We start from the raw sequence: 71,103 nt of genomic DNA on the forward strand, positions 1-71,103 counted from the left end.
CCTAACCCAGGTAGCCAGAGGTCCCCAACCTCCAGCAGCCCTTTTCATGTGGCTCTGGAGTATGGGGACCTGGGGGTCCAGCCCCCATCTGTGCCAGGAGACCCTGAAGCCCAGGGTCTCTTCATGGTAGTGAAAGTGACTACTAGTTTTCACATCTAGAAAACGAGGGGGCAGCATCCTGAAGACCTTGTCTAGCTTTCTTGTGCTAAAATTGTCTTCTGCAACTAGCTGATTCCATGACCTGGGTCAGCAGAGGTCCCTGGTATCTTTTTCTTAGGCACAGTTTGGACCATCTGTCCCCGGCACACTCTGTGCTGTCCTGAACCATTCGCAGGTGTCCACTCTTCTCAGAAGCATGGAGAGCTGTTGATGTGCCTTGATTCCATGGAGAACCAGCGGGCTCTTTCATGACCTCTTACTATGACAGCAGAGAATCCTTTTTCCTGTTAAATACTGTGGGCTGCAGTGATTCACGGCTGGTTTTATCTTGGTCATGGGTGGGCTCATGACCTTCTAGGTGGTCAGGTTCCTTTCCTGGAGGAAAGCATCCTGGTGTTCGGCCTGTCCACACGTTGGGTCTGCAGCTGGTCGAGGACCTTACCATAGGACGGGGGCACTAGAAGACAATGGGAAGCACCTGAGGAGGACGAGGGAGACTGAAATGGCAGGGTGAATCCACTCACCCAGGCCCTGCAGCCCTGGCTTCTGCAGTTCTCATTCTACGTCCTCCTCCAATATCATTCTCGGTAATATGGACCAATAGATTCCCTTTTGTGAATTAAGCCAGTTTGGCATGGACTTTAACTCCTTGTAAATGATCCCTACTAACATGGCGGCTGTGAATGCCTTCCCTGTTTATCCCTAATTGGGGTCTACCCAAATGCAAAGCTATTTTTTTTTTGTATTTGAGTTTTTATTTTGAAATATTATGGATTCACAGAAAATTGCAAATAGAGAGGTCCCATGTACCCTTCACTGAAAAATTCTCTCCATAGTGACATGTTACGTAAATATAGTTCAGTACCAAATCTAGGCAACTAACACAACTCATTTTCTTTCTGTCTTTTTTTTTTTTAAAGACTGTCTATTTGTGTGTGCACAGCGGTGCATTAGAACATGACCAGTGTGCTCAGAAGACTCACAGCCTCACCAAGAAGAGGAGTACAGAGAAGTCAAGTACAGGTGTGATGAGTGTTATCCCTGCACTAGGCAGTGGGACCACCAATAGCAAAAGTGGTACCAGGTCTTTTCCTGAGCCTTCCTGGATCTTTTGCCAACATCCCACCCCTTTCTCCTCCTCATACCTCTCTTTTTTGCTTCCTGGGGTTACACTCTCTACCAGCCTCTGCCATGTCTACGATTCTCCCACTCTTGGCTGGTGTTCCCTGGGGACACCCTTCAGAAGAGGCGCCTCTCTCTAAGCACAGATGGGTAGGGACAAAGAGGGGGCTGGTCCTTGAAGGTTGCATGGCAGTGGAGGGTCTGGGGTTCTGGCCTCATTCCCCAGGGATTGCCTCTTGGTAGCTCTGTGCTTTAAAACAGCAGCAAACTAGACTGACGTCCACCAAACACCGAGACACCTTGTGCAGCAGAGGAACAAGTTTACTGGTCACGTCATCACTTCATGGTTTCAGGTCCAGCCCAGATCATTGCACATAGTGATGGTGGTGGTGGTGGTGTTAGTGGTGCCCACAGTGCTTCAGTCTGAGGGTGGGCAAGGAGGTGGGCAAGGAGGTGGGCAAGGAGGTGGGCAAGGAGGTGGGCAAGGAGGTGGGCAAGGAGGTGGGCACTTGGGAGAGCAGGGCTTGGGACAGGGCTTGGGAGGACATGGTGGAGGACATGGTGGGGGGCATGGCGGAGGACATGGCGGGGGGCATGGCGGGGGGCACGGGCACTTTGGCGGTGGTGAGCACTTTTCTCGCGGGCACTTGTCGGAGCAGCGTTGCAGCAGCTTCTTTAGACAGCTGGGCTGGCATTTGGACTCACACTTTGGTTCACACCTGGGATCGCAGTACTTGGGTTCGCTAGATCTATGCTTATCATCATTCGACATGGTTTCTTGAGTAGGTAGGCCCTGCAAAGAAACACGAGACAGGTTGTCGGCAGGAGAGGACTGGCACGGCTCCCGTACACCTCCTCCCACCTGGTTCTGAAGGACTCTTCCTGCCTGGGCCAGGGCTCTAGAACCTCTCGTTTAAGAGCTGTCCTCACCCTCGTCGCAGACTCGGATTGCTTTTTCTTATCCTGTTTCCATTTCAGAGACTCTAGTGGGAGTTCTTAACCTGGGGTGCTGAGATGTGCCACACCCCACCTCCACGAGAACTGTACTTCCAGCTGGGTGGGTGCAGTGTTACACACCCACAGCCCCCAGCTCCAGCAACTTAGCAAACCAGGTCTCAAAATGTAAAAAAGAAAAAAGAAAAAAAAGGGCTGGCGATCAAGCTCAGTGGTCAAGTGCCCTGGGTTCAGTTCCCAGTACCATGAAGAGAACTATATTTCCACGTAGTTGGTATCATGTGTTTTAGGGAATTCACTTAAACCATTATTTCAAGGATCCATAAGTCTGATCGTCCTTCTAAAGTCTTCCTGGCACAGCAAAGATTTTAAAGAACTTCTGGAAGGCCACTTCCCCATCCCTCGGGAGATAAATGGAAAGTTCACTAGTGGACTTTGGAATTCAAGACTCTTCTTTCAATTCTGTGTCCTACTTAAGCTGCCCAAATCTTGAAAATTAATTTCTTCTCTGGAAGACTGAGCCAGGGAAGGTAATCAAACCCCATGGCCACTCTAGATCGGCCCCCTCCCCGGCCTCCACCCAGATTCCGCTCAGTGAGTTAGGATAAGGGAAGAGAAGAGAGAAGGAGAGGGATTAGGAAAGTTTAATTTCTCAAAAACATGAATGTTAGAACCACAGAGTGTGATTTCCAGAGGGGAATTCCTTTCCTCCTCTGTTGGGTTTGCCGCTAGCTAGGTGTTTGTCTAGGGAAAGTTTAGTTTCTGGATATGGATAGGGCTTTTCAATCTTTGACAGTACTTTGAATCGGATCTAATTGGTATGCCTTTGAGTTCCTGTAAAGAAAATAAAAATAAATCTAAAATAAAAAATAAAATTTGTATCTAATTTAGCTTTTTTTTTTTCCCCAAAAGTTCGGGTCTCTGGGGGAGGCCGAACTCTAAAAATTGTTCAGGCTCTCTATTCCAAGGTGAATTTCTTGCTACTGCAAGGGACAGGAAACTGTCACCAAACAAATCCCTCCCAACCCTGCTCTCTGCCTGGGGTGCTGCACGCAGGTCACTGTCAGGACAGGAGGGGCAAAAAGAGCAGCCGTTTCCAGTTGTCCTGATGCCACTCACCCCTTTGTGTTGGTAGTGAACTTGAGAAGTAGGCGACTGATGTGACGGGGAAGGTGAATTTTCCCCCTCGTTCCTCTGTGCAGCTCTAGGAACTGAGCGGATGGGATAGGGGCAGGCTCCATTGTGAGCTCATCATAGCATCACAGGTAGCGATTGTTGGGTCACTCCAGGGTTCGAAGTTCACCTCAAGCCCTTGTCTGAGAATAGAGCCAGGATTGATCACCCTTTGACTGTCCCACCCACTCCTGGGTTCCTCAAGATCGGTGCTGGAAAAACCAGGCAGCAGCAGTGAAGACTGCGGAGCTCCAAGGTCAGGGGCTCGTTATTTCTGGGAGCAGGAAAGTTGGCTCACTCTTTACCCATGGCCTCTGTTGCCTCCCCAGCCTCCCAAGACCCTTGATCCTCTTGCAACCGTCTGGAAAAATCCCTCTGGATTGCTCACAGCCATTCTGACTCTCCTCTTCCCCCAGTTTTTCCGATGTGAGATTCTAAGGATTAGCACATTTTTTAAAAATGTCCCTGAACACATTGTTTAATTTTGTGTGTGGGGTGGGGGTCACTTACTGATCATCTTTTCAATCAAGTGTCTGCTCCTTGAAATCCAAGGCAAATGTTCTGTGTTGTAGAAAACCGGTCTGATGCTCTCCGACTGATCAGTGAGGTAAACCCAGGTGCTGCCTTAGGACGGAAAGCTTTGCTTCTCAGAGTTCCTTCCTGAACTTTCCACAGGCTGGGCACTAGATTTTTGTGATTGTAATGGGGATGCTTCTGGGTGGTGAGGGGAGGTCAGGGTGGAAAATTAAGTGGGGACTTAGACATAGATGTAGAATCCTAACAAAGAAGCTACTTGGTATTCACAGAGAGTGAAGATGGCTGTATACAACTTGCCGCAGTCTGGCTGGGCACAATCAGGAGCCACTTGTCAAAAGAAACTAACTTTATTTTTAGAACCACACACGCCAAACAAAACAGCCTCTCAGGAAAAACCCTCAGAGCCTCAGCTGCCACCACCGGCTTTCCACAAGCCTCTCTCTCCCACACAAGCTTCTCTCCACCTCCCCCAATCCTCCTGCTCTTGAGGCCAATTGGCTGGGTCACGTGCGTGGAGCCAAAAAAGTCCCCCAATGAGCAGCTCCGTGGTCTGAAAGGGCAGGGAAACAGCCCAATGAGCATCACCGCAGAGGAGCCAATCAGCTAGATGTTGCTGGGGCCGAGGAGCCAATCAGCTAGATGTTGCTGGGGCTGCTGTGAGCCAATCATCTGCCGGCAGCTGGAAGTTTGCTGGCAGCTGGAAGTTTGCTGGGGCCCCTTCGGCTGTGGCTCTCAATATCTGCCCCTCTCTGTTTAAACAACAAGCATGTGGCTTAGGGACCGTGCCTGCCTTAGGTTGTCCAATAGTACATATGGTCCTTAGGTTGGTACCATTGCAATTGGATCTTACCCGTCACTGACTACCGGTCCAGTATACAGCCACACCTGTGGAGAGGTCTTTGTACCAGTGGGGGGGTGAGGTTCTTTGCCTCACCTCTGTTGGCCCCCAAATTTTAGCTGGACGATCATGACAAGCAGAAGGAAGGAAGATACACCAAGCCAATTGACGGCTCCTTTTGGAAAAATTGTACCACCAATGACATCATCAGCAAAAATACCCCAACACTACCACAAGTCGCTGTACCAACAGATAGTTCACAATGCATACAGGTGAGCTCACAATGTGTCCAGGCAAGTTCTGCAAGCAGTTCAGTGATGGCTATTGTAGAAGCTGTAGATTCGTTTTATCTTTGACTTCACCAGCACTGGGATGAAGATAGGAATTCTGGTAATAATGGCTAAAGAAAAAATTATGTAACATTACAGAAGGCACTAAAAGAAAACAATTTTCTTAACAATTTACATTGTCTTCACCAGCACTGGGATGAAGATAGGAATTCTGGCAATAATGGCTAAAGAAAAAATTATGTAACATTACAGAAGGCACTAAAAGAAAACAATTTTCTTAACAATTTTCTTGTTTAAACAGAGAGGGGGAGATGTTGAGAGCCACAGCCGAAGGGGCCCCAGCAAACTTCCAGCTGCTGGAAGTTTGGTGGGGCCCCTTCGGCTGTGGCTCTCAACAACAACTAAAAAAACCCAATGAACCTAAACGGTAATGGAGAATGAGCCAGAATTTAACTTCCTAGGATAATTGGTGTTAGAGCCAAAGTTGGGCGCAAACCATTTCTCATGTTCTTTCCTCTGTAATTTTGTTCCTGAGCTCTGTCTGCCCAAAGCTGTTGAAAAGAAATCATTGCAACCAACTTAGGAGACCCAGCTGCACCAACTGTGCATCTCTGAACCCAAACTACCCATCTGGATATGCAGAGGGCAGCCATTTTTGACAGCAATGTCATAAGAGATGATTTCTACTAGTCATCTCTTCCTCTCTCCTTCCCTCCCTCTCCTCTTTCTTGCGCAAGAAGTTTTCAATGACAGTTCATCACCCACTGGACTTTCAACGGAACATAATTTGTCCAGCATCTTCTCAGTCTTTAAAACACTCCTTTCTTAGTATCCTGGCTATCGGTCTCACATATGGTTTGATGGACAGCTGGTTGGCAGCAAAGCACTACTGAGATAATTCACAGAACGGGCTTCTTAGGTGTCTGGGTCAGAGGGCAAACGCTGCAAAGGGAGATGAGTGAGCATCAAAGCCTCGCTTAGATCAGGGGCTAAGAGCAGGGACCCAAGAGTCAGATTCCTGGGTTCCAATCTTGCTTTCATCCTTTACTTATCTAATGACCTTCGGGTCATTTATTTAACCATTCTGAGTCTCAATTCTCTATCTGTAAAATGTCTTAGGATAATACATTGAGTCCTTATAACACGCCAAGCACATTTCCAAGTGTAAATCCTGTGCCTCCTCCGCTGCACTACCTCACGGTATCCACAGGGCTGTTGTAAAGATTAGAGATACTATGCATGATGAGGCTCCATGTTTGCTGTACATATGAGTTATTGTTTTTGACAGAGTTGGCCAGGCTTCTTCATCCTTCCGCTTGCTGGCTGTCTCTGTCTCCATTTCTCATTTTCTGATCTTGGCTACGAAATCCCACTTTTCCTTGAACCTCTTATATCATTTCTCTGCTGTTTTCTAGTGTTCAGAGCAAGGTTAGATATTTCAATATTAACTGTTAGTGGAAGATTTCAGTTCTGAGTAGGGTGAATTGATATGTTATTAATAAAAGTACTAATTTAAACATTAAGACCAAAACCACAATGAATTATTCATTGGTTTTTCTGTGTAAACCCAAAGGCCCTGTGCATGTGTCAATATTTTATGAGACCAAGGAGATTCAAATATCAGCAATTTTTTTTTTGGGTGGTGGGTACCAGGGATTGACTTCAGGTGTGCTCAACTCACATCTCCAACCCTTTAAAAAAAAAAATTCTTATTTGAGACAAGGTCTTGTTAAGTTGCTGAGGCTGGCTTTGAACTTGTGATCCTCCTGCCCCAGTCTCCTGAGCCCCTGGGATTACAGGCGTGCATCATTGCCCGGCAACAGTTTTTAACTTCCCTGGTATTTCCCTCTGTGTTTGGCAAAGTCTTTCTCTGGTTTTCTGTATAACTCTTGTTCTGAGTAACTCTTGTTGAACAAGCAGCACTTGAAGGGTAAAGTCAGAAGACAATTTTAGTCCTTCTTTTGATGCTTTTTAAAACCTCCTCTGAGGGGTTGGCTCTTCTTTTTCTCTTGGGAGGAAAGTTTTAGCAGAAGTCATCGACTTTTAGGAAGTATGTTCTCTGGTCACTTCTGATTGCATGACCAATCTTATTTCACTAATTAGAAGGTTGATTTTATTGGGTGTTGGATTTCCTTTTCCCCACTGGGACCCCTGCAGGCAGGAAACCTCCATGGGAAAAGGGCATCCTTTCTGCTGCTTGGGGTCTCTATAATCCTTCGCTCTGTCCCCTGGGGGCCACTGGTTCTTTGGGGTAAGACCTGAACAGGGTGAGAGAGAAGGATCCAAGATGTTCTGAATGGACCTGGGGCCTCTCTGGGCTTGGCAGGTGCTCACAGCGGACCTTTTTCTTTTGAAGGATGTCATCTTCAGGGTAGCTCCCCCTGCCAATCCTGTCCCAGGCCTTGCAGGGGTTTTGACTGGTTCTTTATCACTGGCCCACGTGTCTGCTTCGTAGCTGTCTCCTGCAGTGCCTGGGCATTCAGAGGTTCTTCTCCAGCTTCTCGGGACTGGGACTGACTCGTCTGTGGGGGTCCCTTGGACAGGATTTTTTAAACATGGTGGGAAGGCTCTTCTTCCTCCCCTACAGCCCATATGTGGACCATGGGGACCAGTAGTGGTTTCCCTTTTCATCCCTCATCAATCACCACTAGAGATTTCCCCCCAACAGTTACGCTCATTCCTTATGTACAGGGGAGGAGGCCCAGGACACCCTCAGGATGCGGTTTGGTGTTGACTCTGTTTGGCTTTCCTGCAGTGCCTGAGGGTGTTGAGGCTCCTTTTTCCTCCTCTCTTTACGTCTTCTGTGGCCTAAATGGCCTAGTGCTTCTCTCCCTCTTCTACTCTCCTTCCTGAGCTCTGCCTCCTCTGCCGAAGCCTTTCAACTTCTCTGGGTTCCGTGCTCCTTACCCACGTGTTGCTGACCTCATTCTCCACCCTGCAGCAACTATCACCTTTACACCCAAGAATTCCAAAGCCCATACTCTTCCTTGTCCTCTGGGTTCAAATGTTAACGTCCGCTGGATGTACATGGGTATCTTCAACCCATTTAACAAAATCAGAGTTCATCATTTTCAGTATCTTTCTTAACAGGATCCTTTTGTGAGCCCCAACTCTGTGAATAGCATGCATCTCCATTCGCTAAGCCGTCTAAACCAGAAACCTGGGATTATTGCAGCCTCCTGCCTCCCACTCAGCCCCACACTAAGTATTCCATCCAGTAAAATTTTGCCAATTTGACTTCCTAAACCGTAGTAGGCTCTGTGAGAAATAGGAAGTCTGGTGGTCCATTTTCAGAATAGATGGTATTGAGCCTTAAACACGAAATTGAGATGTAAGAAAGGCATCCAGAGAGGACGTAGAGCAGAATGAAAAGTGCCAAGCAGTTAGCTCACACAATAGCCCCACAGCCTATGGATGTGGCAGATCCACAGTCTGTGCACCTGAATGGCCCCTTGACAAACAGGAGGTGGGTCAGTCGGTGTGACTGACAGAGACAGGAATCTCTCTATTAAGAAATAGTAATTTAGGTAGAGAGCTGCATACATGTCAGAATGCACTCACCCTAGGGATCTTTCCCACCACAAAGGGAGGTAGGGACAGTTAAAGGTATATTTCTTTAAGTAACCCAATAAGAGACAGTAAAACCTAGGCGACATTCTGGAAGCCTGTACCTCATAGTACTCAGCCAATGAGTACATGGAACTGGGGGAGGTAGCCTTGCCAATTAGGGGAGAAAATACCGATTGTGACCACCAGGGGCGTGCCTCACCACCAGGCACCTGATCCTGCAAGACCATCATTAAAGTCTCATTTTTTCCCCTGTACCTTGTGTCTCTGAGCTCATTCTCTGGGCCTGGGCAGGTGATTGTGTCTCTGCGACTCCTCACCAGGCGCTGTTTTGGAGCCACACTGAACACCTCCTCCGAGCCAGTCCCATTCCTCTCTCTGCCACTAATGTTGTTTTCACTGGGGTTGTCATCGTCACAGTTCTTGCCTCCAAAGTGACCCACGTCTCATTCACACCTCACGGCGTTGTCACCTAAGTTTTCTAAAATAAAATCTTCATTTAAACCTCTATTTATTGATGCATAATTATTATCAGAACAGTGGGATTCATTGCGACATATTTGTAGATGCACATAATTTGGTCAGTTTCATTCCTCGGTACCCCCCTCCCCCGCTTCTTTCTCCCCCTGGTCCCCCCATCCCCCAGACAGGTCTGCCTCTTGTTTTCAGAATATTTCCCCTCATACACTTTTCCCCTTTTTTCTCTTTGGCTTCCACATATGATAGAGAACATACAACCCTTGACTTTCTGAGTATGGTTTTTCTTTTTTTTTTTTTTTTTAAAAAAAAAGAAGAATGAAATTATGGCATTTGCCAGTAAATGGATGGAGCTGGAGAATATCACACTAAGCGAAATAAGCCAATCCCCCCAAACCAAGGGCAGGATGTTTTCTGAGTCTGTTTTAATGATATGATACTTTGTTCCCATCCATCTTCATTGATGATATAATTTCATTCTCCTTTATGGATGAATAAAACTCAGTTGTGCACACATACCACATTTTCATTGTCCATTTGTTGATGGACATTTGTGCTGTTTCTATAACTTAGCTACTGTGAGTTGTGCTGCTATAGGCGTATGTATAAATCCCTGTGGAATGCTGACTTCAGTTCTTTTTTTAAAAAAATTTAAAATTCTACTTGTTCTTTTCAGATATGCATGATAGCATAGTGTATTCTGGCATGTTATGCATATATGGAGTATGATTTAGTACCCCATTCTTGTGGTTGTAAATGATGTGGAGTTTCTGACTTTAGTTCTTTTGGATAAATACTGTGGAGTGGCATAGCTGGATCCTATGGTGGTTTTGTTCCTAGTTTACAAAAATATAATTTTACTCTCAAATTGAAGATGAGGTCAAAGTAGGTCTACAAAACCCTCACTAATCTGGCTCCTGCTTTCAGCTTGGTCTTCTACTTTTGCCATTGATTCTGGTGTTGAATAACTTGTAGTTCCCAAAATAAATTAAAAAAAATTTTTTTAAGGAATCCTATAGTTTTTCTTTGCCACTCACATTCTTCCTCCTCCTTCCTCAACCTTGAACTCATAGGGAATTTACCTGAACATGACTTATCTGACTTCCCCAGGCTGTTAGTTCCTTAGCCAAGTGCATTTTGAGATATTTGTCCCATGCTTTGTAGTTATTTACTTCCCAATCTATTTACCCCACCTGATGGGTTGGCCCAGAGATCAGTAGCCACTTATTTTTATCTCTGTACCCCCAGATTCCAGTGCATGATCCAGCATGTTACTCACTCAACAGTGAGTACTTATTGTCAATGAGGAGGTGAAATAATACTATCTTGATAGCTTTGCAATTCTTCTTCTTTCTAACTGGAATGTCCTCCCATCTTTTGTTTGATCATATCTATTTTCTCATCTTCTAGGCACAACTTGGAAACCCCGCCTTCTATGCAGAACTCCCTGGAATACAGTAGGTACAATCCCCTACCCCTTTGTAGTTAAGAGATACCATCTCTGAACATCCCCACCCCACTCCTAAAAGCCAGATTCTCCCCTGCGTATCCAGCTGGGAAGCAGTGGCTGTGTCCATTTGTCTCTTGCCTCACATAGTGCCCTACTCCAAGGAAGGGACTTCTTGTTCTTTGCATCTTCAGTGCTGGTCCAGGGCCTGATAGATAAGAGATGCTCAATGAATGTTTGGGGAGTACATGAATGGATATGCAAGACAGAAGTTAGCAGAGGAGTTGAGAATCAAATAACTGTCTATCAGAGGATGGAGATCTGAGCTCATGTAGGTGGAGATCTGTCCCTAGGGTCAGCTCTCATCATCAGTATATCTCTATGAGGCCCACAAAGCCCAGGATGGACACTATCAAGTCTTGTAGGCTAGGAATCTTAGATCATGCTGAATTTGTCCAAAATATAGCCCCCATCAGATTTGGGGTTCCAAGCAGAGATGGTCTCATGTGTTAAGCTTCAGGCCTGAGAATCAATCTCCCCTTCTCTGGGCCTAGTGTCCTTTTGCCCTGAATCTTCAGTCTGTCTCTCAACATATATGTGTACGCGCGTGCACACACGCACGCACACACACACACACACACACATTTTCTGCTTGGTGAGAACTTATTCAGGAGCAAGGGAAGACTTAGGATTGTGGACTTGGAAGGGAGGCAGTTGGGCCAGGGACCTGAGAGGAAGGCATTTACTGGGGAGATGGGGGTCCTTCTGTTGAGTGAAGCTGAGATTCACACTCTACTTCAAGGTGCTCCCTAAGGCTTCCCAGGATGCGCCTGCTTGCTTTATCTTCTTGTGGCTCTATTACTTTCCTATCTTCCAGCAAGGGGGATAAGCTGGGATATTATCTGGGGAAATGCTTTAATGGAGAGAGCAGAGATGAAGAGGAAATCCCTGAACATGTTGGAAGTACTTTCAGCAGGTTCAGAGTGCAAAGGGAGAAATCTTTGTGCATGCAGGGAGGATGAAAAAGCGGGCCTGTTTCCTGCCTTAAATGTAAAATTGCAAAGTGAGGAGATTCTGGAGGGATTTTCAGGTGATGGGGAGAGTTCTGGTCAGTTTCTTCAACAGCTTTGCTTGAGATCTCCCTGTTTCTAACAAAACGAGCTTGGTTTTTGTAATGATCTGCTTTTGCCACCAGGAGGCAGCAGGAGTTCAGACAGTAGCTAATAGGTGGAAACAGCCTGAATGTCCACCTGCAGGTGGAGGGATGAGGAAATGTGGGGTTTAACAGGGAATGGAATACCATTCAGCCTTAAAAGAGGGGGAAATTCTGTCACATTCAATGACGTGGAGGGACCTTGAGGATCTTTTTCAAAGTGAAAGAAATCAGACACAGAAAGATGATGATGATTCCACTTGTATGAGCAGCCTAAAATAATCAAATTCATAAAACCAAAGACTGGAATGGTGGTTACCAGGGGTTTCAGGGAACGGGAAATTTTTCAGTTAGGTAAAATGAATAAGCTCTAGAGATCATTGTGCCAAGAGTCATCGATAATGCAGTGCATACTTAAATTTTGTCAACAGGCTGGATCTCACCTTACGTGTTCTTACCACGACCGGGAAAGAGAGCAGAGAAGGGGAAGGATGGGACCCTCGGCTTCAAGGGAGATCCCGAGAGTACGTTTGTCTGATCCCTGCTTTTCCTGGGAGAGATCTGGGAAGGATCACCCACCACTGTGGAAACCAGTGGTCTGCGGTGGTCTTATTTAATATTGGAGCTTGGAAGAGCTGGCGTCTCGAAGGCTGTGGGGCGCCCAGGGAGGGAGTATGGGGGAAGGAAGGTGTGTGTACCACGGAGCCCACGTGCTGTTGGAATCCCCTGTTTCATTTAGTACTGAAGCTCAAGCATGGCCTAAGTACTTAAATACCATTCAGAGGTCTTTTAGCTTTTTTGCTTTTGTACCAAAGGATCTGACCAGAATATTTTTAAAGAAGGAAAAGTTTATTGGAGGGTCACAGATTCAGAGGTCTTAGTCCATAGAAGGTGGCTCCATTCCTCAGGGCTCAAGGTGAGGCTGAACATCGTGGAGGGAGAGGGTGGCGGAGGGAAGCAGCTCACAGCCCGGTGACCAGGGAAAGGGGTTGGCGAGGGAAAGGGGCTCCTCCTCAGTTCCCTGGGTCCCTTTCCTGTAACTTGCTGTTCCCTAGTTGCCCCCCACCCTGTGCCCCTATAACAGCCTGGGCATTAACTGTACAAAATCAAGATTCCTCTACGTTAACGTCTTTAAAGGATCAAAGAAACCGGAGCCTGTTTCTGAGGACTGGGGGAGGGCGTTGCAGGAAGAGCGTTGGTGTAACCAGCGCTAAGGTGGGAGGGGGTGAAGTTAAGGGGCAGAGAGGCAGGGGCTTGGATGCCTTCTCTGTGCCCTGTAGGAGGGGAGAGTGACTTCTCAGATGAACTGTGAACTCCTTTAGGCGAGTCCTGTCTTTCTGTAGGAAATCTGAAGATCTCCTTGTTTGTTCTCCCCACGTGGGTTCCTTTCAGTCTCCTGGGGTGGATGCCCTAGGGAAGGACCCGCAGCATTGTGGGTAAAGGGTGCAGCCATGGAAGGGTGGGTCTGCAGGAGGTGGCAAGGAGAGAAGCACAGGCCTGTCCTGGCTGGAAGGAGCGCCCCAAGAACGTGCCACAGCTGTCCAATCTGCTGTCTGTGGGGTAGAGGGGACAATCTGGTTGATGAACTGTGGAGGCTTCAGAATTCACCTGGAGTGGGAGGAGAAGTAACCTTTTCTGGGCTGTATATCGTTTCACGATTTGGGTGGAAGTAGAGTCGCAGTGAGGGGGAGAGAATCCAGCTGCCTCGTGTCCAGGTCGGGATGAGGGTGGCTTCAAAGGTGTCACTTCTGCTTTGGTGGGCATTCTTGCTGGCATGGGGGATGTTGCATAGAGGGGCACTTCTTCTGGCTTGGGGGGGGGTTGGCGGACAGGGCTCAGGAACCTTGGGAGGACAGGGCTCAGGCATCTTGGGGCGACATGGCTCAGGCACCCTGGGAGGGGCTGGCAGGGGATTTTGCATTGTTGCTGTTGCCGGCAGGACATCCTTTCTTGGTTGAAGAGAATCTGTAGGAAATAGCATATAAAAGTTTTCAACAGTTTTGTTTGCTCTGTTTTGGTAGCTTCTCAATTAACCCCCCTCAGCTCGATCCTGTCCCTCAGGGCCGACTTTCCCACTAAACTTTCTGGTACAGATGTGACCTCTGCAGCACCCAGCAATGGCAGCAGCTGCCACGGGAGGAAATCCCTTAGGACCCTCTGCCTCAGCGGAACACTCCAGGTGTGGCCCACGGGGCCCTGCCACTTGCATGGTGCTTAGTTCAGGGGAGGGGGACTAGGAGCTCAGCTTCAGGGTGCCAGGGTGGAGCAGGAGGCAGAGGGTTTACGTCAGAGAGACTTCTGGCCCCAAGTTGTGCTGTGTGAAGAGAGGCCGACTTCTCCTGTAAGTGGGCTTAACAGTGACCAGTCCCAACATTGTCAGAATTAAAGGGATGAATTTCCCAGGGAGGCAGGTGGTAGTGGGGGCTCATTGCCCGTCCAAAGGAAGAAGACACCGAGAAACGAATCAGAAATTGTACCATGGTGTGTGTGGGGACTGAAGAGCCATGGGCCACCCAGGGGTGGAGAAGGTGGTGTGGCTGGGGGCGGGGGCCAGGGAAGAGCGTCCTGTCCATACCTGGAAGTCTGCCCACTTTAGAAACAGAAATAATACATGTGTTTGTGTGGACATTTCCAGCAGAAAGATCAGAGCAACCTACATTAGATGTGATCACAAATGTCTTCCATGGGATCGAGGACAGAGGAAGGTTCCCCAACTCTGATTTGCACCCCTTGATGGAGACCCATTAAGCTTCTTTCTGTTGAGGAGGGTGGGGTGTTATCAGGTCCCCAGGGGGCTCCTGGTTGTCCTGACTGAGGAGTCTCTGGGTCTGCCCTCATCAATCCAGTGCCCACCTCCTCCTCTTGTCCAGTCTCTGTCCCCTTTCCCCTGTTGTTGCATCCCCACATCCTCCTCTGCTCATTTTCCAGGAAGCTTACAATTGATGAGGCTGCTCTCACTCTGCCTCCCCTCCCCTCAACCAGGCTGTAAGGAAGCCTCATAACTGACCTCCTAACCCTGGAATGAAGGAGTGTTAGTCCATGATCTCGGTTTTTTTTTAACATTATTATTAATTTTTAAACTTATTGGTTATCCTTAAGTCCATTTTATTGTTTTTCATGTGCTGCTATCTAAGCTAAGCAAAAAAGAAGGAGCCCTGGATTGAAAATGGGGACATTTAGCCACTGGTTATATCCCAAACTGCCATGTACTCTCCCTGGGACTTTGGATAAATTGCTTTGCATTTCTAGTGTGCATTTTTCTCACCTGAAACACTTTTAATGAGAGTAAATGATCTTTAAGTTTCTCAGGGAAAAATCTCTGTTAGTTCCATTCATAAGATGCATGAGTATCTATCCATTAATTTCATCCATTTTTTTTTTACCAAAATTAACAGTTCCATTCCCTTAAACCCTTGGTAAACAGTTCAGTCCCACCACCTGCAACTCTGTCTGCAGTTCCAAAGGCCGTGGGCAGGTACAGGGCTGAGCCATGTCACTCACCTCCTCTCCCAGCACAACTGTCCTGAGAAGATGGTTCCAAGTGGATTGGGATAGTTTGTCCCTGGCCCTTTTGTTATGAATTCAGCCTGGGCTGGGGGACCACAGGGACCCCCCTTCTCCCAGCTTCCTGGCTCTAGGTGTAGCTCTCTAGATCTGGAAACACCTGTCAAACTCCTCTGTGCAGAAAACTCGTGTTTGGTACTGCCTGGTGACTAATGGCGTTTCCTTCTCCTCGGGAAGGACACGTTGGGAGAGACAAAGGTTTCACATGTGTCAGCCTCCATCTATCCTCTGAGGCTACAGAAAAGCAGTTTGCTTGAGTGTTGAAACCCCAGACGAAAGGTCATCAAGTGATGGGCTCCTGGAAGTTGGGCCATATCCTCAACTTACTCATCTCTCCACGTCCCGCGCTGCTGCCTCTGTGTGGTGACCAAGTCTCCTTTGTAATCACTCGACAAACACCTGCTTCTCCACCTTTTATTTCCAGTAGGTGTATTAGTTGGGGTCCTCCAGAGAAATAGGGACAATATGAAGTATGTGCATATAGATTGGCATATGTATTATATACCTATACTTACTTATTGATCCATTGTAAGGAATGAATGATCAATGAATCAGCCTCACATGATTGTGGAGGCTGTCAAGTCCAAAATCTTGAGGGTACACTGATAAGCTAGAGGCCCAGGGAAGAGTAGCAGTTCAAATCCAGAGCTGGTCTGCTGACAGAATTCCCCTGGGGGAGGTCAGTCTTTTCTATGCAGGTCTTCAGCTGACTGGACAGGGACCACCTGCATTAGGGAGAGCAATCTGCTTTACTCAAACTCTACTGATATAAATGTTAATCCCATCTAAAACAACTTCACAGAAACATCTAGAGTAATGTTTGACCAAATAGCTGGCTACCGTGACCTAAGCCTCCCCCTGCTAAATGCACACACACACACACACACACACACACACACACCACGAATTCCAGGGTCAAGCCTAGTGGAACAGCAAGACTGAAATGTATAACTTCTGGAAGTGACTCTGGGCCTGCCCTGACTTTTTCCTTTTCCTTATTGACACTGCAGAAGCATTTGGGGTTCTTAATTCCAGGGACAGCTCTGGTCTTTGGTTTTATGACCTGACAACACAGAGAAGTACAAAAACAAGGTGCCGTCTCTTCTCTGTCTTCTTCTGATACTTGGTATGAGTCACCCAATTTTGACCTTTCAGAGTTGATTTTCTTTATGATTTTCAGTGATTAAGAACTATTCATGAAGCTCGGGAGTCTGTAGAGATTTTGGCCCCAGATTTTCGGATCACTTTTGACTCGATGCTCTTCTCAGAGCAGGCCAGGACAGTCTCCCCTCTCCTCCTCCTGCACTCCTGCAAGATCCTCCCAGGAAGGGTGTGGCTCTGAGCCTGCAGCTGGGAGCCAGAAGGCAGTTACAAGGCTCAGCAAGGTCAGTGGAAAGTGCTGGCTTCCTTTGCTGCGTGACCACGAAGCTGTGAGAAGAGGGGTTGGTCCAGCTCCTTGGATCCGTCCAGGGAGGCTTTGAAGGAAGAAGGATGAAAGGGGGAATTCACCTGAGGGGTGGCTGCAGAGGAGGCGAGAGACACGTGGGCTCCGAGGAAGGACGGAGGCTGGGCTCTGAAACCTGGGCCGGCTCTGAAACCTGGGCCAGCTCTGCAGGGCATTGCTGCCCTGAGGGAGGCCTAGGTAGGCAGCAGTGCCATGTCCAAGGCCGTTCATCCTTTCGCACCCTCCTCAGGGCAAATCTGCTCCAGAAGTGGCCCCTGCCCCACGCTGGGGTTGGTTCTTCGGTTAGAATAATTTTATGGTTTGTCCTTGTCTCATCTTACTGTGTGTTGACTTCTCTCTGCGATCCTCCTACTGGCCTGTGGGTTCTGGCCAGGGGCTGGGCTGCCCTCACATCCCCTGTGCTCACTCTTGGCCCATCTCTTGGCCATGAACCGTTTCCAAAATGACCCAGATGAACACCTGCATCAAGCTCGGTGTCAGAGGTGCAGAAGTTTGGGGTTGTCTGTGACCTTATTGATTCTGAGAAGATGGTATGAGAGTGAAAAATGGGTCTTGGTGCCAGAAGGCTCAGGCCCCCAGGACACCCCCTTCTTCCTTCACATCTCTTCAACTCCTCGGAGATCTCTGCCTGCAGAAGGACCTTCCAGGGGAAATATGAGGCTTGTCACTAAGGGGAAGCTGCCAACTTGACTTTTCAGCTCAGCGTCTGGTTTTGTCAAGTGTTTGCTGGTCTGGGAAGTAATATCCTGCAATCAGAAACAACAGAAGGTGCCTTACATGGCATGGCTTATTCTTTATGTATGTCATGTTTATGTTCTGCCCTCCGCATTGAAATACAAATGCCTTAAAGTTAGATGCTGTGTGTTCCAGTGTTTGGAACAGTAATCAGCACATAGAAGAGAGTTCATAAATATTTGTGGGCTGACCACTGACTTCCTCCTGGCTGGACTAAAAACTAGCAAAAAATGACAATTGTTCCTTTCTCTATGAGACTTAAAATTTGAGGCCTGGAAGACCCTGGAAATAAGAGGAAGGAGAAGGTATTACTATCCACAGAATGCTGGGAAGGCCGGGGAAGCTTCTGAGAATGATGCACCAAGGAAGGGGAAGGGGACGAAGGGGGAGAGAGAGAGAGAGAGAGAGAGAGAGAGAGAGATATGGGGGAACCCAGTCCTAAGCCCCCAGGGATCAGAACTCTAGGACTCTTTGACTTATGTCCCCACACCCATCCTTCCTGATGACTGATGATTCCAGGGACAACTGAGGAAAGTTGTGAGAATCTAATTCTCTCACACCCCGAGGAAGTACTTCCGGGTGCTTGAAAATGTGGTTAATTGCCAGATAGCCACCAAACTGGAATTTTTAGTGTCTGTGTGGGGATTTTGCAGCTGTTTTCAGGAAGACAGTGAGATCTAGAAGAACTAGGAATCTGTTGGGACATCCCCCTCTATTTCCTCTTCCCCAGCTATACCTAAAATAAGAGGGACCAATGTGGCCCTATCTGTGTCACTTGGATCCCTGGTCCTGGAGCAGGAGGAGAAGCAGGTGAGTGAATTGACCTAACCACGGCCTATGGACTGACATTGTTGGTTTTTTTTTTTTTTTTTTGACAATGAAGCGATTTCATAGGTGGAGAGGATTTACGGAAACAGAGGATTTATGGATGTGGAGTAGGAGGGAGAGACAGATTGACAGACAGGCTGGGATGGGAAGACCCAGTGAATCCACAGGAGAATAGTTACAGAAAGAAAGAGAGGTGGTGAGCGTGCAGTAGGTGAGCAAATCACCTGATGGATGGAATGTGAGGGAGGTCTTGTTTTTAATGTGAGAGAAGTCCCATTTAGTAAGGCTGTGTCCCACATCACAGGGGTTAGATTGGACCCGTAATGTCTCTTTCGTAGACCCCATTTCATCCCTGGATGGTGGTTTTCCATAGAGCTTCTTGCCCCTGTCCGCATCATGAGATGGCATCAGACATTGGTTATGAAGGGATGCGATGTGTTCTTGGCATCTGGACAGAGAGGCCGGGATCTATCGCCTTTGGTCCTTACTTCTGAGTACTTGGCCAGTACTATGGGCACTTACTACTGAGACCAGAGAGTACAGAGGGGAGACACAGAGCAGAGACATTCAGCAGGGAGAGAGAAATGTCTGCTGTGGATTGTGGGCCTGCAAAAACTTCCAAAGAAATTTCCAAAGAGTGGAAAAACTTGTAGAACACAGTGTCAGTTCTGCTGAGCTGGAATCTCTGTGTCAATGGACTTTAAGGCCAATTAGCACGTCATTGAATTTTTTTGGGTCTAGAAAAATAATTCCTGCACAGGGACCGCATGTTGGGCCAGCCCAGGATGGACAGACCTCCTTCCTGACTGCCCCCTCCCATGCTGCCGACCAAGGGCTGGTCTTGCTCCCCATGAGGGGCAGCCCTCGCAGAGAACACACCTGCATTACTGCCTCCCCTAATTTTCTTCCCAAGATGAGCATCCCCATGTCTTTCGTGATCTAGTATTTTATTTTCAGGCCATTCCTATTTTCCTTCCCCTGATCTATTGTGAGCATGTTCTTAAAAAGACAGTGCCCAGGAGGGCCCCAGTTCTCTGGGTGAGGTTTGTCTATAGGCAGACCACTTGTGAACATTTTGTTGTCAACCGTGATTACGCTCTGGGTCTGGGCATCGTGGCAGTAAGCAAGACGGGAAGGCCGGGAATGAAGGCCAGGGTAGGTAGAAGCAGAGGTAATTCCTGGGAATGGTTGGCATATGCAGCTGTCGCAGCTAAAAATGCGTGTTTCCTGTTTCTTGCAGTCTTTTGTCCACTCAGGAAGGATGTCTTCTCAGCAGCAGCAACAGTGCAAAGTCCCCTGCCAGCCTCCTCCACTGGTCCCTGAGCCCTGTCCTCCCCAGGTCCCACAACCTTGTCCTCCCAAGGTGCCTGAGCCAGCAGAAGTGCCCTCCTGGGCAGCATCCTCCCTGCCAGCAGAAATGCCCACCAAAGCAGAAGTGACACCCTCAACCTGGACACGAAGATGACAACTCCTCTCTCTGCCCACCCCCGCCCTCCTTTCCAGCGACTGTAGGGAGCAACAGACTCAGGAGGATCTACTCTCCACGGATCCAACGAGAATGACACCTCATTCACAGACTTTCTTGCAGCTGATCAATGGACCCCTCGGAGCTTCAGCCTCTGGAAACCAACAGAGAACAGAGGCCTTCCCTGGGGCCTTTTGGTTTGTGTGGCCGGGGCAGGCCAGCTTTTCCAGCGGCTGGTTCCTAGCCTACTGCTTCTGTGGGCTTGAGAAGATCGCCGGAATGAGGGGAGCGCTCTTTCTGGCTTGCATCCTGCCCTTTTCCAATTGTTCTTTGAGATTTCGAGAAGCCAATATGTGTTAAAGTATCTTGACTTTAAAAAGTGGGAAATCCCAAGTTTCTTTCTTCCCAGATTTCTCAGGGCAGTGAGATGATGATCTTAATTATTTTTTTCTGACCTGATTCACATCACCTCCCTGACCACATCTTTATTGCTAAAGACAGCAAACTCTGCCTTCTCCCAGCCTTGGGATGCTGTTTCCTCCTCCTCCCCACTCCTCCCATGAATCCTGTTGTTCCCAGTGGTTTGAGTGGGCTCCCTGGCTGGAGGCGGGAGGAAGGGGAGAATGTCACAGATGAAGAACAGGCAGGGGAGCAGTGCTTGGAACAGCCACCAGGGGGCGGTGAGGAGACGTCTCCTGATGAGGAGGAATTTCCTGAAATACCTCTTGAAACTACAGGAGTTTCCTCAAACTGGGACACGGGCGTTTTTCCCACCTGGTCCCTCTCTGGGCCTCACACTGCCTGGCAGCCTACTCTAGTCCTGGAGAGCCCAGAGAGTCTCCTCTGTTCCTCTGGAGAGGCGCCCCACAAAGATGAGGATGAGTGTGAGCCGGGGCAGGGTGTGTGTGTGTGTGTGTGTGTGTGTGACAGTATTGGGGGTGCCACCGGGCTGAGCAGGAGACAGGGTTTTCAGGGCTCAAGGGAGATTGGAATTGGGGCTTAGTGCTTCAATTTTGAGCCTGCAACTGCCCACCCGAGGAGATCCCCTAAAGCCAGGCCTCTGCCAACCTTCCTATGCCAGGAAAAAACTCCATTATGTTGGCAATACAAGTTCAAGGAAAGTTCTGGGGTTTTTAGTTAAAATCATGAAAGCCAGAAAATAAAATCCACATGAAGTCTGAAAATCAATCATAGAAATTTTGATTTGAAAATCACATGGATATAAATGTAATTTAAGATATAAACATAATATGAGCTATAACCTTAAGTTCTAGATCAAATCAATAAAATTTCTAAGAGATATGAATCAAGAGGTCTGTGTTTCTTAATTCCTAAACGGGCTTGTGTGTTACACAGTAACCATCTGCTGAGCACCTACTGTGTGCCAGGCCCTGGACCTTGCTTTGGGTCACAAGAAAAGACCTGACCTGCTTGAATGTGGCTCACTGGTCTGCAAGGAGGGCAAGAGCAGGGTACTGGTGTCACAGAGTTAGTTCAGGCTTTGAGTCCAGCAGCAGAGGGTCTGAGAAGACACCTGCAGGATGGTGTTTCTGACGCCCACAGGGAACCGGGACCAGCTTCTCAAAATCTAGCCATGAGAGTGAAGCAGGTGGCCAGATAATACTCTATGGCTTGCGTGGCTCAGTCACTAGTCCAGTCTGTCAGCTCACCTTTGTTCTTTTTTTTTTTTAAATTATTTATCCTAATTTGTTATATGTGATAGCAGGATGCATTACGATTCTCATTACACATACACAGCACAATTTTTCATATCTCTGGGTGTAGAAAAAGTAGAGTCACGCCATTTGTGTCTTCATACATGTACTTAGGGTCATGATGCCCACCCATCTCATTCCACCATCTTTCCTACCCCCGTGCCCCCTCCCTTCCCCTCCCTCCCCTTTGCCCCGTCTAGAGTTCCTTCATTCTTCCCATGCTCCCCTGCATCCCCGTTATGGATCAGCAGCCACACATCAGAGAAAACATTTGGCATTTGGCTTCTTGGGATTAGCTAACTTCACTTAGCATAATCTCCAACTCCATCCATTTACCTGCAAATGCCATGATTTATTCTCTTTTAATGCGGAGTTGTACTTCATTGTGTATATACACCACAGTTTCTTTGTCCATTTATCTGCTGAAGGGCATCTAGGTTGGTTCTACAGTTTAGCTATCGTGAATTGTGCTGCAATAAACATTGATGTGGCTGTGTCCCTGTAGTATGCTCTTTTTAAGTCCTTTGGGTATAAACTATGGAGTGGGATAGCTGGGTCAAACGGTGGTTCCATTCCCAATTTTCCAAGGAATCTTCATACTGCTTTCCATATGGGCTGCATTAATTTGCAGTCCCACCAGCTATGTATGAGTGTACCTCCCCCCCGCCCCCCACACACACATCCTCACCAACACTTATTATTGTTTGTCTTCATAGCTGCTATTCTGACTGGAGCGAGATGAAATCTTAGAGTAGTTTTGATTTGCATTTCTCTAATTACGGAGATGTTCAACATTTTTTCATGTATTTGTTGATTGATTGTATATCCTCTTTTGAGAAGTGTCTGTTAGGTTCCTAGGCCCATCTATTGGTTGAGTTATTTGTTTTGGGGGGTTAAGATTTTTGAGTTCTTTATATATTCTAGAGGTTAGTGCTCTATTTGATGTACGTGTGGTAAAAAATTTGTTCTCAGTCTGTAGTCTCTCTAATTCACCTCACTGATTGTTTCTTTTGCTGAGAAGAAGCTTTTTAGTTTGAATCCATCCCATTTATTGATTCTTAATTTTATTTCTTGTTCTATAGGAGTCTTATTAAGGAATTTGGGGCCTAATCTGACATGATGAAGATTTGGGCCTACTTTTTCTTCTATTTGGCACAGTGTCTCTGGTTTAATTCCTAGGTCCCTAATCCACTTTGAGTTGAGTTTTGTCCATGGTGAGACATAGGAGATTAATTTCATATTGCTGCATATGGATTTCCAGTTTTCCCAGCACCATTTGTTGAAGAGGCTATCTTTTCTCCAATATATGTTTTTGGCGCCTTTGTCTAATATGAGATAACTGTATTTATGTGGATTAGTCCCTGTGTCCTCTATTCTGTACCATTGGTCTACCAGTCTATTTTGGTACCAATACCATGCTGTTTTTGTTGTTGTTCGGTAGTATAGTTTAAGGTCTGGTATAGTGATGCCACCTGCTTCACTCTTCTTGATAAGGATTACTTTAGCCATTCTGGGACTCTTATTTTCCAGATGAATTTCATGACTGCTTTTTCTATTTCTATGAGGAATGTCATTGGGATTTTAATTGGAATTGCATTAAATCTGTGTAATGCTCTTGGTAGTATGGTCATTTTGACAATATTAATTCTGTCTATCCAAGAACAAGGGAGACCTTTCCATCTTCTAAGGTCATCTTTAATTTCTTTCTTTAGCATTCTGTGGTTTTTATCATAGAGGTCTTTTCACCTCTTTTGTTAAGTTGATTCCCAAGTATTTTTTGATTCTATTGTAAATGGGGTAGTTTTCTTCATTTCCCTTTCAGAGGATTTGTCACTGATATACAGAAATGCCTTTGATTTATGAGTATTGATTTTGTATCCTGCTAATTTGCTGAATTCATTTACTAGTTCTAGAAATTTTCTGGTGGAATTTTTTTGATCTTCTAGGTATAGAATCATATCATTGTCGAATAGTGATAGTTTGAATTCTTCTTTTCCTATCCATATCCCTTTAATTTCTTTTGTGTGTCTAATTGTTCTGGCTAGAGTTTCAAGAACTATGTTAAAAAGAAGTGGTGAAAGAGGGCATCTCTGTCTTGTTCCAGTTTTTAGAGAGAATGCCTTCAGTTTTTCTCTGTTTAGAATGATGTTGGCCTGGGGCTTAGCAAAGATAGCTTTTATGATGTTGAGATAAGTTCCTGTTATCCCTAGTTTTGCTAGTGTTTTGAACATGAAGGGGTGCTGTATTTTGTTGAATGCCTTTTCTGCATCTATTAAGATGATCATATGATTCTTTAAGTCTATTGATGTGATGAATTATATTTATTGATTTCCATATGTTGAGCCAACCTTGCATCCCTAGGATGAACCCCACTTGATTGTGGTGCACTTTCATTTTGATATGTTTTTGTATTTGATTTGCTAGAATTTTATTGAGAATTTTTGCATCTGTGTTAACTAGAGATATTGATCTGAAGTTTTCTTTCTTTGATGTATCTTTGTCTGTTTTGGAATCAGGGTGATATTGGCCTCATAGAATGAGTTTGGAAGTGCTCCCTCTTTTTCTATTTCATGAAATAATTTGAGGAGTATTGGTATTAGTTCTTTGAAGGTCTTGTAGAACTCAGCTGTGTATCCATTGGGTCCTGGGCTTTTCTTGATTGGTAGGCTTTGATGGCATCTTTTATTTCATTGCTTGAAATTGATCTGTTTATCTTGTGGATATCATCCTGATTCAATTTTGTCAAATCATATGACTCTAGAAATTTATTGATGACTTTGATATTTTCTATTTTATTGGAGTAAAAATTTTCAAAATAATTTCTAATTATCTTCTGTATTTCTGTAGTGTCTGTCATGATATTTCCCTTTTCATCACAGATATTAGTAATTTGAGTTTTCTCTCTCCTTTTCTTCATTAGCATGGCTAAGGGTTTATCAATTTTATTTATTTTTCCAAAGAACCAACTTTTGGTTTTGTCAATTTTTAATTGTTTTGTTTCAATTTAATTGATTTCAGCTCTGATTTTAGTTATTTCCTGTTGATTTGGTCTTTTTTTTGCTAGGGCTTTGAGATGTAATGTTAGGTCATTTATTTATTGACTTTTTCTTCTTGTAAGGAATGAACTCCATGCAATGAATTTTCCTATTAGTACTGCTTTCATAGTGTCCCAGAGATTTTTTTTTTTTTTTTTTTTTTTTTAATATTTTTCTGCTGTTTAATTGATCTCAAGGAAGGAAAAAAAAATATGAGTTCACAAAAACTTACATGAATTTGGTTCTGTACAAAAACCAAACATACAATCATTATGATACCAATGAAACATGCTGAATATTTCCAGGCCATTTAAAATAGTGTCCTGAACATGTACATAAATAAGTGATAAATACTGCCTCTGTTACCTTCAAATGCTGGACCACCAAGAGCTTCATACTTTTATGTAACTACTTGAGTAAATGAGCAAAAAAGGAGAGTGGAAACAGACGGCATTTATACATGTAACGCAGCGATTCTGGTCTCTCTGGGATGTGGCCTAGATGGCTGAAGAACCACCACGCACCTCCTCCTTGTAGCTAGCAGCTATCTTCAGACCAATGACAGCATCTCCCCGACATTTGTCAGGCCACCAATTCTACTCGCTTCAAGTTGTTGACAAACCTTCAGCCCCTTTAGGCATTCAAAGATTTGGAAAATAGTCCAACTCTAAACAATCTGATGGGTTTTTGTGGCCCATTTTTGTGCTTTTCTACAACTTTTTCCACTGAGTGGAAGCTGGAAATATTTTTTCACACACTCATTCGGAGTGTTTTGACCTCAGATCATTTTAGTTGGTCTAAACGCAAGGTGTATGTAAACAACTCCTCGGAAATGAGAGGCACTTCTTGAAAACGCAAGGACTTCTGTCACCAGATTCAGGATTTGATGAACCGAGTGAGTTCACAGTTGAGCTTTCCAACACCATCGGCATGGAAGTGCCAAGATTCTTTTCTGCAGCAGTCAGTGCATCGAGATGGGTTGGATATGTGTATCAGAGATCATCAAACTAAAATTGTGCTTATGTGAGTACTGTAATAGACCTGACTTTAAGAAAAAATCTTAATACTCTTCATTAGGAGCTCCGATCTGATCCAATAACACTGGTTAAAATAACCAAAAAAGTAAACAAGGAAAACAAAAAAAGTAAAACAAAAAAAGTAAACAAGGAAAGACAGTTTTTTGGCTTTCAAAACTGTCTGAATATATGACTATTCTCCAGAGGAAGCAACTGACTATCTCCCAGTTAAAAGAGCTGGGAAAGAATGCAGGAGGCATTGCTTCATCCTCAATCAACATGATCCTCAGCTCAGACACAGGGGAGGCAGGAAAGGAAAGAGCTTCACCTCACCCACTCTAGGTCTCTGAGAATACCCAGGAGAGCACACCTCAGGAAAGGCTGGGGCTTAGCACGAACGCTCAGTGCGTATAAGAAATACACATGTGTGTGATATTATACTACATATATTAATTGGTCCTGAAACTTTATATAAAGAGCTGAATAAAAATCTTGCAAAGAAAGAATGACAAGGGGTGCCAACCACACGTAGTGGACTGATCTGGGCTCACGGGGAGCAGGGCAGGCCAGGGCACAAGGGACACCACTCAGGAACCACAGAAAGGAGAATAAGGGCTGCTTTTCCAATGCAATGCATCTACTGAGGAGAAAGGTTAAGCGCATATTTGAGGACTATGGGAGCAATGTCTACTACGCGTACATCGTTGGGTTGCATAAACAGGCATAAGACTGTAGCATACAGCATGCTTTTTCCAGTGGGGTGGCGCACGAGGTGAAGAATCTGCAAAGACTTGCACGAAAAGTCAGGAAAAAAAGGCTATTATAAAATTTTCCTCTGTTGTTTCATATGATTAAAGTCACGTTTTAAAAAGATATCTTATTATTTAACCTCTGCACATTGTGTCTTGTCTTTGTGCTATTTGCAATAAGAGTTCGTAAACCACTATGTGTTCAAATATGACATGCCAAGTTTTTCATTTGCCCCAAAGGTGAAAAGACAGAAACACAGATGTAAAAACAAAACAACAACAACAACAACAACAACAACAACAAAAAACCAAACACAGTAATTGTTTGAAGGGATAAAATCAACCACAGTCCAGTCATTAAAACACACTATCAAGAATCTGTCAACCAAAGGTCTTGAAGATACAAACATCAACAGAAAGTTCCCAGCACAACCATAGGAACAAGATGTCACTTAACTCCAGAGAAGGAAGATACTTGTAGAAGGGCCAGGAAACCAAGTCTAGATCTGGATGGTGAAAACACATCCAGCGACTTCATCTACACTCCTCCCTCCAGCACTTCCTGTGGCCTCCCCACCCCCACGCCCAGGCTAGATTGTAAAACCTTGCTCTTACAAACTGAAGCAGATCATTATTTTTGACTAAGGACAACAGAATCTAGGTCCCAAGTCAGTAATTTAGTAACTGCTACGCAGCACGTCCCATGAGTTTTCAGCTATTGCAGGCCCTTCCTTCCCAGCTTCTAAGAGGGGCTGTTCCTGGGGACTCCCTTCAGGGAAGCCTCCCACAGCAGAAACCCTTGGGCGCCACACAGTAGGTTCATGCCCCAGCAAACAATGAAAATCAAGCTTCAACCCCCTGGCTTTCCAACTGGAAAATCTGCAAATTACTTTTAATCTGTTTAGAAAACTCAGAAATGGGACTTCACCATGGCCTCTAAATTCAATGATTCCTTTAAAAAAAAATCCCATGTCAGAGAGAAGTACTGAAGTTCCAGATGCCGTTGTCTCTAGTGAGCGAGCAATTTAGTGACAAATGACTGCTCAAAATAGAAACCTGTGTACTCCCTGACCCAGAAGGAATGAGGCTTCTCTGGGAATAAAATGAATACAAATTCTGCTTGAAGAGCTTATGCAAAAGCAGGAGAGTGCCTTGTTCCAAATGCTAGGACTTCACATCATTTCAAACAGTCTGCCCTGTTTTACACGCTTACATGCAAGAAGAAATGGGGCACCAACCTATCAGTCCCACCCAGAAGTTTCCTTGACTCTTCCCAAGTACTGCCATGTGATCCCTTTATATGGCACATACTTTGGTTAATTTTTACCTAAAGGGTTCTCAATGCCTAAGACTGTCAATGCAAAGAAAGTGTCACTGCAAGACACAGACTACTGAAAATAACACTACTGGGGGGTGGGGTGGACTAAAGAGCCAATCAACCACTCAGCTGTCAGTCATAAAATGCTGTCCGTCAGTCATAAAGTGTAATTTTGGAAGAGCTCCAGTATTGAGGTCTATAGTCTTTGCAGATCATCATTATTTTAATTTGCATGTCTTTTGTTTTACTCCATTTGCTTTGAGTTTCTTCTCACTGGGCACAGTGGCATGGCCACAGTTATTTGTATTTCCCTTTTTCTTCAGGTGTGCATGTGCTGGTGTTCTGGAGCTCTTGCAGGGGTCTGCGGAGTCCAGAATCATGGCTGTCTGTCTGGGAATCCGGATGTTACCACTGGTTTCCATCTTGGGGCTGCTGTCACTGTAAGGCAAATCCCAGCGCTGCAGCTTGCTACTCTTATTTGATCTCTTTTTCTTTTCTTCCGTCCTTGTCTCAGGGGTTTGCTTCTGGGAACATAACCTAGTGCTACTCGGTACATCCGGGGACCTAGGGGAAGTCTCAAAGGTGTAATAGGAAGGGTGAACTTCTCCATGGTGCCAACCTTTCTTTTGTGAAGGGCCTGACTTTGAAGCCCCTTCGAGGTACGGTAGTGGCCTGGACAGGGCAGTAGCAATTAGCTTACTTCTCCCAGGGCTCTTCAGTGCCCCCAAGGTCCCAGGGGCAGCAGGAGGCCTTGCCTTGGCCGCCTTCGCCTTTTCACACTGCACAGTCTGGTCCTGCAGCCACTCGAGCTGGACGAGTCTGTCGATGTACTTCCTGAGGAGTCCCCCGGCCCGGGGCACATCCGTGGTTCTGCACTCTGCGTTCAGAAGCAGGGCCATATCCCGCAGGTCCCAGGAGTTGAAAGGGGACGGAAGGAAGTCAGGATAGTGGTACTCGGGCTTGGTGTGGCCCTGACCTGGGGGAAGGTCAAAGTCAATGGGATCGATTTCTTCAGCTCGAAGCTTGAGATCTGGAGGGGAGAGCGGAGAAGGAGGAATGGGAATTCTTTCTGAATCTGACAGGTCACTCGCACTGTCCTCCTCCAAGTCTTCCTTCATAATTTTCATGGACTGGAAGTGAAGAAATAGTGTACTCTCCGAGGCCTCTCTGTACCTAGAGCCCAGGGTGCTGGCCTGGGGCTCGCCTCCGGCGGAGGCCCCCAGGAGGCTGCTTCTCAGCTGGGAGGAAACATGGGATCCTTGGGATTTACTCTGCCGTTTTCCTGAAGACTTCCTTGATTGTTGGGCTTTGCTCCAAGATGGGCCAGCATTTGTATTGCTGCTTTTCTGATCACATTCATTCACCCTATTCCTTTTCTTGAGAAATTCACATGGCAGACCATCATCTAGGATTTGATGGACTGTCTTTTCTGCACTGCTCAAACTATTCTTGCTCAATCTGTTGGAAGATGATGACAGCTGGGGAGGTGACTTCTTTATTCCTCTTATGTTTGGAAAGAATTCACCACTACCGGAACTGCAGCGTGCACCTTCCTCCTCCTGGGTTTGTGCAGACACCAATATGATCGATAGGCGCACAGCCTAGGCAGACGCGGACAGAAATTGATCAGACCTATTCCTCGGCCGCTGGGGGCACGTGACGAGGCCGCAGCACACTGGCTCCAGCGCCGCGCGGGGGACGGACTCCAGAGATTTTGATATGTTGTATCAGTGTTCTCATTCACCTTTAAGAATTTTTAAATCTCTTCTTTGATGTATTTTGCAACCCATTGTTCATCCAATAGCATATTATTTAGTCTCTAGGTGTTGGAGTAGCTTCTTTTTTTTATTGAATCATTGTTTTCTGATTTTACTTCATTATGATTTGGATAGTATGATGCAGGGTAGTAACTCTACTTTTTTTTGTATTTGCTAAGAGTTGCTTTGTGGCATAATGTATGGTCTATTTTAGAGAAGGATCCATGTGCTGCTGAGAAGAACGTCTATTTGCTTGTTGAAGGATAAAATATTCTATATATGTCAGTTAAGTCTAAGTTATTGATCATAATATTGAGTTCTATAGTTTGTTTAGCTTTTTTTGGAAGATCTATCCATTGGTGAAAGAGGTGTGTTAAAGTCACCCAGAATTATTTTGTTGTGTCTATTTGACTCTTGAACTTGAGAAGAGTTTGTTTGACTAACATAGATGCTCCCTTGTTTAGGGCATATATATTTATAATTGTTACGTCTTGTTGGTGTATGTTCCCTTGAGCAGTATGAAGTGTCCTTTTTTATCCCTTTTGATTAACTTTGGCTTGAAGTCTACTTTCTTATTTCATTGAATAGATTGTGTATTTTTTTGGTTTGTAACTCTATGCCTTCCTCTATCCCAATAATTCTTAAATTTGGCCTTTTTATGCTATTCCATAAAGGATGGAAACCCCTGCTTGTTTCCACAGTCCACGTGAGTGGTATGTTTTCTCCCAACCTTTTACCTTCAGTCTGTGGATGTCTTTTCCTATGAGATGAGTCCCTTGAAAGCAGCATATTGTTGGGTCTTTTTTGAAATTTCAATCTGCCAGTCTATGTCTTTTGATTGATGAGTTTAGGACATTAACATTCAGTGTTATTATTGAAGCATAATTTGTTTTCCTGGTCATTTTTGTTTATTTTTGTTATTTAACTTGACTTGGTTTCTCCTTTGATTGGTTTTTCCTTTAGTGTAACACCTCCCTTTGCTGATTTTCATTTCTTCCTCATGGAATATTTTGACGATGATGTTCTGTAGTGCAGACTTTCTAGTTGTAAATTCTTTTAACTTTTGCTTATCATAGAAGGCTTTTATTTTGTCATCAAATCTACAGCTTAATTTTGCTGGATATAAGATTCTTGGTTGGCACCCATTTTCTTTCAGAGCTTGGTATATGCTGTTCCAGGATCTTCTAGCTTTCAGGGTCTGGGTTGAACAATCTGCACATATTCTAATCAGTTTCCCCCTATATGTAATCTGGTTCCTTTCTCTTGTTGCCTTTAAAATTTTCTCCTTATTCTGTATGTTAGGCATTTTCATTATATGGTGCCTTGGTGTGAATCTGTTGTGATTTTGTACATTTGGTGTCCTGTAAGCCTCTTGTATTTGATTTTCCAATCCATTCTTCATGTTTGGAAAATTTTCTGATATTATTTCATTGAATAGAGTGTGTATTCCTTTGGTTTGTAACTCTATGCCTTCCTCTATCCCAATAATTCTTAAATTTGGCCTTTTTATGCTATCCCATAATTCTTGAATGTTCTGCTCATGGTATCTTACCATCTTCACTGTGTAGTCAACATTCTTTTCAGGATTATGTATTTTGTCTTCATTGTCTGAGGTCCTGTCTTCCAAGTGATCTAATCTGTTGGTGGGGCTTTCTATTGAGTTTTTAATTTGGTTTATTATTTCTTTCATTTTAAGGATTTCTGGTTTTCTTTTCAGAACCTCTATCTCCTTATTGAAGTCATCTTTTGCTTCCTTTATTTGCTTATGTAGCTCTTTATTGAAATGATCTTTTGCTGCCTGTATTTGCTCTCTTACATCATCCTTTAGTTCACAGAATGTTTTGATTATGCACATCCTGACTCCTTCTCTGTCACTTCTCCTGCGGGGCTGCCATGGGTTGTGATGATGTAGTGTCCTGGTTTGTTGGGGGCCTTTCTTCCCTTGTGTGTTCATGTTGTTCATGTGTCCTCCCTTCCAGCTCTGTGGACCTGAGGCGTTACAGTTTCTAACCTATAGGCTTATAGTGCCCTGCAGTTTCCTAAATCCTCTCCTTTAAGGGGAGAGCAATATTAACAGATCCCAATACAAACAATACACAACCTTAAACCAAATAGTTTTATTAAAATGTTTACAGTTTTGTCACAATATGCAGAAATGGCGAGTTCAATTATCTACAATATAAACTGTAGGTTTGTGAAAGGGTCAACAGTTTTTGATGGTGGTCAAAGAAGTGGGGTGAGTTGTAGGAGGAGATGTTGAGGGGGTAGGAGGTGAGGATATAGAGTATTAGATCTTGGAAAGCATGAAAGAGGAATCTAAAGAAGTTGGTTAGTAGCAGGAGAAGAGGGAGAAAGTGATTTTGTGAAGACCAGTAAGTGGAAAGATAGTAGAGTACAAAAGCAAACAAAAAATAAAAATATTTATTAATAAAGAAAAATAAAAAAATGTAAAAACAGGAGATAAACACAAGTGTAATATACTATTCAGACACCCCAGTCCTCAGTAGCCTAATTTATGAAAAACATTTGGTTCCACAAATGTTGGGGATGTGAAGGTGGGAGAAGAGAGAGAGAGAGAGAGAGAGAGAGAGAGAGAGAGAGAGAGAAAGAGAGATTCAAGGATTGTTTTGGTTGGAGATCAGTATCTTTCCTGCCTCCCTTCTCCACAATAGGTGGGGCTGTCTGTGGTTTGCTGGTATCTCCAGCCTCAGGATGGTGAAGGTTATTGGGTGTGAGGGCTGGTCTTGGAGGCAGAGCTCCTGGAAGGGGGCGTATAGCACTTGCTGGACCCAGTGGGAGACCGCACCCCAAGGACCTCCTTTGGGGCCCACTCATGTGATGTGGGGCCTGGTCTTAAATCCCTATTTCATCTGTAGACCCAGCAATGCCTGGTCTCTTACTTGGCCTCTAACCTCTATCTCCCTCCCTCCCTCTCTACTTCCCAGTCAGGCACCCCTCTCTACAGGTCTTGTGGGCTGAGCTCTGGGGGCTGCGCCCCTGTCGCGGGAGCTGTCTATAGAGGCAGTTCAGGGCCAGGCTGTGTGAGCTGCAGAAGGCCTGGTACCCACAGGCACTGTGCTGGGTTAGCGGCCACCGGGGAGGGGGGAGTTGGGGACTAAAGGAACCTTGATATTGCTTCCTAGCCCCAGCCACTGTCCCAAGATGGGGGTCACCCCAACTAAGATGGCGAGGAGGGCATCCCAAGATGGAGGCGGCTGCTTTCAGCCATGGGTGTGGGCTGGGTGGGGCCCGGCGGTGGCGGTGGGCAGCGGGTATAGAGATGCAGCTCTGTGGGGAGCCAGGTTTTGGTGGCCCCTGTCTCCAGACCCTGTGAGGTGTCCCCAGGTGCAGGCTACCGTGTAGGGGACTGTGGCAGTGGCTGTGGTGCTCCAAGTGGGAGGCGACCAGGGAGCCTCAGGTGGTGAATGGGGTCCACCTGGGAGTGGCCAAGGAGTTCCTGCACATGTGCAGTGGCCAGTGTCCTGTGTGGCAGTGGCAGCTGGGAGTCCTGTGTGGCTGGGTGGCCAGGAGTGTTGTGCGGGTACTGATGCCTGTGTCCTGCTCGGGCACCCGAAGGTCCTGGTGGGTGAGTGGCTGGGAGTCCTGTGCTGACCGAGGCCTGGAGCCCTGGGGACACAGCTGTGGGGTCCTCTAATCACCAGAGGGAAACAGCTTCCCCTGCTTCAACCCCAGGTCCCAGAGCCCCACAGAAGGCAGCTCCCTCCAGCCTGCCGTCTGGGATCCCCGGGCCCCAACTTTGTTCTTGAGACATAAACCGTTGTCAGAGCAGGTTTTGGTAACTTCAGGACGTCAGTCTTGTCCTGATGAGCTCCCTGGGCAGCAGGAGTCCATGGGGAGGAGAGGTGGTGGGACATGTGGGAGGCAGGTCCAGCGGCAGCCTGTCTGTCCACCTGGTGGGGGACACCCCCTTGTGGGAGCATGACTGTTAGGTGTAGTTCAAGAGCAGAATTTGGCCACTGAGAAGAAGGTGGAGAATGACTCAATACCCTATAGAAATGGCCAGCTCTTCACAGTGACCCACAGCGCAGGCCTTCCTAGCTGACCTTGTGCCCGGCTCACACAGTCCCCAGACAGCAGCTTGTGACAGTCCAAGTCTCACTGAGGAGATTCCAACTTGGTGATGCATTGGAGCCCATTATATTTTAGGTTCCTCCAACCCTCCTTTCTGATGTCCACCATCCCAGTTCAATGCTGAGACTCACCCCAGCCCCTTTCCTACCCTCTGTACCAGGCCAGGTGACTCTCCAACCTGTGATCCTAACACCGAGCTCTGGGTCAGTTTCCTCCATGACAGGGACCACAGCTGGGACAGTGGCCTCCAGATGGCTCACCGTTGTTCTCCAGACCCACGCATTGGCCTGGCCCCAGGGAGAGTGCCAGGGAGACGTAGCAGGGAGCACCTGCCGGGTCCCTCAAGCAGGTGAAGCCCGCCCAGTCTCTGCAGCCCTCAGAGCATGAAGTTTACTTATCCATTTATAATCTTAGGGGAGAGATTGAGCTCTAGGGATTTCCTGTGCCCTCTTCAGGGATGGAGGCTGCATCCTCGGTTCCCTTCACCAGAAAGACGTCCTGGACTGGCCAGTGGAACAGAAGAAGCTTAATAATCTCTCAAAGTAAAGGAAGGGAAAGCTGGTCAGGGTGTGCCTCACAAGGCACTCCCCTGGTGCAGAGGGTCAGAGGTCATTCCATGCCACCAGCTCCCAGCTGGTGGAGCTAGAAACACACGGGAAATGGAATATGATTGGGTTCAAGTCTCCACTCCCAGGGAAGGTCCATCGACTGCACTGAGAAGCCCAAGGCGGAGCCCAGTGTGAAACCCAGGAGCCGTCCTCTGCCTCCCCTCCTTCCCCAACCTCCACAACCCACAGGGCACCCAGGCTCCCGACTGCACCCGGAGGGAAGCCCCTGTCAGATCAGTTCAATGGTCCATGAAGCAAGTCTGGGCCCAAGACCTCTGCAGACCCCTGAGAGAATCCTCTCCAGAATCTCAGAGCCGTTCACTGTTGTGTCCTCTTTGTCTTCAGTCTTTAATCAAGGTAGACATGTTCTAAGTGGTGTCAGTGGTGGTGAAGACAAGTGCAGAACGCAGTTTAGCAGGATCAGATGGGCACTGACCAGTGAGTGTTAAAGTGTGGAACTCATCTTGGCAGGATGGTTAAAACAGACTTCACGTGCATCCATAAATAAGTGGGTACCCAGACCCAAGGGGAGCTTCCTTAGCCACCTGAAGCTTGTGCTGCTGTGCTGCTCATGTTGGGAGACACGGGGGTCGGGCTGGTCCCCTGACTCCTAGACTAGTGGTTGTCAAGGTGTGTGAGAACCTTGGGTCCCTGAAGTGCATTCAGCAGGATCAGTGAGGTCAAAACTTTAAAAACTATAATAAGATCTTCTTTGTCTTTTTAATTCACTTTTTAAAAAAGGAGCCCTCACTATAATTTTCCAGAGGGTATGTGACATGAGTGACATCATCACTCTGACAGTTAGTGCAATATCTGCATGTGTACAGTGTGTTTAAATTTTTCTGGATTTCATTTTTAATACAAGAAATATCCATAGATATTACCCACAAGAATAAAACCTCCTTGAGATACTCAATAATCTTAAGGGTGCACATAGTGTGAAAACTGCTGCAAAAATAACCCCTGTTGGAGTCCATTCCCTACAGGCCAGACCCCAGGCGGAGCCAGGTCCCAGGTCCCAGGGCTGAGTCCCACAGTCTGCATGGACCCGAGGGCCTGCCTCACGCTCAGCCCAGTCTGCAGCCCTGAGTCCCCACGTCCCTGCATGGGGAGTCCCTATGAGGGTTCATGGAGAGGGGCCTGGGGGCAGGAAACATGAGGGACTGAGATGGACGGCCAGAGGAGAAGGAGACGCTTAGCTTGACCCGGGCGCCCAGTCACTCTCATATGGCCCCTGAGTTCCCAGGTCTTACCAAGGGTTTCCCACTCAGGCTCTGCTGCCCTCCACTGGCCCTTTGTCCCTCTGTGACGTCCACCATCCCCAGCAAGAGAACAGGCACAAGGTCAATCGTGGATTTTATTTTTTTAATTTGGGAATCAGAGAAGAAGAAACTTTATAGGTCTCAGAATATTCCAGGTTCAGAGTTCAAAGAAAGGGGTGAGCTGCGTCAGGGTTTTGGAGATTATTAGTAGGAAACAGAACCAGAAGACGTCATTGACTTCACCACAGGGTGTGAGCTGGGGTGTAAGGCTCTAGGCGTTTTTCCCATTGATTTAAACAGTTTCTTGTGTTCATTTTTTAAGTCGTGCTTGCTCCAGGAAACCTTGATGAAGTTGTTGCATCCCGAGGAGGTAGAGAGAGGAGCAAGTTCTGAGTTCTCACAGTGATCCACATGATTAGTAGGAGGCTGGGTGGTGGAGGAGGTCGCAGCTGAACATAATGGCATATTTGAACCACGGGTCAAAGGTCTGAGAAGGTGACCCTCCTGTCTAAACCCTGCAGCCTCCTGGAAGAGGAGGTGGAAGGAGGCATAGATTTGGGGAGGAAAAGCCAGTTGACTTTCTTCTTGGTTCTGAACTGGAAGCTTCTTCTAGGGTGATCCTTGTAGTTGCTGGAAATAAGCTGGAGGAGGTGGGCAGTGGGCAGTGTCTGCATGTCCAGGTGAGAGAGGGCTGGCCCCTGAGGCTACTTCCACTTTGGTGGATAGTCCTGCTGGCATGGAGGGCACTGGACAGGGGGGCACTTCTGCTGGCTGCAGGGTGGAGGACAAGGCTCAGGGACTTTGGGAGGACAGGGCTCTGGGACCTTGGGAGGACAGGGCTCTGGGACCTGGGGAGGAGGCTGGCAGGGGACTTTGCATTGTTGCTGCTGTTGATAGGACATTTTTCCAAAGTTGAAGGTAAACTGAAAGAAAGAAGAAGCACTTTAGATTGAGACTGCACTAGGGAAGGAAGTGATCCCCAAGCCTAACACAAGGGAAAAGCATCCTCTCCCCTCACCCCTTAAAATATCAATGGAGAGACGTTGCACTTATTCCTAAGACTGTCCCCCTCAGGAACCTCTCCGGACCACAGCCACCAACCACCAGGAGTTTGGTGGCTCTGCCCACAGGTGGCCAGTGTCTCCTCAGCCTCCCCTTCCCAGGAGATTGGGCCTGGAGTGTGTGCTATTCTTTAAATGAACATTTCTCACACTCTAAGGAACCAGGGAAATAAGAAATGTGGAAAGTTCTGGAAGGTGGGCCTTGAGATAAAAGGGAGAATGTCTTTGGAGATGTTGGCTTCAGGAGAAGAAGGCTGGGGACAGCAGGACATGGTGACATTTAACCATCTGTGGAGGCAGAGCCAACTTGGAGGGAGGCTGGGTCATATTTTTCCCTTTTCGGGTGGCCGTGGCCCCTATTCTCCACTAAGTCGTCCCTTCTCCTGACTCAGAGGCCTTCTGGTGTCTCCCCCAGGCCTTCCGTGTCTCCCCACCACTTTGCCACTTGATCCTGCTCCTTCAGGGTCCACCAGCCTCCTGTGGGGTGGCCCCCAGTGAGCACTAGAATCCAGGAGCACACCTGCGTCAGTAGGGAGCCCCAGTTGGGCACCCCACATCCTAAGCTCTGGGTTTCATTAGGCTTTATCTTGGGTCCCGAAGCTCAGTCACTGAAGGAGAAACACTCAACGTGATGGACAAGCTGGGTTCACGCCTCAGCTTCACCAACGTCCACTGAGTGGCCCGGCATTTTGTCCTCTTCCACTGCGTCCTTAACCTCCTCCAGCTCAAAGGTCACTTTAGGTTTAGAACAGTGGCCAGCCAACATTTATTGTCAAGGGCCAGAGAAGGGATACATAGGCGTGGCAGGCCAATGTCTGTAAGAATTCCTCCCGTCTGTCATTGTGGAGAAAAGCAGTTACAGAAAGTACACAAACCCACATGAGGGCTGTGGCCCAGTGAAACCTTGGTGTCATACACACTGGTGGCAAGTGGCCTGGGGCTGACTTAATTTAATTTTGCCAAGGCCTGTGGACTACAGCTGACCTTGGACGTGTCTCCTCCTCTCTCTCCCTGCTGGCTGCCTGACCCCCTTGGTCCTTATTTCCTTCTCTGTCCTGTGCCTCTGTTCATCTTGCTGACTCTGACGATCTTTCTGTCCCTTCTCCATCCCTCCCAACCCCAGGCTCTACCCTGCCTCCTCATCACGCCCGTCGGGACCCTGTTGATGGTCCCGTGAGGCTTTCTCCCCCCAGCGCCGGCTCCCACTCACCTGCGGCTCTCCCGGCTGCTCTGTCCTCAGGGATCCACGAGGCAGTGGAGCAGCCTGGAGCAGGTTCTTTTATCCTGGGCTCAGCCTGGGAAGGAGGAAACCAAAGGGGTTTCCCCACCGTCTCCTGGCGTCCTGATGCTGCACCCAGTTCCTGAAAATCTTGCCCAACTCCCTGTTTGCACTGAAAAGTCCGGTTTTGCAGCTCTTTGGTGGATAACAGTATTCCTATTCCTTCTGGAAGGATCTTTGTGTGTGTGTGTGATGGGTAGGGTGCAGGACGTGAGGTCAGATCCATGTTCCTCTCGTGTACCTGAGGGCTTCCTGGAGGTGGGATGATATGAGGACACAAGACAAAAGAAATTTCTGGGCTGGATTTCTGTAGCTGTGGCTTTTTCTAGGGATTTTAGGGATGGATCTTAATGCACTCATAGTCCATACCCGAGGCTTCCCCTCACGTTTTATGCAGAGTAAACATCACACACAATGTCTCCAGCCCTGGTGTGTGGGGTCAGGGAAGCTAAGATCATTTACCCAAAGACCCTGAGCAAGCTGCTGCGTGACCAGGTCCTGAGAGTTGGGAGGTCAACGTAACTGAGGCCCAGTTCAGGCCCAGGAGAGCTCATGGTGCAGGGGGACGTGAGAGTGCCCAGAGTGAAGGGACAGTGTCAGGAGGCAGACACCCTCAGTGGGCTGCCGGCTTTCCACCTGGGAGGTGACGTGGAGGGATTCTCCTACCAGGATTCTATGTGGGGGGTCCTCCCAGAGCCATCTTGAGCTCTGGGCCTGACTCAGTCCTCCTGCACCAGCCTGCGACCTTCTCCTGAACCACCATCTGCAAAGTGGCATTGCCCCTCTCTTCCCCTTCTCCAAGACTGTCGACACATGAGAGCTAACGTCACAGCTCACACATCCAAGGAGGAGAACTTTCTCCTTGGTCACTGACCCCCATTTTTTGGTCCCATGATCTTTGTGTGTTCTGAGGGGGTCCTTTCGGCAAGAGAGACCTGGTCCTTGGAGTCCTGGGCACCATCTCTTCCTACCTAGTAGTTCAGGATTCCTTGGCAGAGTCTGTAGTGTTAACAGATCAAAGAGTGTCCAGAGTTAAGTCCTGAAGGAACCTCCATCTCAGAGTTCAGTGAAAGCCCCTCTTTAAAGGAAAACGCAACCTTACCATCCTGAGGACAGGGCGATTTGAGAGTGGCTTAGGGCTAAGAGCAGAGTCAAGTATCAGAGGAAGAAAGAGGGGCTCTGGCTACTGCCTCTGTGTCTCCATCTGCCTAAACGTCCCAGCCAGTTACCCCTGACCCTTAATTAGTGAATGTCCCCTCAAACTGCTGGCTACTCAAAGAGCGGCTTACAGAAGAACAGGAGAAGGTTCCACCTGAGGGAAAGAATGGGCTGCTTCTCAGTCTCACTGAAGGCAAAATGGCAGGAGTGTGCTCCTCCTGGCTTCCACCACAGCAGGAAGGCCCCAGGTGAAATGGGAAGGGATTAAGGTTCACCATGTGGGATCAGCTACCATCTTGTAGAGAAGTCACTCTGCAGTTAGATGTTGTCAGCTCTGGCTTCCTCAGCCTGGTGCTTGTGACAGAGTGACACCGGGTGCTGGGGACTGAATGGCAGTCATTCTCCCACCCAGAACACCTAAGACTGTTTTTTGGTTGTTCTTTTGAATGGCTTCCTCAAGTGACTTTGATCCTTCCTGAGTCAGGGAGGCCCTTGTGTGGCAGGAAGTTACAAGATGAAGTGGGAAGGAACCAAAAGCCCATGAGAGGGGATTAGCATTAAGCCTTATGCTCTGGGGCCAGCCGTGCCCCACTGTGTCAGGGACAGGGTGAATTCACTTCTTCATCTTTGTTCCTGCCCAGATGGCAGAGGGGCATGGGAAGTCGTCCCCATCAGACCCATGGAGATATAATACAGTTTCCTACATTTTCCCCAGGGCTCTTCTACTAGAAAGCTGGGGGATGTGGTTAATTCTACATTTTCAGTGCAAAGAGGGAATTTGACACATGAGTTCAGAAAAAGTGTCCTGGGATACCCAGGGTGCAGAAACTTGATCTGACCTGAGTCCAGAATCCAAGGACCCACAATGGGACCTTGTTTATGCTTTTCAATCTTCTAAGGACAGCAGCAGATTGTTGAGTGAGGTGGCCCCTGGGTTTCCTATTCAAATTCCTGTGGACTTTAGGACCTTGTGTATTTAAACTCCAAATATGCTTTGTAGATGTGTGCAGAGGGATTGACATGGTAAATATTGATATGATGTGTAGGTAGAAATAATAAGATATTTCCTGTTAAGAGGACATTTGAAATTTAGGTGTTCATTTAACGATAGATAAAGCATAAATATGTGTCATGATTCATTACACTCTATACTTGAATTCTGTGTATTTTATTGATCCTTGGTCTTCCAGCATATAGATTTGATGATGATTTTTTTCTTTGACTCATGGCTTATTGAATCTTGAAATCAAGCACATTTATTCCATTCTTCATTTTTTTTTTCACTTACGAGACGTAATAACATTTTGGTAATTAACATCTTACTATTCTGGGCTCCTTTTAATCCACTCTTCCTGTTATTGAATCTATGCTACTTTGTCTTTGGGACAGGCTAACAGCATACTTAATACATTGGACTTCACCTGGGGATGGTGAGAAAGAAGAAAGCACTATGGACCATTTCAAGCCAAGCGTTCCCACTGTGCCTTGGGAAGCGTAATACACCCTGAGCACTGGCTTGGAGATTGCCATTTCTCCTGGATGCATTCAGTTGAATTAAAAAGATCCCTTAGGAAAAAGTTTCTAAAACCACAAGACCCCCCAGCCAGTTCCCTCTGGAGAAATTTCCACACTATGCAAAGTGGTGGTGGAGTCCAGACTGATGATACGCGTGCTTCAAACTGTGTGGTGTGTGTTCGGGAAGAACAGAGGTGTGGACTCCCCTCCCTTAATCAGCCTCCATTCACCCTGTGATAGATCTGTTTTAATCACACGCTTCCTACATCTAATTTCTTGCTCCAGCAGGCACCAGCCTTAGAATTTCAGCATCAGAAAGAATGTCATGAGAGCATCTCAGCCATCCCAAGAGCGTCCCTGTTCCTTGGGGCCTCCCTGAGAGATGCCAGTTTCCTGATCCTAATCTAGATGACTCAGTTCTGAATTTCAGGGTGCTGGGGAGCAGCAACCGGCTTGGTGTTCTTCCCTTGGAATGCCAAGAGTCAACATCAGGGCTCAACCCAAACAAATTCCTTTACCTTCAAATCCCCAGGTTAGGCTACCAGTCAGCTCTTCTGTCCCACACCAGCCCAAACAAGGTGGGAAAACGCAGATGCTGTCCAGCACTGTGGGTAAGAGCCCAAGGTGTGAGCTCTTTCCTAAGGCGGCCGGGGGGCCTTCTCAGGGAAAGAAGGCGCAGCCCCTGCAGGTGCCCCCAGGTCCTTCTAACAGGCAGTGAAGCCAGCCAGAAGAAGGAGTAAGCAGGGCAAGGAAGTCTCCAAATAGTCCCTAATCTAAACAATGCCTTTAATTTTTTTTTCCCATAGCATTAGGGATTGAACCCGGATGCAGTACCACTGAGCAACATCCCCAACCCTCTCTTTATTTTTTATTTTGAGACGGCCTTGCTGCGTTGCCGAGGCTGGCATTTAACTTGCCGTCCTCCAGTCCCAGTCCCCAGGGAGCTGAGATTATAGGTGTGTGCCACCACGGGGGCTAACAATGCCATCTTTTGGTATTGGGACAGAACCCAGAGGTGCGTTACCACTGAGTTACACCCTCAGCCCCCTTTCTGTTTTCTGTTTTTAATTCTGACACAGGATTTTGCTGAGTTGCTTAGGACATCTGTATTGTTGCTGTGGTTGGCCTTGAATTTCAATCCTTCTGCTTCAGCCTCCAAGTTGCTGGGGTCACAGGGGTGCTCCGCTGTGCCTAACTGCAATGCCGTTCTTTAGGACTGGTTTTCAAGAGGTCAGGAGGTATTTACTGTGACATAATAGTAGTGGTGGGTGTTGTGTACGTAGCCAGGGTAGCCAAGTTTTCCCAAAGTTGGGACCATGAATAATGCTGGGACCACGTTGGGACCCAGAATAATTGTGCTATTGTGGTTCAATAAATTATAATAAGATGTCATTATGTACTAGTATTTACATACTGTGTTTCAATAAATTATATTGAGAAATTATCAATGAGTCCGGTGTCAGCCAAATTTAATTTAGTGAAATAAAAATACCCATCAATCAAACAAAGATTGCAAAACTTCGTTCCTTGAGTGTGCAGAGAAGGCCTGAAATCCTACTAACTGCCATTTCAAAACAGAGGATCCAGTCAGGGGGTCTGTTGAGTGGACTCCTTGGGGAGACAGCAGCACACTGTATTTTCGGGGTGTGAGTGGAAAATTTTCTCAGTGGCAACCCAGACATGAGGCAGTTTTGAAGAAAGGGGGAGAAGACAAATTTGGGTTCCAACAGAGTGCAGTCACTTGGCTTCCAGGGGCCACAGAGAAGAGGGTGGCGTGTAAATCTACAAACGTGGAGCTTTGGGGAGGGACCCCAGCAGTGACTCTTAGCCTAGAGAGCTGAGGAGTGAGGTGCCCTTGAAGCCCCCTTAAGGACCAGTTGGAAGCTCACCAGAGGAGGGACTGTCAGTGAGTGGGGGGAACTGAGGTGACTGTGGCCTGTTCAAACCAAGGAACTATTGAGGAAAACTTAGAGACCAACAGGGCCCGGCAAAGGAGAATGAGTGTAAAGAGAGAGTGCCCTTGAGGGTGAACTATGGCCAGCCTGAGAGTCTCTCATTGAAGGGAGCAAAGCCGGACACAGGGCAAGCGGAACTGAATGGGGAGCAGTTTTACATAAAGGTAGTGACCAGCTGGGTCTAGGTGACGTGCCATTTCTGTGAAGGAACATCATCCCAGCTGTCAGAAAATGTGGCATATATTCCACTTGTCACCTGGTCTGGAACGAGAACCTGAAATCAGGTCTGAGTGAATCACTGATGTGGTCAGGTGAGGGGATCCTGGACAAGGAAGTTCTTGTCATCAGTAGAGGGTGGCAAGGCATTTTGGGGATGGCATGCAGGTCATATTTTTGGTTGGGAAATCAGCACCTCGTCCCAGTCCTGGGCTCTTCCTCCGTGTGGGGCCTCCTGGTCCTTATAAAAGGGCTCCCTGCCCCGCTGAGCCATCTTCCTGCCATTCAGTTGTGGACCCTCTTTGGAGAATCTGGTGAGTACGACTCTTAAAGGCCTTTCTTGGCCCTCAGTTATCTTAGGCTTTAACTTGGGGGGAATGTGGCCATTTCCCTTAACCCATCAATGCTCATGAAGGGGGAGGAGACGACAAGGAGGTTTTGGCAATGATTTTCAACTGGTACTTGGCAGATGATGTTGAAGGGGGTGAGGGAAACGGAGTCAAAGGTGCAAATCTCATGGAGTCAAATCTTAAATGGATAGAGTTTTAAACAGCTCCACATTCATTCCAAATATATCCTCCTCCAAGTGCAAATCTCCTTGAGTGATGGGCTGGAGCCTTCGTAGCGCTCCTCAAAGACCCACGGCTCAGTTCCCTTAAATGGGGAACCAGGGCTTAGGAAAGGTGAGAAGCGACGCTTGTTGGGGATTGGCTAGAATTTTAATACCTGGACTTTCTTTCTCTAGGTAGATATTTATTTTCAGAGAGATACTTGTTGTTGCTACATAAGTAACTTTGTTTTTAGAAACTGATATAATATGACATTGACTAAACAAGACCCAAGAGTTGAGGGTAAAACGTCCTAAAATGGAAGAATGGAGAAGCTACACAAAATCATAGACTGAGAAATCAAAACAGGCCCCTGGAGCCTGGAGGATTCATGTCCTAGGGATCTGTTCTGCCAGTGATTCTGTCTCTAACAGAACTGCTTGTCTGTCTGTCAGATGATCCGAGAGCCAGGACAGGTGTCCTACCAGCAGCAGTAGTGCAAGCAGCCCTGCCAGCCACCTCCCGGGTTCACGCATAAGTGCCCCGAGCCCTGCCTTCCACCACAGCGTCCTGAGCCCTGTCCACCATGTCATCCTGAGCCCTGTCCACCACCACAGCATCCTGAGCCCTGTCCACCACCACAGCATCCTGAGCCCTGCCTTCCACCACAGCATCCTGAGCCTTGTCCACCACCACAGTATCCTGAGCCCTGTCCACCACCACAGTGTCCTGAGCCCTGTCCACCACCACAGCATCCTGAGCCTTGTCCACCACCACAGCATCCTGAGCCCTGTCCACCACGGCATCCTGAGTGCTGTTCACCACCACAGTATCCTGAGCCCTGCCATCCACCTCAGCACCCCGAGCCCTGCCTACCACTGCGGCACCCTGAGCCCTGCCATCCATCACGGCACCCTGAGCCCTGCCATCCACCACAGCATCCTGATCCCTTCCATCCTCCACCACACCCTGAGCCCTGTCCACCACCACAGCATCCTGATCCCTTCCATCCTCCACCGCACCCTGAGCCCTGCCATCCACCACAGCATCCTGATCCCTTCCATCCTGCACGGCACCCTGAGCCCTGCCATCCACCACAACATCCTGATTCCTTCCATCCTCCAAGGCACCCTGAGCCCTGCCATCCACCACAGCATCCTGAGCCCTGCCATCCTACACAGAACCCTGAGCCCTGCCATCCTCCATGGCATCCTGAGCCCTGCCATCCTCCACAGAACCCTGAGCCCTGCCATCCTCCACGGCACCCTGAGCCCTGTCATCCACCACGGCACCCTGAGCCCTGTCATCCACCACAGCATCCTGATCCCTGTCATCCTCCATGGCACCATGAGCCCTGTCATCCTCCAAGGCACCCAGAGCCCTGCCATCCTCCACTGCAACCTGAGCCCTACCCACCCTTAAGGAGCTCAGAACCATGCTCAACTTCAAGGTACCATGAGTAATGTCCACTTGCTCTTTGCCCACCTGCAATGCACACCTCAACCATGTCAACAGAAATGCCCTCCTGTCAACCAGGACCACCTGCCAACAGAAGTGTTCATTCAAGAGTAAGGAATAGCACTGGAATTTATAGGGACCATGAAACATCAAGATCCAGAGACTCTTCTTAAAACTCCTTCCTCCTCCCTTCAGCCATGGTGAGCGACAGAACCTTCCTTCATTTCCTACCTTTTTGACACTGATGGAGGGAGGGCTTTGCTCCTGCACCTGATACTCTGTTGCTGGAAGATGATCAGTGGGGTCCTTGCCTGATCTTGCTCTGCCAGCAACCCATCTGTCTGTGATCTCGATGATGGTCCCTTCTTGTGAGCCTGTCCTTGTCTATCTTCCTTCTCCAATAAAGCACACATTTCTTGGTCAAGCAAGCATAAGTTTTGTTTGCATTTTGTGTGTTTTTAAAAACCTCGTCTGTGACCTGTGTTAGATGAGTGTTGTTTTCCACCCCTACTGCATTATTAGAATCAGGCTTTCAATCATCGAATTCAGTCTTGCTTGAAATATGCCTTTGGATTGATTGCATCAAATAATCCTCATATTGGTTTGAAACTCATTTTTACCCCTTTTAACTTGATGACCTTGAAAGATTATTTAAACTTTCTTAGCTTCAGTTTCTTCAGAAACTAGGGAAGAAGGTATTCAACTCAGGATACTCCGAGAAATGAATTAAATTATTCACAAATGTTTCCTGATTGTCTACCCTGTGCTAGGCAGTCTTCCAAGAGCTGGAATATGGATGATGGTCACAAAGTCATTGTTCTTACAGAGTTTATATCCCCACCCCACAGACACACACACGACAAATGAAATTTATGCATGCATGGGTTATATTTAGAGAAAATTGTTGAGAAAACCCTTGTAAAGGGACTTTGTGCAAAGACATAAAGAGTGAGCCATGGACATACCTGGGGGTAGACTGTCCCAGTGAGAGGGAATGACATGTCTTGAGGAAGTGCAAAATAACAGAAAGAGTGTCAAGGGTACACTGTCTGCAGGTGAGGTCATCTCTAGGTGACAGTAATGATTGGTACACACTAAAGTGTTGACAGCCATATTCTGCTAAAGGTTTGTGTAAAAGGTGACCTAACAGTACTTATGGTGATTTTTAAAAAGTACAATAAATAAGGAATAAATTAAAACTCTTGTAAAATGAAAAATTACTTTGAAGGAGTAAACAAATGACAAGTAGCTCTACTAGTTATTCCACGTATCTAGGTCAGTTTTCTGTTGCTGTGATGGGATACTTAGGATGGGGTAACCAATAAAAAGTGGTGGGTTTCTCACAGAGTTGGGAAGTCCAAGGTTTAAGATTCAAGGGTCGTGTCTGGTGAGGGCTTTCTTGCTGGTGGGGACTCTGCAGAGTTTTTTTAAGAGCTTTGTATTGTACATAATAGTTGGGCTCATCCCAGGAACTCACACCTGCCTGAAGTTGACATCATTCATGGTCTCTCCTTCCCCTGTCCACCCCCAACCCTTCTCCTTCCTCTACTCCACTGCACTCTCTTCTGCTCTCCTACTGACTCACGTTTGATGGTTCTTGAGGCCATCCTACCTTCCCTCCCCCTTTCCTTTATTTTCCTCTAGCTTCTGCACATGAGAGAAAACACTGGACCCTGAGTTTCTGAGTATGTTCATTTCCCTTCTCTCTGAGGCAGCCCAGAGCAACACACGGTGAGACAGGAGACTCACCTTTATAACAAGCCGCTGCACCCACAGCTCACCAAGCCATTCATTCACTCATCTGTCCGTGAAGTTCCATCTTCTAATACCATTTACATGTGACTTCAGGGATTATGTCTCCAACCTGTGAATTCTGAGGAACAACATTTGAACTAGAGCACCATCTTAAAGGGAAATCCATTTCATCAATTTCATTCAATCATAGGTAGCAAAATGCTGGGGGAATTTTGTTCTTGATGTACTCTTATCTGGGGGAGGCCAACCTTACGGGTGACTGAGTTACACTCCCCAGCTGGGTGCTGAGGCGCTCAGTCACAGAAATGGGTGTGTCTTGCTACAGCCCCATGGGTGAAGCTATGCTTACCTGTTCCTTTGTAATCTAACCCCTTGCCCTGTTTAGGATAGAATCTTCCATGGAAGTGCTTTGTGTGTGTCCCCTCCTCTTACTGTGCCCTTGGGTGTGGCCTACCCAGGTGTCAGTCAACCTGCTGACAGTGGACATCATGAAGATAGACTCAGCCCCCTGAAACCTGACCCCTTGCCTCATTTGAATAGCTTCTCCTCAATAAAAGGGGTCAGCGCATGCTCTCCCTCTCTCTCTTTCTGAGGACCCTTAAGGTCAGAGGAGCCGTCACAGCAACCCCAAAGAAAAAGGTATTTGTGTCTCTTGTGTGGTTATTTCGTGCAGCCCAGTTAGCCCAGTTCAACTGGAGTGACCCCTGAGCCTTTTAGTCGCAAGAACAGAAACCCGGGCACTTATCCCTAAAGGAAAAGCAGACTTTACAGAAGGAAACACAAAATGACTTCAAGTTATTATCCCAACAGTAAGTTCTTAAGAAGAGCTCAGGATTAATATTGTTGCTAGTGCTTTCCTCCATCCCCCATTTGGTTTCTAAAAAAATAAAACAATCTTCATATTTTAGGGAACATAATAAAGCATTCATAAAGTTCATAAACTTTAGCTGTATGTGGTGAATAATCCTACACTGAACACTTGTGCAACCAACCCCCCAATCAACAAAAGTAATATTGCCAATCCTCCAAAAGTGCCCCCCGCCCAATTGCTTATTCAATGACAGTCCACTCTCTTACTTCTGGAGGTAAGCACAAAATCACATGCTGACTTTTAATGTGCATCCTTTCGTGTGTGTGTGTGTGTGTGTGTGTGCGCACATGTGCATTTTTTCCAGTTTTTGAACTGCACTTAAACAGAACCATGATATATGATTTTTTTGGTCTATCTTCTTCCAATCAACATTATGTAGTTTTAGTTTTCATTACTGTATTTTAGTATACCATTGCACAAGTGTGCAACTCTATCTATCTATTTATTCTACTCTTGATTGACATCGGGTGATGTGCCATTTCGATATTTCGTTCATGACCACTAGTGTACATGTTCACATATTTTCTAGGGTAGACTCCCAGAAGTCTATACATTGAATCTTGCTAGGTGGCACACTGTTTCTAAAATGCATGTACCACTTTCAATTATTACCAGCTGTTAGTGGGTTTTCTGTTTCCTCTCTTACTTTAAATGAGTAGACCATTGTTATACTTCTGACAGTTTTGTCTCTCTGATGTGTGTGTAATGATCTTTGGCTGTGCTTTAAATATGCTCTTTATTAAAGATGAATGGCTTTTAAAAGTTCTTAAAAGTAAAAAATGTTCATTAGCCATTTGAATACATGATTTTTTGAGGTGCCTGCTCAAGGCTTTTACCCAATTTTCTTGCTGATTTTTAAATGAGTACTCAACATATTTTGGATACTGATCTTTAATAGTGATTTACCTAGCCCATGGAAACTAAGACTTTCTTCTATCTTTTCTGCCAGAAATTATGTAGTCTGCGACCTGTTTAAACCTATTTAAATCTAAGACCTATTTAAATATTTGACACATTTTGAATTGATTTTCATGTATGTGAAGTAAGAATCAAGATTCAGTATTTTTAATACCAATACTCAATTGTTTGAGGACCATTTGCTGACAAGATTTTTTCCCATTGAGTTACATTTACACCTTCATTGAAATTCTATTGACCACATACACACATGTATGTGAGTGTGTATATACATAATACTGTGTGTGGGGGGGTGTTTGGGTCAATTTTTGGATTTTCTATTTTATTCTGTTGCTCTCTATGCTTATTATTATGTTTATATACTGTCTTGATTAGTGTGGCTCTATAATTAGTATTAAAATTGGATAGTATCAGTTTTCCAACTTTATTTTTCTTTATCAAAATGATTTTGACTGGTCTGAGTATAAATATTTCCACATACATTTTATAATTAGCTTGCCAATTTCTTTTAAAATTCTCAAGGGGAGTTTGATGAGAGTCATATTAAATCTATGGGCCAGTTGGGGAAGAACTGATAACTTGGCAATATTAAGGGTTTTAATCCATAAGTAAGGGATATCTCTTCATTTGTTTACTTTGTCTCAACAAAAAATTCATAGTGTTCAGTGCAAATGTCTTATACATTTTTTTTTTTGTTAAAGTTTTGTGTACCTATTTTTGATGCTGTTGTAACAGGGGTCCACTTCATGCTTTGAACATGACCCTTGCTGTTCTGCCTTTGTGGCTTATTTTAAAAGGGGCATGGATTTCCCCCTCTTTCTCTTCTTCCTCTCCATAGCCCCCAACCTTGGAGGATGCATGATTAACATTCTTCCCATCCTAGGCTGAGTTACCTGCCCGTCTTTGGACTCACACACCACAGGAATGATGTCATAAGCCTTCAGGACCAGAAGACCTAAGAAAAAGTCTCTCTGTCAAGGTCGCAAGTGAATTAGGACTCCTGACAGGGCACAGATGGAATGTAACCTTTAAATCACTTCTTTTAAAAGCCTTCTGTTGCCACTGATGGTTAGAATCACAGCCTCCAGAGTTTCTCTTTTGCTAACAAAGCAACAAAGTATCTTTTTCCTTTTCCCTCGTCCTCCTTATTTGATTGGTAACTAGAACAAGGACTGGGCTTTTGGTAACAGGACTATTAAGAGGTATTTAAAATTTTTATTTTCAAATTGCCTGTTACGACATATGATGTATTTTACCTTTTCTGTTTCTATGACCCTGAGTATGTGAATCATTCCCACAGCTTCCTCATTATCTCCTTGCTTTCACCCTTGCTGTGAGCCATCAATGCCCAACTCAGTAGCCAGAGTTAACCCCTCAAAGACAATGCACTTCCCTAATTAAACCATTGCCTTCCAAATCAGAACAAGAGCCAAAGTCTCCACATTGGTCTACAAAGTCCACCTCTGAAATCTACCTCATTTCTTTTTATTCCTCCTTCCCGCCCTCAGAAAAGCACAAGTAGGACAGAAAGCTGGGTCACAAAATGATGGAATGGGAGACAAAATTATTTTTCTTTGTATAACTCTGTGTGAGGCATCTCATTGTACACCATGTGCTTCACACCTACTGTACAAACACTGTTAGTTGGTACCGTAGCACATCCCTTCGAGATAACCAGGTCCTGAACTAAATGATCAGTTTCACCAGGTGTTTTCTTTGATTTGTTTGCCACACGTTCAGCTTATGTTCCTTTGATCTTTGTGTTCCTTAGCATCCATATGGCAGAGCCGTCAACACTTAGGAGCGTTCCTGAGGAATAATATTTAAAATATAACACATGCAAACAGATCCTTTTTTAAGAGGAAAGATTACAACTGTTTGTTTTGAGAGGGATCAAAAAGCGTTATTTTTAGCTCCTCTTTTGTTTCCTTCTTTCCTTTTTCCTTCTATTGTGGTTTGGATGTGAGGTGTCCCCCAAAGCTCACACGTGAGACTGTGCAAGAAGGTTCAGAGGAGAAAGGATTGGGCTGTGAGAGTCTTCACCCAATCAGTGAATTAATCCCTGCTGGATTAACCGAGTGGTAACTGGAGGCAGGTGGGGGGTGGCTGGAGACAGTGGTTAATTGGGGGCGTGGTTATGGGGTATATATTTTGTATCTGGAGAGTGGGGTTTCTGTCTCTTGATCACCATGATGGGAGCTGCTTCCCTCAGCCACCACGCTGTCCTTCTCTCCCTCGGGGATGTTCAGCCTGAGGAATGCAGCCGGCCTTCTCTGGACTAAGACCCCTGCAACCGTGAGCTCTCAAGTAAACTCTTCCTTCTCTACAATTGTTCTGACCAGGTCCTTTAGTCCCAGCAGTGGAAAAAGCCGACTGAAACAGAAATTGGTACCGAGAAGTGGGGTCGTTGCTGGGCCTAACCTGCCCATGTGGCTCAGAAGCTTTTGGGGCTCTTTGGAATTGGGGGGAGAATTTTGAGATGCGTAGCAGTGCCATCGGGAAATGCCTTAGATTGTTGGAAACAATTTCATGGCCGAGTCTGGTGGGAGCTCAGAAAACCAGAGGGCAATAGGGCTGTGGTCAGGGAAGACGGGACTCAAGAGGGCTCAACCAAGGAGGACTCTACCGGAATTTGGAGAAGAGGCCACTTGTGTTATGTTCTGGCTGAGAAGCTGCCTTTGTTTTGCCCGAGTCCCGTGACTTTCTGTGAGGCCGCTTTTAGAAGCGATGGACTTCTCCATCTGGCGGGAGAAATGTCTAGGCAGCATAATGGTAAGGTGGTGGTGTGGATATTGCTAGCAGATTTTAGCCGAATTTATTGGGATATCAGGAGCAGAAAGCAGAGCAGAAGGATCTGGAAAAAGTGAACTTGAAAGGCCGGAGTAAACCACTAGGGAAATGCTGAAGACTTTGCCTAGAGATAATAAGAAAGATGGCCTGAGGGTATCCCAGGAGCTGGAAAGACCACACCCATCTCAGGCTCCAGGGAGTAAAAGTGAAAATTCTCTTGGAGAGAGCCATGGGGAATCTGTCTTGCACCAGGAGGCCTAGGAAGTTTTTTCAACACGATCAGCCACCCAGACCCTCGGGGGCTGCTGCAGTAAGAGTCCCTGGAGGCTGGGCTACTGCTCAGATGGCCGCAGGCCTAGGTGTCAACCACACGGAGCTGGTTCTGCAGGAATGCAGGATCCTGGGCTTAGGGGTCATGGAGGCTTCCACCAAGGTTTCAAAGGAAGGCCTGGGAGGTCAGGCACAGAGCAGCAGGGTCAGAGTCCCTGCAGGCACCCCTGAGAAGGCAAAGCATGGAGATGTGGGGAGGGACGGAGCTGCAGTGGAGACCCCAGAGATTAGGAAACGCCAGTCTTGTGGGGCATAGTCCTGGGAAAGCTGTAGGAATTGAGCAGGGAGAAGCCAACAGAGAGGCCACTTGGGCTGCAACCTGCAAGGCCACAGGGGTGGAGTTACACAAGCCCTTTAGAGAGGACATCGTGATGCCATGTGCCCCAGGTACCCGACATGGAGCTACAGGACGCTTTTGCCCAGTGGATTCAGCCTTGCATTGGTCCCATCCCTTTCTATGCCCCTGTTCTTGTAAATGGAAATGTTGACCTTCGTATGTTGGATATTTGTAAATTGCTTCTGATTTCACAGGAGCTCACACTGCGAGATTGCCTTGAGCCTCAGAGAAGACTTCGGACTTGAACTTTGAGCAATCTTGGAACTGTTGAGTCCCTATAGAGGGACTCTTGGAAATGGATTAAATGTATTTTGCATTGTGAGATGATTGTGAGCTTTTGGGGCCCAGGGGTGGAATGTATGGTTTTAATATGAGGTGTCCCCCAAAAGCTCACGTGAGAGATGGTACTAGAGGTTTAGAGGAGAAACGATTGGGCTGTGAGAGTCTTAATCCAATGAGTGAATTGATCCCTGGTGGGATTAACTGAGTGGAATTGGAGGCAGGTGGGGTGTGGCTGGAGAAAATGGTTAATTGGGGGCATGGTTATGGGGTATATATTTATGGGGCATATATTCATATATTCCCGTTTCTTCATCTATGGGGGATAATACCTCAATGGTTACTATGGAGACTAAATGTGTTTGATGCGATAGAAGGCACAGTATTTGGTGGAAATGAGTTGGCATGCTTGAAATTTAACAACTTTGTAGTTAATTAAGCTCTGTATTGAAGGAAGAAAAAAAAATAGACTTCGTTAGTCCTCCATGTCCCAAACACACTTGATTACAAGCATTTAAAGTTTTATTTATTTAAACACAGGACACAATCTTAGAACTGTCTAAGAACTATCTTGTGATAATCGGGGGAGTGGGAGGGCTAGGGATGCTCAAGGGAAGGGAAAATATTTTAGATCAAGTTCAGCTAAATTTAAATGAATGTCTTTAACATTTGCAGGTAGCATTTGTTTGAAAGAATTAAAAATATTTTTCCAGTAAAATATTAAAGAAGTATTTCTTGACAATATGATATCTTTCTTTAATTGAAACGTTACTTGAAATTTAACTGCAGTGAGTTAAATGCTTTAACAACACACATAATACACACTTAAGATGTAACGAAACTTTTATTGTGGGGTAAAATTCATGGTCATGACATTACTTCTATAGTACTCTTTGACTTAGTAGGAAATATTTATTTTTTGGCATTAATTCGTTTGGATTTTGTAAATTTTTTTACGTGCTCTTTACAATTTTGTTTGGGGTTTTACCATGTTTGAGTTCTAAATTTTGATGTGCCCATATTTGTGCTTTTTTCCTTTACTGTTTGTGTGAGTCATGTTACATTTAAGTCATGTTACATTGTTTCATCTCAAACTTATGAAGATGTTCTGTATTTTTCTAATAGTTTACATCTGATCCATACTTTTTGTATATGATAAAGGTCAATATAAAGGTTGATTTATGAAAGCTAGTTAATTCCAAACTGTTCACTGAGTATTCATTCTTTCTCTATAGATCTGTAATACCACAATCATTGCTTGGCAAGTTCCCATACTCATAATTGGGTTCCTGGACTCTATTCTGTACCATTAAAACCAAATTAATCATTTTCTAGCATGCTTTTAATTATAGCTTAAATCTACTTTTTGATATCTGGAAGGATATGCCAGTACTCTTAGATCTTTTTCAAATTTTGTATTGGTTATTCTTGAAAACTTAGTTTCCTAAATATTTTTGATTATTATGTCTTTAAATATTTCTTCATGCTGGGCTTGGTGGTGCATACCTATAATCCCAGCTATTTGGAAGGCTTAGGCAGGAGGATCACAAGTTTGAGGCCAGCCGGGACTTCTTAGTGAGAACTAGTCTCAAAATAAGGAGGATTGTGGCAGAATGCTTGTTCAGCATGTGTGAGGCTCTGGCAAAAAAAAAAAAAAAAATTGGTCTCATTCTCTCTCCTCCTCCTTCTGGAAGAAATGGCTTTTGGAATCATACTGATTTGTGGAATAGTCCTTCCAAAGGAGATTTGATGATGAAATCACATGCTCCTGAAATAATTCCTGAACCTAAGGTAGGTGCTGTTTCTAATTTCTAGTATCTTCACACAACCGAGAATGTGCCTCACACAACCTGAGAGCGTCCCTGTTCCTTCTGGGATCTCTGAAGAACTTGGTTTCCTAATATCCCTAGAATGACTGAATTGCTGAAATCTGCCCCCCACTGGGGGTGTGTGGAAGGACATCTTGGCCCTTATGTCCCTCCTGAATGGGAGAAAGAGAATAGGATTACGGCCCATTTCAATACGGTTGTTACCTCTGTTTTCCTAGGCTCCATGCCCCTTCTCCAGACCTTTTCCTCATACACGGCATGAGTCATCTTTTTCTTCTACCCTCTCTACTGTCCAGCCCAATCCAGCTTTACAGCACAGATGTGCCCCAGCATCATCTCTTGTAAGTAAAGAGCACACGGCATGACATCTTCTCTTGGGGACCAAGGAGGGGGTCCTGCTCGGGGAAAGCCAGGTACAGATCCACCTCTAATTAGCAGTGGGTCCCATTAGAGGAATAGCAGGCATCTGTCATTTGGGGTACATGTTTTAAATGACTGATTAGGTAAATGTCCTTCTCCCTCAGAGAGCTAATGTTTCTTGAGAACACACTGTAACATGCATTGTGCTTAGAATTTAAGATTTATTTTCTCAATTCATTTTTGTAGAAAACTTTGACTTGGTTATTGCAATTTTTCAAATTTAGAGCTCAAATCTGAGCTTTAGAGAGGTTCAGAAACACTTAAGGGCACGCTACAGTGGCACACACTGACTGCATAGTCAAGCCTCCAAGTTGGAATAAAAGTAACATTACTGGGGGTGAGTTTACTCTATTGAGGAATTATCAGTGGTTTCTGAGATAGCCCCTATTTACTTAATAAGAATTATCCAATGCGTTGAGTGGTGTCAGAGTTTACTGAGCTTAGTTCCTTGAATGTGCTAAAAGAAAGTCTATTGAATGCTACTTGATGTAACAATAAATTGTAAGGATCGATTGAAGTAATTTGTTTAGGAGAAGGCAGTGCAAAGCATTTAGGAAAACAGAGCAAGAAACCTTCATAGTTGTAGGGCTCAGGTATTGAAAACTTTTTGAAGAAAATGATGGACAATGACTTTGGGTGGACGGGGAAGCACAGAGGCCCAGGGTCACGAAGACCACAAAACCCAGGTCTCTGTGTTAATATGCATCCCATGGAGTCATGTGCAGAAGTATGTGGCAGGTCAGTTCACGGCTTGCAAGGCCGAGGGGAAGGTTTTGTGGTGGTGATCAAAATGATTAAATATGAAGAAAATTTATATCTCCATGTCATTTGTATCTATATTATCAGTCTGCCGTCTATCTGCTATAACTTGGATCCAGATTGTCCCCCACAGACCCATCTGTTAAAGACTTGGTCCTCAGACACTGGCTCTGTTAGGAGGTGGGGAACCGTTAAGAGGTGGGACCTGCGGGGAGTCTTCAGGTCATTGAGGGCCTGCCCTCGAAGGGGACAGTGAGAACCCAGCCCTTCTTGCTTTCTGTTGCTTCCCGGAGGACACTAGGTGAGTGATTTTGCTTCACCACATACTCCTGCTATTGTCATCAGAGGTATAAGGAGGTCTCTTGGAGCAGAGGGGACTTCTTAAACCCTCCAGGCTATTGAAGCCCAAAGGACTGAAACTCATCAGGTTTTAGTAGAAAGGAAGAGGTGTATTGCACAAGTGAAAGACACACTTGAGGGGGGTGTGGGCGAACTTAAGTGCTGAGCGGTGCCCAGACAGGCAAGTTTTGGTTTATGTTACTTAAGAAATTAATGCTCATAAACAGGTTGAATATGGATGAAGTTCTCTGGAATTGGGAGGTACCTTCACGGAACCCGGCTCAGCTTTATCAGCATCTAATTAACAGCTAAGGGCTGTGTGAGTACACGTGGTACTCAGTCTTAATGAGCAGAAAGGTGATGCACCTATATGAGGAACTAGCTGGAACTGGCTCAGGAATATGGCCACCTGGTGGTTAGGTAGAGTGTTGGTGTGTCAAATCCAATGCTGACGGGATGCCTGTGGTGAAGCCAGAAGCAGCTTCTGTATGAAGCCAGCTCATAGCCATTTGCACGAGCTCCTTCTCCACCCCTATTTCCCCTATTATCTCACAGTGATGTGTCTGACACATTAAAAGTCCAAATTAATGGAACCAAAGGAGTTTTTGGCTAAAACCACGAGCCAAAGTAAGCCTTTTCTTTTTATAAGTTGATTATCTCTGGAGTCTGTTACAGTAATGGGAAGTTGACTAACATACTATCTATCATCTATCTATAAGCTGGGATAAGGATATGATGTGACCAGGGTGGGCAAACCCTATCTCTGGTATCTCCAGTGCACAAAGCTGGATACTGAGCAGGTGAAATTGAACGAGAAGCAAGTTTTATCTGCAGGGAGCATGAAGGGTTGTGGAGTTGGGAAGGGGCCGGGGCAGGCACCTCTACCAATAAGTCTGGAAGACAACATCTCATATTCTTGTCATGCCATATGACAAAGCTCTGCCATCTAGCGAAAGGTCGTCATGGGCTTGCATGTTTCATATTAGCAGAGTATGACAATTCATTCTTTGGAATTCCAGGCAGATGGTATTTGTTAGGAAATACATGTATATCCTGGTCTGCTTTGCTCTATGACTGGTCTCCTGGCTCCTATTTATAGGACTCTCCACCATGATGCTGCCTTTCTGTCTACACTGAGCTATAAATCTTTAGGGACTTGGGTGAGTATGACTTGTGGAGACTTCTTGAGCACTTGGATGGTGTTAGGGCTTTGTCTCGAGAGAAAGGACTGATGTTTAAATTACTGATACTTAAAAGAAGAAAATGGGATTGTGGAAATGGTATAATTAAATCATCTTGACTGGTATTTGGTGCCTAATACTGAAGTCTATAAGGGAAATAAAGTTTGAAGGGCATCATTAAACGGAAGGAGAGTAAGAGGTAGTAAATTTTGTTTACCTCCTGCTCCATTTCAGTTCCAAAAACATCTCTTTTGGAGTGCAAGCCCTAGGTGATGGGCGTGAGGCTTTGTCATTCTAGAGCTGATCCTAGAACTGCCTGTGGCTTAGTTCTGTCATTAGCTCAGATGAACAATCGGGACCTTATGTGGGGGGTGGGGAAGGAATTTGCTGTGGAATTAGCTCAAATTTCGGCAGTAATATTCATATTCTAGCAACATTTTGCTGCTTTACAACAAGGGGAATTGTTATTTTAAAAAGTGGTGGAACAAAAAAAGTTAAAAAAAAAAAAAAGTTCTTCAAATCATGTTTCTACCCAGCGCTAAGATGATTTAATGTATAAAACATTACTTTTTAACAGTAACTACTGGTTTTAGAATTTGAGTCATGTAAACTAGCTGAAATTCGCTGAAGAAAAAGGAAGGATTCATTGCTTAGGCAACTTTTTTTTTTTCTTTGTGATAAGATCTCAATGGACTTAAGTTATGATTTTTATTCATATTTTTAAGGTCTGATTTTGAAATCTCCCTTGTCACTAGTTAGACTTACTAGTTTTCATGATTCAAGTTTTAAATGAAGGTCACTATGTAATATCCTGCATTGCATGCAAATTATAAAGTTCCTGGTGGAATATAGAAAAGGAAAAGTCCATCTTTTTTTATATTGAAGAGGTTCTATAGCAAAGACTTTCTGCTTTATTACTAATGAATGTTTAAAATGTTATTAAGTAAATGTTGATTGTGTCTAAAAGAAAGAATAAAGTCCTGAAATAAAAGAATTATAAGACAGAAATCTACTCAAAATCCTAGACTGTTTCAAGATATAAGCAGATTCTTGGAGACTGAAGGGATATTTGTCCAGCTCATCCAAATGACTTTTGCCACCTGGAGCGCTGCTCTTGGAGACACTGTCACCTGCTGTCCCACTCCCCCAGATTCTCTTAGGTCCAGGAGAGAAGCTGTTATGGTTTGAGTCTGAAATGTTGCTGCAGAAGCTCATGTGTTGAAAGCGAGTTTCTCAATGCAACAAGGAAAAACCCTGACACCCGACAACTTCTTTAACCCTTAGCTTCTCACCTGCCTGCAACGACAGTCGACAGAATAATTTGTTCCTGAAGTGGACGTCACACCTTGGGAGCCGTGTCTGCCTGTGGCATGCAGCCAAGTTATGGGCAGGCTTAGCAATGTCCAGGTTCCCAGAGCCAGAAGAATTCTCAGAAGAGTGTGTACAACATCAAGACCAATATTTTTGGAATATAGCATATGAACTCTCCTTTATTGTCTATTGTGGTTTCTATCTTCATGATAAATTAGTCTTTACTTCTTTTGGTCCTGTTCTGACATATCAAAGTTCTGTTCGTTAACTTACCTGTTGAGTGATTACCAGGGTTTTTTTTTTTTTTGTTTCCTCACAAAAAAAAAAGCACAGTATTTGTCACACAGTAAACATACAATAAACTGTAGTTACATTTTGTTATTATTTTTACCATTGCTATTATTTATTCCTACCGATTTCTTTATTATTTAATGTAGACAGAAGATCTTTGTGAATACATTAGCCCATTTCAGGTTTTTCAATGGGCTTTTCTGAATGTCACAATCATAATGAAAAACCTTGATCTTTTATTTTGATTCACTTGCTGTAACGTGGACCCAGATATTTTTCTGTCTTCACTTTAGTACCTGGGGCCTTGTCTTCATCACCTAGGAAGCTATACGTTTGTCTCTGCTTCATTACTAACACATGTTGTGCTAGAGCAGATTCGTTTTAGCATTTTGTTTGAATCTCCTTTGCTGTATGTGGTCATTTAGTGTCCCCTGCTTTCATTTTCAAATGACCTTCAAGTTCTGAATCTCAAAATGAAGGTAAAAATGGATTTAATTTGGATGATCTTATTAGGGATGGGAACACAATTTCTGGTATTGGAATTTATACCTGACTAATCACTTAGTTTCTGACATTTAGCAACCTTCTCTCTCAAATAAAAAATATTTGTAAAAAATCAGAGTGTAGAAATTACAATATATTTAAGATCCAAATTGCTTGCCATCTCACCATATCCTTTCCCAGCCATGACCTATTCTCTAGCTTGCTCCCGTTCTCTCATTATCCTGTTATTTCCCCCTCGGACAAATGAAGTGCTGGTGGGAGTTTCAGAGCTGGAGTGTCTTTAACAGCATCCTGGTAGATTCTGGTGGGGAGAAAGGAAGCCCAAAGTCAAAGCCCCTGGAATGGAAAAGATCAGAGTCATCTGTTTTTTTATAATGATTAATTCTTTCACTCACTAGATTGAATGAATTTTCATGTAATGGACCCACCTGTGTAACTGCCAATTACTAGAAAAATAGAAATTCCCTAGGTTTCTTCCTGGGCACTCCTCAGGCTCCCCTGCACAGGTCACCACACTCCTGACTTCATTACTGAGGGCTGGGTTTGCTTATGGCTTGAACGTTATACAAATGGAATCGTGTAGAACATACCTTTTCACGTTTGATATCATTCACCTGGTTTTGGAGGTGCAATTTTTTTTTTTTACACAAGCAATTCACTGCTCTCTGACATTGCTTTGTGTGCTTATCCTACAATTGACTTATCTACTATAATTTTTTTGTAGATTTCATGGTAATTTGAAGTCATCACAAATAAAGCTGCCATTCTGAGTGAAATTAGCCAGACTCAAAGTCAAGTGTCAAATATTTTATCTTAGATGCAGAGGTTAAAGGGAAAGACGGGAAACAGGAGATCAGTGAAGGGGAAGGGAATTAAGGGGCAGGGAGGAGGGACAGGAGAGGGAGGGACCCTGGAAAGACATTGACCAAATGATACCTGTTCACATCTCTAAAGCATCAATTAAAAACCAATAGACAGAGGACCAGGAGAGTGGAGGAAGGGGAGCAGGGGGAGGGGGGAGGGGGGAGGAGAAGTACTGGGGACTGAAGTGGAGCAAACTATATTCAGTGCATGTATGATCATGTCAAAACTGACCCCACTAATATGCATAACAGAAACTCGCTTATCATTTGTATTCTTGATAACTACCATCCGACTGGAGTAAGGTGGGATCTCGGGGTAGTTTCGATTTGTATTTCCCTGACTGTGAGGTATGTTGATCATTTTGTTGGCCTTTTGGATTTCTTCTTCTGAGAAATGTCCGTTTAGTTTTTCTCCAAGGCACTGTTCATAGAAAAGACTCTTGTTTCAATTCATGCTCCATGTCTTTGATCTCTTGTATTTTTTAGTCTTTATTACATATATTTCTGTTCTGATCTTTCTTTCTATTTTGGATTTGGTTTGCCCTGGCTTCTCCAGACCTTTGGGATACATTGTTATTTATTTGAAATCTTCCTATCTTTTATTGCTAGAAAACTTCCCTCTTACTAATCCTTCTGCTGTGTCCCATAGATTTTGTAAAGTGTGTATCCATTTTCATGTGTTCGGAGATTTAAAATATCTTTTATTTCATCGTGAGTAGAGAGGCATGGGGAAGGACCCACTGGGGGTCCGCGGTGTCAGGTCCCTGCAGCAGCAGGGGTTCCTCAGGGTAGCGCTGACTGGTCTGGCCTGGGTCTCATTTGTCCACAGGGGGCCGAGTTCTTCCTGCGCTGGCCCTGCACCAGGCATTTCTTCCTCCTGACATCTGGCTCGGGTGAGCCACTTCTCCTCCTGCCTCTCCATGAGGTTCAAGCCCTTTGGTTCTTTCAAAGCCCTTGCTGTTGTGGGTTGGAGAACGATGTGCTTTGTAGTTGATGTGGATCTTCTTTTCAGCTGGGTGAGCTCGGGCTTTCTCTAACTTCTATATCCTCCGTGCGGCACTCTCCCCTTTGACCCCCTAGATTCTTCTCTCTCTCCACTCCTATCTCCTTCTAGATTGACTGAATGTTATAATTCTTCCATCTCTATTACTTTTTAAACTAGAAATAAAGAACAGTTTGTTCCTTTAGTACGGTGCTCATTTGTTAAATATTCAGTTTGCCAACTGTATTTTGAAAAATTTACTTAACCTGGTTGAGTTCAGAAAGAGGAGAAGGAGGAGAATATCCAATTTTATGACGATTCAATGCTGACAGATAGTGCTGTAAAGGGTGCCATGCACCTTCACAACATTACCCGAGCATTGCTGTGATGCTGGGCATTTGCAACTCAATTTTAATAATTTGTCTATCCTCGTGTCTTTAAGATGTTGAAAAGGAACACAGCTGACTTAAAGCTCTACATGAGAGCAATTAAACCACAGTCTATTTGAACTGGAGGTCATTATGTCCAATGTGCCACTTCTGGCCACATTATGAATATTGAAGGAAGATTTTCCTTTACTTCACAGCCTCCTGGAAAACTGTAGGAAGTGCAGGGAATCCCGTCAACCTCAGGGACTAGTACATGAGGACATAGATGGACCAGTGATCACGGGAGAAGTCGACTTTGGTAATAAGAGGGGCTGGTTAGGTTTTCCTCTTCTCTCCAGATTAGGCAGGTGTGACCTGTGGGATAGCACTCTTAAAAAAAATTGGTTATTATTAGTTATATAAGACAGTAGAATTTATTTTAAAATAATTGTACGAGCATGAACTATATCTTATTCTAGTTAGGACCTCGTTCTTCTGGATGTACATGACAACGGCGTTCACTGTGGTATATTCATATATATACAGAGGAAAACTATGTCACATTCATTTCACCCTCTTTCCCTATCCCTGCTTCTCTTCCCTTTATTCAGTAGGTTAGACAAAAGGGAATATCTATTATTGCCCTCTGCCTCCTTATTGTGGGTTAGCATCCACAAATCGGCTAAAACATTCAACCTTTGGCTTTTGGGAATTGGCTTACTTCACTTAGCATGATATTCTCCAGATCCATCCATTGTGTACATGTACTTCATTGTGTATATACCACAATTTCTTTATCCATTCATTTGTTGAAGGACACCTAGTTTGGTTTCTATAGCTTAGCTATTGTGAGTTAAGTTGCTATAAACATTGATATGACTGCATTATTATACTATGCTGATTTTAAAACCTTTGGAAATAAATTGGAGTCAGGGTTGGGTCACATTATGGCTCCATTCCAAGTTTTCCAAGGATTCTCCATACTGCTTTCCAGAGTGGTTGCACCAATTTGTAGTCCCACCAGCAATGTATGAGTGCACCTTTTCCTCCACCTCTTTGCCCACATTTATTGTTGTTTGTATTCTTGATAATTGCCATTATGACTGGAATGTGATGGAATCTGTTTTAATTTGCATTTCTCTAATTATTAGAGATGTTGAAAAATTTTTTCATATGTTGACTATATTATTCTGTGAAGTGCCTGTTGAGTTCCTTTGCCCATTTATTGATTGGGTTATTTGTGTTTTTGGTGTTAATTTCTTGAGTTCTTTGTATATCCTGGAGATTAATGCTGTATTTGAGGTACGGGTGGCAAAGATTCTCTTTCTGTAGGCTCTTTATGATCTTGTTTCCTTTGCTGTGAAGAAGCTTTTTAGTTTGATGCCATCCCATTTATTGATTATCGATTTCATTTCTTGCACTTTAGAGTCTTATTAAGGAAGTTGATTCCTCAGCTAATATGTTGGAGTGTTGGACCTACATTTTCTTCTAGTAGGCACAGTGTTTCTGGTCTAATTTCTAGGTCCTTGATCCACTTTGAGTTTTGTGCAGGGTAAGAGATAGGGGTTCAATTTCAATCTACTACATATGGATTTTCAGTTTTCCCAGCACCTTTGTTGAAGAGGCTATCTTTACTCCTCTGTATATTTATGGTGCATGCATCTAATAGGAGATAACTGTATTTATGTGGGTCTGTCTCTGTATCTTCTATTCTGTTCCATTGTTACTCATGTCTGTTTTGGTGCCAATACCATACTGTTTTGTTACTGTAGCTCCTTAGTATAATTTAAAGTCTGGTATTGGGATGTCTCTTGCTTCACTTTTCTCACTGAGGATTGTGTTGACTATGCTGGGCCTCTGGTTTTTCCAAATGAATTTCATGATTGCCTTTTCTGTTTCTATGAAGAATGTCACTGGAATTTTGAGTGGAATTGCATTTAATCTGTATAGCACTTCTGGTAGAACAGCTATTTTGATTTGATAATGGAAAGAACATGGGTCTTTCCATCCTCTAAGGTCTTCCTCTATTTCTCAATGTTTTGTAGTTTTTATTGTAGAGTTCCTTCACCTCTTTGTTAGACTGATTTCCAAGTTTTTTTTTTTTTAAGGCTATGAAATGGTATGGTTTTCTTAATTTCTCTTTCAACTGTAGTATCAATTATGTTGACTTCTGGATGTTATTTTTGTATCCTACTTTACTGAATTCATTTAAGTTCTATAAGTTTTCTGGTGGAGTTTTTTTTTGGCGGGGTCTTCTACATGTAGGATCATGTTGTTGACAAACAGAGGTAGTTTGGGTTTTTGTTTTTGTTATTCATAATCTCTGATTTCTTTTGCCTGATTGCTCAGCTAGAGTTTCAAGGACTATGTTGAGAAGAAGTGGTGAAAGTAGGTATCCTTGTCTTTTTGTTTTTAGAAGGAATGCTTTCAATTTTTCTTTTAGAATAATGTTGGCCTTGGGTTTATCATATATAGCTTTTACAATATTTGGGTATATTCCATTTATCCCTATTTTTTTCTAGGGTTTTAAACATGAATGGATGCTGTATTTTTCTGCATCTATTGAGCTAATCATGTGACTTGTCTTTAAGCTTATTTATGTGATAAATTACATTATTGACTCCATATGTTGAACCAAACTTGCATCACTGGGATCATGGTGTACTATCTTTTTAATGTGCTTTTATGTGATTTGGCAATATTTTATGAAGAAATTTTGAATCTATGTTCATCAGGCATGTGGTTTGAAATTTTCTTCTTTGTTGTGTCTTTGTCTGGTTTTGGTATCAGGATGATACCAGCTTGATAGAATGTGTTTGGAAGATTCCCTCCTTTTCTATTTCATGGAGTAATTTGTGGAGGATTGGCACTAGTTCTTTAATAATCTGGTAGAACTCTGCTTAGCATCCTTCTGGTCCTGGACTTTTATTTGTTGATAGGCTTCTGATGGAATCTGTTTAAATTTAAAATTTTCTATGTCCTCATTCACTGTGGGTAGGTTGTATGTCTCTAGAAGTTTGCCATGTCTTCAAGATTTTCTAGCTTATAGGAGTATGAATTTTCAGAATGGTTTCTGATTATTCTTTATGTTCAGTAATGTTTCTGGTGATATTTCCTTTTTCATCCCGGCTTTTAACAATTTGAGCTTTTTAAATTTCTTTTTGTTAGCTTAGCTAAGGATTTAACCAATTTTGTTAATTTTTTCAACTTTTTGTTTCATTGATTTTTAAAAAAATTTTTTTTTGAATCAATTCCAAATTGATTTTTTTTAGCTCTGATTTTAATTATTTCCTATCTTCTACTGCTTTTGCTGTTGGCTTGTTCCTTTTCTAGGGCTTTGAGATGTAATGTTAGATTATTACTGGGTATCTTTCTATTTTAATGAATGAATTCATGCTCTAAACTTTCCTCTTAGAACCAACTTCATAGAGTCCCAGAAATTTTGATATGCTATATATTCTCATTTGTTTCTAAGTATTTTTTTTAGTTTACCCCTTATTTCCTTTGCTATCCATTTATTATTCAATAATGAATTAGTCTCCAGGTATTATTTTTTATTTTTTATCTTGGCACAGATTTCTAATTTCATTCGTTTATATGATACAAAGCAGCATGTAATCTCTATCTTTTTTTGTATTTGCTAAGAGTTGCTTTGTGTCTAAGATGTGGTCTGTTTTAGAAAATGTTCCATGTGCTGCCAAGAAGAAAGTGCATTCAGTCTTTGTATGAAATACTCTGTTAATTCTAAATTTTTAATTGTATTTTTTAGTTCCGTAGCTTCTTTAACAAGTTTTTGTTTAGACCTAGGTAGTGATGAGAGAGGCATGTTAAAGCCAACCAGTATTATTGTGTTGTGGTCTATTTGATTCTTGAGAAGAGTTTCTTTGATGTACACGGATCCTCCATTGTTTGGGGCATAGATGTTTACGATTATTATTTCCTGTTGTATGATTCCCTTAAGCAGGCATGAAGTGGCCTGTTTCGTCTCTTTTTGACTAACTTTGCTGGAAGTCAACTGTAAATGAGATGATTAGAAACCCTGCTTGTTTATGAGATCCATGTGAGGGATGGTTTTTGCATTCATCTTCAGTCTGTTGGAGTCTTTGCCTCTGAGGTGAGTCTCTTGGAGACAGTGTATTGTTGGATCTTGTTTTTTAGCCAGTTTGACAGCCTGTGTCTTTTTAGTTGATTAGTCCATTAACATTCAGTGTTATTGAGAGATGATATTTATCTCCTGTCATTTTCATATATTTCTAGTTTTTAACTTGAATTATATTTCCCTTTGCTTGACTGTTTACCTTGTTCTCCAGTTCATCATCATCTTCATTTGTTCTTCGAGAAATGTTTTATTGAGTATGTTTTGCAGTGTAGGCTTTCTAGTTGTGAATTCTTTTTAACTTTTGTTCATCATGAAAGGCTTTTATTTTTATTTTCAATTCTGAAGCTTAGTTTTGCCGTGTATAGTATATTCTTAGTTGGTGTCCATTTACTTTCAGAGCTTGGTATATAGTATTCTAAGACCTCTTGGATTTTTAGGGTCTAGGTTGAAAAATCAGCTGAGATCTGAATTGGGTTACCTCTAAATATGACTAGTTATTTTTCTCTAGCAGCTTTCAAAATTCTATCCTTATTCTGTATGTTAGGCATTTTTATAATAATGTGCCTTGGAGTGATCAGTTGTAATTTTGTATATTTGGAGTCCTTTTCTGCCTCCTGAATTTGATTTTCTATTTCATTTTTAAGGTTTGGAAAATTTTCTAATATTGAAAAGTTTGTGAACTCCTTTAGTTTATATTTCATAGCCTTCCTTTATCCCTATGAATCTTGGCCTTTTAATGTTATCACATATTTCTTAAATTCTGTTCATGGTCTCTTAACATCATTTCTCTATGATCAAATTTATTTTCATGATTATATACGTTGTCTTCATTGGGTGATGCTTAATTTCTTTCATTTTGAGGATTTTTGTTTGATTCTTCTTCAGGATCTCTATCTCCTGATTAGGGAGTTCTTTTACTTCTTGAATTTTCTCTGATTTCACTCCTTACCTCATCTTTTACCTCAGATCAATTTAACTATGAACTTTCTAAATTCCTTCTCTGATATTGCCTCTACTGTGGTGTCAATGGATTCTGTTGTTGAGACATTCTGGGTTGTTTGGGATTTTTTCCCCTTGACTTTTTATATTTTTTGTTTATTCATCTATTTGAAAGGATCTGAGGAGCAAAGTTTCTACTCTATAAACTTAGTGTCCTTGTTTGTTTCTAGTACTTCACAGATTAGGGGGAACCAAATAATAGTAATGACCTGTGTTAAAAATGTATAGCAATAAACTAAGCTCTTAATTCCTTTTATGACATCTACAATGTTGATTGGCATAATAAACAGAATTGACAGAATTATTAATTTCCATCAGTGAGTAGTAAGTAATTATGAATTATGTCTAGCATAAAATCACACAATAGTTGTGATCTTTGACTTCTGTAGTGTTATTACTACTGCATTAGTGGTGGGGTCTGGCATTGTGTATACCAATTTGTACTAAGAGATGTCAAGAACAGAGTTAATAGGAAATATGAAGAGAGAGGAGGGCAGAAAGTGTTTGCAGTTTCAATAGGTGAATGTGGAAGATACAAAAGTGGTGTAGGATGAGATGGTTTTTCAGAGGGGTGGGAAAAGTATAAGTAAAAAATTAAAAGAAGAGTAGAAGAAAGAATAATAGAATGTGGCTGTTAGGAAGAGAAAAGGGAGAAAGAGAAACAAGGGGAACAGAATAGTGAAGACAATATAAAACAAAATCAAAATATATTAATCAAAACCCCAACCATTAACAGACTACCTGGACCGTGTACCTGAGCCGTTAACAGACGGAGCTGGGAAAATGCTAGAATTGAGAAAACAGAAATATGTGTATGTGTAAATGTCCATGAATATTCAGCACACTAGGAAGAAAACAAAAAGCAAAAAACCAAAAACCAACAAACAAAAGAATCTTGATGCAAAATTAAGGGGTCATTTTCATTGTGGTGGACAAAAATGTCAATGAGAATATGTTTGCTGTCTTGTGCCCAACTGTCAGCAGTCTTTCTTTTGATTCTTCCTGAGCTATGTACTAGGTGCAAGATTAGGGGCTGTGGGTTGTCTGCTTCCTTCTTTTAATTGTGTTGCTCCCAGAGATGCTAGCTGGACTTCAAAGACATCTGCTTACCTTCTTGGTGGTAAGATGAAGTTTGGGAAGTATGTCAGCTCTGCTCCAGGGTGAAACGTACGTAGCTGGGCTGTGTGAGATGAGTACCTATAGATGGAGAGCTCTTGGGGGTGGGGCTTAGATCTAGTGAGGCCCCAGTGCTTTATAGGGCAGCTAGTTCTCTGAAGATATTAAATCCACTTACCTAGAGCCCTTTTGATGCCTAACTGTGCTGGGAGACTGTACCCCAGGGGTCTTCCCCAGGGATCCACCCCTAAGATGGAGGAGCCAGTCCCATGCGGCTTCTGCTACTCTGGATTCTGCCCTTTTAGGCCTCCTGGGGCCCATCCCTTAGGTGAAATCACACCTGCTCATTTAGCTTCCTGACCTACCGCAGCTGGTCCTGTGTCTTTCTCAGTGCCCTGGGTTCAGACTGAGCACGTATATACCCACACGTTCAGGCTCCCAACCTGCTGCAGCTAGTTCTGGGAGCCGTTGAACTCAAAGAGGGGAGGGAGCCAGAGTCCCCCTGAGCTCTCTGACTTGTTCCCCCCACCAAGTAACATACTCTCCATGCCCAATTTTCACTGGATTTTGTTAAGCTCAGACTGGTTCACGTGGTTGGTTTCTAGCTGGACCGTGTATCTGAGCCAGGCCTGTTTTCTTTGCTCTGAGTTCTTGGCTCCCATGTCTGCCGGCTGCTGCAGTGTTTGGCTAGCCATGGCTCCTGCTTGGCTCGACATGAACTACGGTCAAACACGGGCATCCATTGTGCACCATTTTGTTGTGTCCCACGGCCTCTGATCCACCTGGGGCAGGGTGCTCCTCCAGTCTCAGGATTTTCTGCACTGGGGCGTCTGTTGCGTTTCTCCACCTTTTCTGTCCTTGTGTATTAATGCCACTGCTCCTGCAAGCAGCTTGACTTCATTTTTGTCCCCTTTTCCTTTGCTTGGGTCACTGGGCTATGAGAAAGGAGGTTTCCCTCTTCCTCTGCCATCTTCCTTTGTCCCATCTCTGTTAGTTTTTTTTTTTTTTAATGAAAAAAATAATAGTAGGATTGAGGAAGGAAGAATGAAAATGGTTATTGCATAAATTTCATGTATTCTTTTTTTTTAAATTTTTTATTGTTGGCTGTTCAAAACATTACATAGTTCTTGATATATCATATTTCACACTTTGATTCAAGTGGGTTATGAACTCCCATTTTTACCCCATATACAGATTGCAGAATCACATCAGTTACACATCCATTGATTTACATATTGCCATACTAGTGTCTGTTGTGTTCTGCTGCCTTTCCTATCCTCTACTATCCCCCCCTCCCCTCCCCTCCCCTCCCCTCTTCTCTCTCTGCCCCCTCTACTGACATTCATTTGTTCCCATGGTATTATTTTTCCCTTTCCCCTCACTTCCTCTTGTATGTACTTTTGTATAACTCTGAGGGTCTCCTTCCATTTGTTAGTTTTTGATACATTTTTTTTTTCTTAGACATTCTGACCATTTTTGTGGTTGCATTATAAATGTAAATAATAGTGGGATTCATTCTGCCATTTTCACACTTGCACACAACATAATTGAATCCATCTCTTTTCCTTTACCTTCCTTTTGCTCCTCTCCCCCTCCCCTGATCTTTTTTTTCCTCCACTGGTCTCCCCCGTATTATTTTAACTAGCACATTATAATTATATATGGGAGGTTCACTGTGGCATGTTCACACATGGACATAACATACTATGATAGATTTGATCCCCTAGTACCCCCCTTACCCTCCTCTCCTCAATCCCCTTCCTCTACTCTATTGGTCTTCCATTTTTGTAAGTTCCCTTTTGTTAATTCCTTTTATTATTATTATTATTAATTTAGCTAATGCTCCAGAGATTGTAACCTATATCCTTGAGTTACTACAGTCTAATAAATATTAGTGCCTCTACTCCTGCTCAGAAACTCCCAGGAGCCCTAGTGTGCTGACAGCCTCGGGCTCTCGTCATGCATACCTCAGGCCTCACATCCTTACTAGCAAACTGGGGGAACATATCTACATGCTTCACATCCAGCTGCCCTTTGCTCTCTATTTCTTCCTCCTCTCTGGTGGGTTTCCCTCAGCTCTGCTTTAGGCCCATCCTGGAGGGGGACTGCTGTGAAGGGGAAGTTCATTTTTGGCTTCCACCCCTATGCTCAGCCAATCATCGTGTTTGGGCTTCTGTTCTCTGACAATTGCCTACAAGGAACGCCTTACTAGCCAAGGGGAGCTGTCTGTGATAGGAGTCTCGGGGGTCAATACTGACTGGGTGGTCCAAGCAGCGGCTCCCAGGAATGACTTAGTGCCTGAGGAGGGGTCCTGCTTATAATGAACTTTTGCTTTGAAGGGCCTGGGGCACTAAACCCGAAGAAACATCAGCATTTTCATGTCATGGAAAGCAGCCACCGTTTGGGAATGCATATGCTGCTGTGTGTCAATGTGACCCAGATTTAGGTAAATGATTCACAAATTTTGGATCATGTTTTGGGTGTGTTACGAGGAATCACTTCCTGCTGGGGAAAGTCCCTTGGTGTGTCCGAGAGTCCATGTTACAGTTGTGGACTTACTGGTGATCTTATTTACAGGTGTCTGTTCAAGCTGTTGAAGGTGGTAGCTTTATTCCTGAGCAGTTATGAAAATGCTGACTTCACATAAAGCTCTGTGCTTCCTTGCAAGGAAGGCTGTCGGGTACCTTGTTTCCTGAGTGGGAGCTTAGGTGACTCAGTGTTTCTGAGCCCTGCCCCGTGCTCAGTGGGAGAAAAGCCAGGGAGTGGGCGCGGGCTTCCTTCTTCATATGGTCCTGCTCACATTTCTTCTCCCTTTGGAAACTATATCCTAGGAAAGGTTTTGGTGATCTCACGAGATCAATTAAATTCAGTGTGGAGTGGAAATGAAAGGCTGGGAATAGATATTTTGAGTTGGTACTGGAGGAGAGAGTGGGCTGGTCCTCAGTGCTCTTCTCTGGTTAAAGAAAGGTGGCTAAGGAAGAGACGGAGGAAGCAGGAACTAGTGGGGCTGATGGCAGGGAAACTCGTGTCAGAAGCTGCTGGTTGGTCACTGCCTCGTGGGGTACCCTGGAGCTCTGTACCCATGGTGTTGTCTGCCTGGCCCCACCACTACCCTGTAGCACTGAAAGGCAGGTTCTGCCTCTTACAAAGCACATGTTCATCTCATTAAGTATTAAATTAATATATGAAACATTTCTCTTTATAAGTAGTAAAAATATTTAAATCACTAAAAAGAAAGGCTTCAAGTAATCATTCTATTGGAGAATAAGGATGGAGTAACCACTTGATCATTATTTAAATACCTGAATTAAAATAGCAAATATATTGGTGCTTACATTGACTGAGTAAAGCGGTTACTCAGAGACTAGATTTTTCAGATAGGACAGGAAGTCCTTATATAGGCGTCCTTCAGAAGTTGAAGGAGTAGGAAGAGTCATTTGGGGGTAATTCTGTGAGAAGGAGCAGTGTAAGGGTGTATTGGAGAGCTGTCAGGAGAACTTGGTCAGGTGCTGACCAGGGATTGGGTACTGGAGATGGGCAGCGCAGGAGACCTGGGGTCCTGGTGAATCTCAAGTAGCCACAGTGGTGCAGGCTTTATTAAGACTGCCAAACCCAGAGAATATTGGTGCTCTATTTGGAGGAAAACAGCCTGTAAAAATATGGTTCTGGTAAATTAAATGAGCATCAACTAAGGAATTACTTAAAATAGATTTTTAAAAATAATTTCTTAAAGAGCAGGGGAAAATCGCCCCTTTTGTTGACTTGAAATGATTGTTGTAAAAATTTCTACTTGAGGGAAAGGCCATTAAATAAGAATACTTAATTGAAAGCATTAGCAAAGCTCTAGAGGCAAATTTTAGTAAAAGATTAATCACTTGACTATTAATCATTGCTCAAATTTTGTGGCCAGGACTGTGACAGGGTGCTGACCCTACTTGTTCACATTTTGTAAATTTGGTCCCACATAGTTTTGGTATTTGTCTGCCTTCTATACTACCTCCAAGGAAAGAGATCAGAATTTTGTTGTTCAGTGTGTACTAATGTTTTATCTTAGGACAGGAAAGTGTGTGTGTTTATGTTTAAATAAATATTCACATATTAAATGTTAATCTTTTTCTCTCTAAATGTTTTCAGCTTTATATTCTATTTGCCATGCAGATTTGAACAGGACAGACTCTATGCAAATTATAAGAAATAAAAAACTTGTAATAACTCGTCCTTCTGGGCAATATCATATTATAGTGTG

The 71,103-nt window shown here is 44.5% G+C and overlaps 3 protein-coding genes across 3 annotated transcripts; all 3 read right to left on the reverse strand.

The window, feature by feature from the left end:
* Positions 1-1,741: 1,741 nt before the first annotated feature.
* Positions 1,742-2,053, reverse strand: Lelp1 (late cornified envelope like proline rich 1; the record flags this gene model as incomplete). The annotated part of the gene is made up of 1 exon (XM_046421467.2): positions 1,742-2,053. A coding segment is annotated over exon 1 (312 nt), but the record flags the coding sequence as incomplete, so codon positions are not given.
* Positions 2,054-26,358: 24,305 nt separating this feature from the next.
* Positions 26,359-35,383, reverse strand: LOC124077253 (protein FAM217B-like). The gene is made up of 3 exons (XM_046421468.1): positions 35,318-35,383; positions 29,240-29,310; positions 26,359-29,143 (listed from the first exon to the last, which is right to left on the reverse strand). The coding sequence occupies exons 1-3, from the start codon at positions 35,381-35,383 to the stop codon at positions 27,826-27,828; spliced, it is 1,455 nt and encodes a 484-aa protein (XP_046277424.1). The 3' UTR covers positions 26,359-27,825.
* A 37-nt stretch (positions 35,384-35,420) lies between these two features.
* Positions 35,421-37,682, reverse strand: LOC124077522 (small proline-rich protein 2E-like). Its single transcript, XM_058571963.1, has 2 exons — positions 37,598-37,682; positions 35,421-36,249 (listed from the first exon to the last, which is right to left on the reverse strand). Exon 2 carries the CDS (start codon positions 36,226-36,228, stop codon positions 36,031-36,033), a length of 198 nt encoding a protein of 65 aa, XP_058427946.1. The 5' UTR covers positions 36,229-36,249; positions 37,598-37,682; the 3' UTR covers positions 35,421-36,030.
* Between the last annotated feature and the right edge of the window lie 33,421 nt (positions 37,683-71,103).

This window comes from Marmota monax, unplaced genomic scaffold (assembly GCF_021218885.2).
Source record: "Marmota monax isolate L192 unplaced genomic scaffold, Marmota_monax_Labrador192_F-V1.1 WCK01_AAM20220418_F8-fsc00108, whole genome shotgun sequence".
NCBI classification, from domain to species: Eukaryota; Metazoa; Chordata; class Mammalia; order Rodentia; family Sciuridae; genus Marmota; species Marmota monax.

Coding starts and splice junctions, on each gene's coding strand:
- LOC124077253 (XM_046421468.1), bottom strand. CDS start 35,383: ATGGTGGACGTCACAGAGGGACAAAGGGCCAGTGGAGGGCAGCAGAGC. Junction 29,311..35,317: donor GCCTGAGTGGGAAACCCTTG/GTAAGACCTGGG, acceptor AAATCTCTGGAG/TCCGTCCCCCGCGCGGCGCT. Junction 29,144..29,239: donor CCCCAGCGGCCGAGGAATAG/GTCTGATCAATT, acceptor TGCACGCTGCAG/TTCCGGTAGTGGTGAATTCT.
- LOC124077522 (XM_058571963.1), bottom strand. CDS start 36,228: ATGTCCTATCAACAGCAGCAACAATGCAAAGTCCCCTGCCAGCCTCCT.